Here is a 59,682-nt window from a genome sequence, read left to right on the forward strand (position 1 = left end):
ATCTCTCTGTACTTTGCTTTGTTCATCTTTGCCTCGGTCCTGACTGGTTCCCAGTCCCTGCCGCTGAAAAACATCACCAAAGCATGATGCTGCCCCCACCATGTTTCACTGTAGAGATGCTGCCAGGTCTCCTCCAGTTGTGACACTTGGCATTCAGGCCAAACAGTTTACTCTTGGTTTCATCAGACCAGAGAAACTTGTTTTTCATGGTCTGAGAGTCTTTAGGTGCCTTTTGGCAAACTCCAAGAGGTTTGTCGTGCCTTTTACTGAGGAGTGGCTTCCGTCTGGCCACTCTACCATAAAGGTGTGAATGGTTGAGTGTTGCAGAAATGGTTGTCCTTCTGGAAGGTTCTCCCATCTCCACAGAGGAACTCTGGAGCTCTGTCAGAGTGACCAATGCCCCTCTCCCCTGATTGCTCAGTTTGGCCGGGTGGCCAGCTCTAGGAAGAGTCTTGGTGGTTCCAAACGTATTTCATTTTAGAATGATGGAGGCGACTGTGTTCAAAGGGTCTGAATACTTATGTAAATAAGGTATTTCAGTTGTTTATGTTTAGTACATTTGGAAAAAAAAATCTGTTTTCACTTTGTAATTATGGGGTATTCTGTTTAGATTGATGATTTTTATTTTATTTAGTCCATTTTAAAATAAGGCTGTAATGTAACAAAATTAGGAAAAAGTCATGGAATCTGAATACTTTCCCGAATGAACTGTAACTTATAAATACCTAATGAGCTTAATTCAAAATATAAGTTCCTTTTACTCAAAACATTTAAAACAATGTAAATGTAAACAAACACTGTATAGCCTCACATTAGTAAAACTATTATTTTGATATCAAGGATGGCCAGTCCTTGCATCCATAGCTCTGTCTATGAGTGGTTACATTTATCCAGGCCTATCCCTCAGCTTTTACCAAAACAGAGGCGTGTAAAATTGCAGGAAATGAGTTTGAAAACTGCGAAATGTTCTCTCCGATGCCAAGAGGTGGGCCTTCAAAATGTTCTTTCCCAGTGCCGAAGTCCTTGTAAACTCCTTGTATAATATTTCTCTCACTTGAGTTACGAGGGGGTCCCTGAACCCCTTGAATATGGTGCCATTTCAAAACCTATGACAGACAGCCTAAGACTGACAATTAACACCAACAAATCGACTATAGGATAGTCCATTGGTAGTTCACCTTTTCAGAAAGGTATCAGTGAAATTACATTTTCCTTTTTAGTGAATGCAAAGTGCATTGGCCTTATATTAACTCAAAGCACACAGCAGCACAGGCTATTTGTGGTGGTGCTATCAAGCCCAACACTGGAAGTAAAACAGACGCAGCATTAATCTCTGGCCTGTGCCAATGCATCTGCTGCAATGTGCCCTGCGTGCCAACCACAAACAAATCTCTGCTGTGCAGACCCAGGGTGTGTCTAAAATGCCACCCTATTCCCTATATAGGTGATTCTACAGAAGTGATGCAAACTGCAGTCCCACTGTACTGTACTACTGTACTCCAGTTTCATACAATTGAAGCAAGGGCCCGTGGCCTCTTGATCTAGTGGTCTTGAGAACAGTCAAGACTACATACATTTGGTCTTTAAATTTGGTCACAACTCACTGAGTCTTCATCTTAGGCCTCTAGTCCTAGTATAAATCTTGGTCTTGGCTCCTGGAAATGTACCTTAGTCTTTTGTTTTCAAACCATAGGAAACCCAATTGGATCATTGGCTGATCACTCCCAACCCATTGGGATCCCGAGTGGCGCAGTGGTCTAAGGCACTGCATCGTAGTGCTAGACTTATCACTACATACCCAGGGTCAATCCAGGGCTGTATCACAACCGTCCGTTATCAAGAGTCTCATAGGGCGGCGCACAATTGGTCCAGTGTCGTCCAGGTTAGGGGAGGGTTTGGCCGGGGTAGGCTGTCATTGTAAATAATAATTTGTTCTTAACTGACTTGCCTAGTTAAATAAAGATACAATTGGAATCCCCACCCAGTTGACTACTTTAAATGGTGAAAGCCCAGTCCTCAATGGCAATGTCTATACTAATATGAGTTACATAAATTCTCTATGATTGACACTGAAACATCTGGTATTTTACCAAAAGACAGGTAAAGTGATCATTTAAAACATCTAACAACATAATAATTAGATGCAATCAACCAAAAAGTTTCAATTCAATCAACCTTGAACATTTTAGAGATCAATAGAGATGATATTTCTCTAAATTAAATGTAAAGGTTTTGACAAGATTTTTAAAAATGTGTCTGTAATAGAAGGTTAATCAAAATGATCACTACTGTGTTTCCCTTCAATACAAACAAAGTGGGATGGGATATCTCTGCAGAATGCTGTGGTAGCCATGCTGGTTAAGTGTGCCTTGAATTCTAAATAAATCACTGACAGTGTCACCAGCAAAGCACCCCCACACCATCACAAGTCCTCTATGCTTTACGGTGGGAACCATACATGCGGAGATCATCCGTTCACCTACTCTGCGTCTCACAAAGACACGGCGGTTGGAACTAAAAATCTAACATTTGAACTCATCAGACCAAAGGACAGATTTCCACCCGTCTAATGTCCATTGCTTGTGTATCTTGGCCCAAGCAAGTCTCTTCTTCTTATTGGTTTTTGCAACAATTTTAACAGGAAGACCCGATTCACGCAGTCTCCTCTGAACAGTTGATGTTTAGATGTGTCTGTTACTTGAACTCTGGGAAGCATTTATTTGGGCTGCATATCTTCCTTTCCTGTGGCGGTCCTTATGAAACCAGTTTCATCATAGTGCTTGATGGTTTTTGCAAATGCACTCGAAGCGTCTTTCAAAGTTCTTGACATTTTCCAGATTGACTGATCTTCATGATCTGGTTTTAGTATTTTTCATTTAAATGTACGCACTCTGTTGTCAAATATTGATTGGGTTAGGATTTGGGTTAAATCTACTGATGCTGATGTAATTGTGTTTTCTGAAACATGGCTCAGCAAGTCTGATCTTGATAAGGATATTTGTATAAATGGTTACAATGTGAATCGCAAGGAACATGTTCTGATGCTGATTGGCTTCTTTTTAGGCAGCTACGAAAACAAGTGTTCTTCTCTTCTCAGGAAGGCCAAGTCTGAATATGTTATCTTTTACCACTGATAACCTATTAAGTCTTATGTCTGATAAAATGAATGTTAATTCATTACTGTTATTGTGCATTGAAGGACTCTGTTGCTGTATATGACAAAACTGAAATGCTGAATTGTTTCAATGGGCACTTTGCATCATCTGGTAGGCTATTTGATTCAGTACCCTCTGTCTCAGAACAACCCTGTGTGGATAAACCAGTGAGAGCTGGTCAAACATTGAGCTTTTTGCCATTCTCAGTGCAGGAGGCACATAAAGCCCTGAAATTCCTCGCTTGATCCCCGCTTTTTTCAAAACTGGCAGCTGATTTCATAGCTGAACCACTTACATATCTGTTCAATCAAACCCTGGAATGTAAAGGAATTCCAAGGATATGGAAATCAGCATTTGTCCTACCACTTTTAAAAGGGGGAGATCCAACTCTTTTAAATAATTATAGGCCAATCTGAAAGCTGTCACCCCTGGCGAAAATACTTGAAACACTTGATAATGAACAGCTAATAGTTTTTATATACTAACTCTATTTTATCAATGTACTAATCGGGCTTCAGGAAGAAGCATAGCACAACTACAGCAGCCATTAAGGTTTTAAATTATATCACTGAAGCCCTTGACAAAAAACAGCAGTGTCTCACTTTTTATTGAGCTCTCTAAAGCTTTTGATACAGTTGATCGTACTATACCGTGGCAGAGATTGTCGAGCGTAGGTCTTTCGGAGCATGTCGTTGCATGGTTTGCTAACCATATGTCTATTAAAACTCAGTGCACTCAATTTGATGGGCTCAAGTCTGTTAAATTGTCTGTCTGTAATGGTATGCCCCAGGGCTCCTGACTTGGTCGCTTATTCACTATTTATACAAATAATTTAGACAAAAATGTGCTAAATGATACTGTTATTTACTGTTGTGCCTCGTCTCTCACAAAAGCTTTCCAGAACTTGCAAACTGCTTTTTATACCGTTCAACATACCTTGTGTCAATTGAAGCTTATCCTCAATGCTGACAAAACTAAACTAATGGTGTTTTCTAAAGCAAGAAATACACCTCTGAAACTTTCACCTATTACTACCTGTCAGGGCAATGAGATTAAGGCTGTAACCTCTGTTATGCAGGTGAATGAGGACCCAAAAGTGACTTGGCGAAAACAGAGTCTTTATTCCAGTAAAGGATATAGGCAATACTCCTGGACAGTCAGAGCAGAAAACAAAACATAAAAAACTAAATTCCACTCGTAGTGACGAGGACAGACTGGAGACTCGACCATTAACTGTAGGTTGCCTCGGGAAGGCACCGACCGTAGCAGACTCAGACACCTGCTCACACGCAGCATCTGAGGGAAACAAGACACGACAGGGCGAGACAAAGACACAGCACGGCGAACATAATACAAGGATCCGACAGGACAGAAACGGAAAACAAGGGGAGAAATAGGGACTCAAATCAGAGGGCAAGATAGGGAACAGGTGTGAAAAGACTAGATGATTGAGTAGGAGAATGAGGAACAGCTGGGAGCAGGAACGGAACGATAGAGAGAGGAGAGAGAGGGAGGGGGAGAGAGAGGGATAGAAAAAGGGAACGAACCTAATAAGACCAGCAGGGGGAAACGAACAGAAGGGAAAGCATAATGACAAGACAATATAAGACAAAACATGACAGTACCCCCCCACTCACCGAGCGCCTCCTGGCGCACTCGAGGAGGAACACTGGCGGCAACGGAGGAAATCACAGATCACAAACGGTCCAGCACGTCCCGAGAAAGAACCCAACTCCTCTCCTCAGGACCGTAACGGAAAACGATAAAAAGGGAAACTAGGGTACTACTCTATAAAAAAAATGAGACACGGGTAGAGAACTGAAAGCTTTAGAGCAAACAGGACCAAACAGGCCAGGAGAGTAACAACTAGGGACAGACTGAGACACAGCAAGGGCAGGAACAAGAACAGGAGAGCGGTGGCAGGGAACAGACTGAGACCCAGCAAGACCAGGAGCAGAAGCAGAAAAAAAATTACCAGGCTTATTCTGCGCGCAGTCCGAACAAGCAGCCACGAAACGGCGCGTGTCACGCTCCAGAGTAGGCCACCAAAACCGCTGGCGAATGGAAGCAAGCGTTGGCCAGCTAACTTGGCAGAGTGCGCCCACTGAGGAACAGCCAGACGAGTAGAAACAGGAACGAAAAGAAGGTTACTAGGACAAGCGTGCGGCGACGGAGTGTGAGTGAGTGCTTGCTTAACCTGTCTCTCAATTCCCCAGACAGTCAACCCGACAACACGCCCAACAGGAAGGATCCCCTCGGGATCGGTAGAAGCCACAGAAGAACTAAAGAGACGGGATAAAGCATGAGACTTGGTGTTCTTAGTACCCGGGCAATAAGAAATAACGAACTCGAAACAAGCGAAAAACAACGCCCAACGAGCATGACGCGCATTCAGTCGTTTGGCAGAACGGATGTACTCAAGGTTCCTTTGGTCAGTCCAAACGACAAAAGGAACAGTCGCCCCCTCCAACCACTGTCGCCATTTGCCTAGGGCTAAACGGATGGCGAGCAGTTCACGGTTAGCCACATCATAGTTACGTTCCGACGGTGACAGGCGATGAGAAAAATACGCGCAACCCCATCGTCAGTATCGGAGCGCTGGGACAGAATGGCTCCCACGCCCACCCCCGACGCGTCAACCTCGACAATAAACTGTTTAGTGACGTCAGGTGCAACAAGGATAGGAGCGGATGCAAAACGCTTCTTGAGGAGATCAGAACAACAATCATACGACCGGTGAGGAGGAAGGGAGTTGGTTCTGGACCGACTGAAGACCGTGCGCAGACCATGATATTCCTCCGGCACTCCTGTCAAATCACCAGGTTCCTCCTGTGAAGAGGGAGCAGAACAAACAGGAGGAATAGCAGACATTAAACACTTCACATGACAAGAAACGTTCCAGGAAAGGATAGAATTACTAGACCAATCAAAAGAAGGATTATGACACACTAGCCAGGGATGACCCAAAACAACAGGTGTAAAAGGTGAACAAAAAATTAAAAAAGAAATGGTCTCACTATGGTTACCAGATACAGTGAGGGTTAAAGGTAGGGTTTCACATAATATACTGGGGAGAGGACTACCATCCAAGGCGAACATGACCGTGGGCTCCCCTAACTGTCTGAGAGGAATGTCATGTTCCCGAGCCCAGGCTTCGTCCATAAAACAGCACTCCGCCCCAGAGTCTATTAATGCACTGCAGGAAGCTGCCGATCCGGTCCAGCGTAGATGGACCGGTAAGGTAGTACAGGTACTTGACGGAGAGGATCGTCTAGTAGCGCTTATCAGTCGCCCTCCGCTTACTGATGAGCTCTGGCCTTTAACTGGACATGAAATGACAAAATGACCAGCGGAACCGCAATAGAGACAGAGGCGGTTGGTGATTCTCCGTTCCCTCTCCTTAGTCGAAATTGCTGCATGGGCTCAACACCTGAGTCAGTGGGGAAAGATGGTAGTGTCGGAGAGAGGGAGACACAGTTAACGCGAGCTCTCTTCTATGAGCTCGGTGACGAAGATCTACCCGTCGTTCAATGCGAATAGCGAGTTCAATCAAAGAATCCACGCTGGATGGAACCTCCCGAGAGAGAATCTCATCCTTAACCTTAGCGTGGAGTCCCTCCAGAAAACGAGCGAGCAACGCCTGCTCGTTCCAGTTACTGGAGGCAGCAAGAGTGCGAAACTCTATAGAGTAATCCGTTATGGATCGATTACCTTGACATAGGGAAGACAGGGACCAGGAAGCTTCTTTCCCAAAACTGAACGATCAAAAACCCTTATCATCTCCTCTTTAAAGTTCAGATAATCGTTAGTGCACTCAGCGCTTGCCTCCCAGATAGCTGTGCCCCACTGCCGAGCCCGACCAGTAAGGAGTGATATGACGTAGGCAATCCGAGCTCTCTCTCTTGAGTATGTGTTGGGTTGGAGAGAGAACACTATATCACACTGGGTGAGAAAGGAGCGGCACTCAGTGGGCTGCCCAGAGTAACATGGTGGGTTATTAACCCTAGGTTCCGGAGACTCGGAAGACCAGGAAGTAGCTGGTGGCACGAGACGAAGACTCTGATACTGTCCTGAGAGGTCGGAGACCTGAGCGGCCAGGGTCTCAACGGCATGCCGAGCAGCAGACAATTCCTGCTCGTGTCTGCCGAGCATCGTCGAGAGTAGAGTAGAGAGAATCCATAGTCGCTGGGTCCATTCTTGGTCGGATCCTTCTGTTATGCAGGTGAATGAGGACCCAAAAGCGACTTGGCGAAAACAGAGTCTTTATTCCAGTAAAGGATATAGGCAATACTCCTGGACAGTCAGAGCAGAAAACAAAACATAAAAAACTAAATTCCACTCGTAGTGACGAGGACAGACTGGAGACTCGACCATTAACTGTAGGTTGCCTCGGGAAGGCACCGACCGTAGCAGACTCAGACACCTGCTCACACGCAGCATCTGAGGGAAACAAGACACGACAGGGCGAGACAAAGACACAGCACGGCGAACATAATACAAGGATCCGACAGGACAGAAACGGAAAACAAGGGGAGAAATAGGGACTCAAATCAGAGGGCAAGATAGGGAACAGGTGTGAAAAGACTAGATGATTGAGTAGGAGAATGAGGAACAGCTGGGAGCAGGAACGGAACGATAGAGAGAGGAGAGAGAGGGAGGGGGGAGAGAGAGGGATAGAAAAAGGGAACGAACCTAATAAGACCAGCAGGGGGGAAACGAACAGAAGGGAAAGCATAATGACAAGACAATATAAGACAAAACATGACAACCTCATAAGTATCTTTGAATTTTAATGGATGACAGCCTCTATTTTAAATTGCATATTCAACAACTTACAAAAAAAATGAAGCTGAAGTTGGGATTTTATTTTAGGAATAAGGCCCGTCTTTCTTTTGAAGCCAGAAGAAGGCTGGTATCAGCTACATTTATGCCTATACTAGACTTTGGTGATGTTTTATATATAATTGCTTCCACTCAGTGTTTGAGGTCAATTGACACCCTTTACCATGGAGCATTGAGATTTATTTTAAACTGCAAAACCCTTTCGCACCACTGCACTTTATATACCAGGGTTGGCTGGCTTTCTTTAATCAGTCATAGGCTCAGTCACTGGTATACTTTTATTTACAAAGCCATTTTCGGTTTACTACCTAATATTTGGGCATTTTTATACTTCAGAAATGTGGTGGATACTCTCTTCGTTTACAGGACTTCATCCTGCTAACTGTTCCAAATGTCAGAACAAACATTTGGTAAAGGGGCTTTAATGTACTCTGCGCCATCGGGTTGGAGCACCTTACAAAATACTTTCAAACTGGAATAACTTGTCCCGATTGGTATTTTTAAGTAATTGATGAATGTTTTTGATTTGGCTGTTTTATGATTTTGTTACACTCCTGAGATTTCTATGGTTTTTACTAGATTACCTGTAGTTTTTCATGTTGTCTGTCTATAATTGTGTAATGACTTGGTGCTGCCTATCTTGGCCAGGATGCTCTTGTGAAAGAGATATCAAATCTGAATAAGCCCTTCCTGGTTAAATAAAGGTTAAATAAAAATAAAATGTCTTAAAAGTAATGATGGACTGTCATTTCTCTTTGCTTATTTGAGCTGTTCTTGCCATATGGACATGGTATTTTACCAAATAGGGCTATATTCTGCATACCACGCCTACCATGTCACAACAACTGATTGGCTCAAATGCATTAAGGAAAGAAATTCCCAAATAGTACTTTTAACAAGGCATACCTGCTAATTGAAATGCATTCAAGGTGACTATCTCATGAAGCTGCTTGAGAGAATGCCAAGAGTGTGCAAAAGCTGTCATCAAGGCAAAGGGTGGCTACTTTGAAGAATCTCAAATATAAAATATATTTTGATTTGTTTAACACTTTTTGGTTACTACATGATTCCATATGTGTTATTTCATAGTTTTTATGTCTTCACTATCATTCTACAATGTAGAAAATACCCTTGAATGAGTAGGTGTCCACACTTTTGACTGGTACTGTATATGAACCACAGGAGATTGGTGGCACCTTAATTGGGGATAACGGGCTTGTGGTAATGACTAGAATGGTATCAAATACATCAAACAAATTGTTTCCAGGTGTTTGATGCCATTCCAAACTTTTGATTGGTACTCACATTATATATAAGCACACCCAGGAAATCCACCACATAAACTATGTGACCATTACAACATCGTTATAAGACAGGCCGCGTCTGAAATGGCACCCTATTCTCTATATAGCAGTAAACTACTTTTGATCAGAGCCCATAGGGTTATAGTGCCATCCATATGAGACGAAGCCACACTTTACATGGGAGATGCCTGTAAAAAAAAAACGTTTATAGGCAGAATATAGATGACAGAGCAAAGAAATCAAATTCAAAACAGCTTTATTGACAATGACAGTAGTGTTTATCCAATGCCAGAGCTAAAATGAAGCTCAAACAGTGCAATAAACCAGATTAGATATGAAAAAGATCCGAGCTTTACATGGATTGATATAATTTGGACTGGATTTGTTGTATCCCTTTATAACATTGGTTTTGTTTCAAAAAAGCTAAGTATATAAAAAAAATGGAACAGACTGAAAACCCCTGATGAGACCCTCAAAGATCTGTAAACAGTTTCCTTTTTTAACTTAATTAAAATACAACACACACACACATCACTTTGTTCCTGAATAGGCAGTTCATACATACATACAAACATAGTGCCGTCAAAGTATTCAGACCCCTTGACTTTTTCCGCAATTTGTTACGTTACAGCCTTATTCTAAAATTTATTAAATAATTTACCCCCCTCCTCAATCTACACACAATACCCCATAATGACAAAGCAAAAACAGGTTTTTAGCAATTTTTGCTCATTTATAGAAAATTCAAAACTGAAGTATCACATTTACATAAGTATTTAGACCCATAACTCAGTACTTATTGAAGCACCTATGGCAGCGAGTACAGCCTCGAGTCTTCTTGGGTATGACGCTACAAGCTTGGCACACCTGTATTTTGAGAGTTTCTTCCCATTTTCACCTGCCTGACCAAGGCCCTTCTCCCCTGATTGCTCAGTTTGGCTGAGAAGCCAGCTTTAGGAAGACTTGGTGGTTCCAAGCATCTTTCATTTAAGAATGATGGAGGCCACTGTGTTCTTGGGGACCTTCAATGCTACAGAAATGTTTTGGTACCCTTCCCCAGATCTGTGCCTCGACACAATCCTGTCTGAGCTCTACAGACAATTCCTTCAACCCCATGGCTTGGTTTTTGCTCTGACATGCACTGCCAACTGTGGGACCTTATATAGACTGGTGTGTGCCTTTCTAAACCATGTCCAATCAATTGAATTTACCACAGGTGGACTCCAATCAAGTCGTAGAAACATCTCAAGGATGATCAATGGAAACAGGATGCACCTGAGCTCAATTTCGAGTCTCATGGCAAAGGGTTTCAATACTAAAATATCAAATTTATCAAAAATACAGTGTCGACATTGTTAATGTTGTAAATGACTATTGTAGCTGGAAACAACTGATTTTTAATGGAATATCTTCATAGGCGTACAGAGGCCCATTATCAGCAACCATCACTCCTGTGTTCCAATGGCACGTTGTGTTAGCTAATCCAAGTTTATCATTTTAAAAAGGCTAATATTGATCAGTCGAAAACCGTTTTGCAATTTTGTTAGCACAGCTGAAAACTGTTGACTTGATTAAAGCAATAAAACTGGTCTTCTTTAGACTAGTTGAGTATCTGGAGCATTAGCAATTATGGGTTTGATGACAGACTCAAAATGTCCAGAAACAAATAACTTTCTTCTGAAACTCATCAGTCTATTCTTGTTCTGAGAAATGAAGGTTATTCCATAGAATAAATTGCCAAGAAACTGAAGATCTCATACAACGCTGTGTACTACTCCCTTCACAGAACAGTGCAAACTGGCTCTAACCAGGATAAAAAGAGGAGTGGAAGGCCCCGTAGCACAACTGAACAAGAGGACAAGTACATTGGAGCGTCTAGTTTGAGAAACAGACGCCTCACAAATCCTCAACTGACAGCTTCATTAAATAGTACCCGCAAAACACCAGTCTCAACGTTAACAGAGAGGAGGCAACTCCGGGATGCTGACCTTTAGGCAGAGTTCCTCTGTCCAGTGTTTGTGTTCTTCTGTCCATCTTTATCTTTTATTTTTATTGGCCGGTCTGAGATATGGCTTATTCTTTGCAACTCTGCCTAGAAGGCCAGCATCCGGGAGTCGCCGCTTCACAGTTGATGTTGAGACTGGTGTTTTGCGGGTACTATTTAATGAAGCTGTCAGTTGAGGATTTGTTGTGGCGTCTGTTTCTCAAACGACAAATGCTGATGCTCCAGATACTCAACTAGTCTGAAGAAGGCCAGTTTTATTGCTTCTTTAAATCAGGTCAACAGTTTTCAGCTGTGCTAACATAATTGCAAAAGGGTTTTCTGATTATCAATTAGCCTTTTAAAATGATAAACTTGGATTAGGTAACACAACATGCCATTGGAACACAGGAGTGAGGGTTGCTGATAATGGGCCTCTGTACGCCTATGTAGATATTCCTTTTTTTATCAGCAATTTCAAGCTACAATAGTCAGTCATTTACAACATTAACAATGTCTACACTGTATTTCTGATCAATTTGATGTTATTTTAATGGGCAATTTTTTTAAATGTTATTTCAAAAACAAGGACATTTAAGTGACCCCAAACTTTTGAACAGTAGTGTAAATAAGGTATTTTTCTGTTTTTCATTTTAAATAAATGAGCAATCATTTCTAAAAACAGGTTTTCACTTTGTAATTATGGGGTATTGTGTGTAAATTGCTGAGAGATTATTAAAAAAAAATCTAATAAGAATTTAGAACAAGGCTGTATAACAAAGTTGTGGAAATGGTCAAGGGGTCTGAATACTTCCCGAAGGCACTGTACAAACCGGTACAAATGGAAGCAAAGAGTTCATACAAAAAAAGAAACAGGCTACACATCCTTCACAGACAATGCACTCAAAGCAAGATAAGATCGGCTACTCCCATTCCTCTGCTCTGACTCGAATGATCATCTCAAAACAAGAAAATGTCAAGTCGGTATAGTAAATAAACATGATGTGAATTGTCTTCTGACCATTGAGCCATTTGAATACAGCCTGAGGTATGCTTTAGCACATGAGACACAGCTCAAAATAAAAGATTTATAAAATACCTGCAACAAATTTGAGGAAATGTCAAAATAATGCAGAGACCGCAGCTCCATTTGAAAGCTCCATTTGAAAGCTCCATTTAGAAAAAGGTAAAAACAACTGTTAAATTAGTGTCTAAAAACCACTGCAGCATCTTGTTCTTTGAAAGACTAACAATTTTTTTTTTTTAAACAGGATAACAATTGCTCCAATAATGCCTTTCCAAAGTGCCAAACCTCTGGTCGGGTTCCAGGCCAACTGCATGCATTGCATCAACCAATGGATGTGTGCCACGTCATCAACTGCATGCATTGCATCAACCAATGGATGTGTGCCACGTCATCAACTGCATGCATTGCATCAACCAATGGATGTGTGCCACGTCATCAACTGCATGCATTGCATCAACCAATGGATGTGTGCCACGTCATCAACTGCATGCATTGCATCAACCAATGGATGTGTGCCACGTCATCAACTGCGCAGTCAGGCATCAGATTGCTATATCATATCATGTGGTTAGCTGATATGTTAAACACCTATCCAGGCATTGAGATCTGGAATGCGTATGCAATGGAGCCAGCTAGGAACGTGACCATTATAACCTGTGATCATGTCAGTTAATGACCATTGATTGGTTTGACCACCAAATAGTGCAACAGGTCTAACCTGTCCTTCAACAAACACAGAGACCAAAACAAGACCAAAAAATACATTAAATTCAAAAATAATTCAAAAATTAATATTCCCTTCTTTTCTGCTTCCGCCCAATGTCTACCTCGTCCAGTCTAAGCCCAGATAGTTTGAGGTCTTGGAGGGATTGGGCCAGGGGCCTATGGACCTGGACGGGCAGGGGTCGCTGGACTCGGATGGGGATGGGCTTTAGGTCAGGGTCAGACAAGATGGGGTCTAAAGCTGGCAGGGGGAGGTAGCCTCCGTCTCTGGGCAGACACAGGCAGCAGCCGGCACCAGCCAGGTCCAGCTCGCTGTACTCGAAGCCAGCTCTCTTGAGGATCTTGAAGTCCACCATGTCCATGGACTCATTCATCTCCACCAGCAGGTTCCAGAACATACAGCTCAGCACGATGCCCATCAGCTGGAGAGACACACAGCAGAGAGACCCGTTACATTTACTCTGACACTGGGACTAGTACACACAGCTCAGCAGGCTGGAGAGAGAGGCAGGGAACACAGCAGAGATGTAAGTAGCCTTGCAGGAGCCCATCTCCTGGTTCTGCAGCGTGAGTCAGCTTGATGTACAAGTTCACCTCCTGGACAGGACGCCATTGCAGGGCCTTACCGCTAACCTGTCTCCATAATGCAGTGCCAAGCAGAGACGCATTGGGTCCCATTTTTACAGTCTTTGATATCACTCGGCTGGGGATCGAACTCTGACACCCTTATTCCCTATATAGTTTTGACCAGAGCCCATAGAGACTGGTACCCACAGCCAGGGGAAAATATTCCAGCTGGATATGCAAGGACCACCGCATAGGAACCAGTTTAGACCATGTAACTATGTATTAAAATATAATGCACTGTCATGTTCCTGTTTAATGTGCTTGCATGTACCTGACACCATAAACGTTGCAGAGGCATACACATATCCAACTTTTCAATTAAGTAATATCTTACTTTGGTCCCAAGGTGGTTAATGCCTGGGCAAGCCAACTTGAGTGTGCAGCTGTCCACTCCCCCAGTGCTTTGAAATTAACTAGTTCCCAACTGAGCTTGCCTGATAAGAACCCTCAGATTCCTTTTCAGTCCGTCTGCTACTGGACTGGACTGTCTGGATTGCACCTCATCCCCAAAGAATAGGCACATTTTATAATAGGGCAGCTGCTGCAGAATCAGTATGTGGTGTAATTACACATCTCCAAGGGGGCTCGCATAGAAGTCTGGCTGCAAAATTGACACAGCACAGGAGAGCGAGGATAAAAGTAAAAAAAAGAGGCTGATAGGGTGGGGGAGACAGAAGAAGTGAGAGGCAGACAGACGAACGCTCTAAACTAGAACTAAAAACTAAGTGAATGGATAATAGTAAACAACAAACTCTGATTTATTCAAATGGAGTTTATAATAAAATAAAAATCATCCAGCCCCTTGTTGGTTATGAAAGCGTTAATGTTACAGAGACACTATCATGCAGTGTAAACTGGCTAAGCTACAGTACATGTAGGCTAGGCCATGTTGCCAACAGAGAAGGGAGAGGGTTGCCTAGCTAAGCACAAATTTACAGCTCTTTGGGGGGAGTGTTTTATACAGACACCATTCACATCACATTGTTCGTGTTCCAAATGGCACCCTATTCCCTATTTATTTTTTTTAACATGTATTTTACCTTTATTTAACTTGGCAAGTCAGTTAAGAACAAATTATTATTTACAATGATGGCCTAGGAACAGTGCCAAGCAGAGAGACGCATTGGGTCCCATTTTTACAGTCTTTGATGTCACTCGGCTGGGGATCGAACTCTGACACCCTTATTCCCTATATAGTTTTGACCAGGGCCCATAGAGACTGGTACCCACAGCCAGGGGAAAATATTCCAGCTGGATATTCAAGGACCATCGCATAGGAACCAGTTTAGACCATGTAACTATGTATTAAAATATAATGCACTGTCATGTTCCTGTTTAATGTGCTTGCATGTACCTGACACCATAAACGTTGCAGAGGCATACACATATCCAACTTTTCTATTAAGTAATATCTGCCTTGTTCAGGGGCAGAACGACAGATTTTTACCTTGTCAGCTCGGGGATTCGATCTTGCAACCTCTCGGTTACTAGTCCAACGCTCTAACCACTAGGCTACCTATAGTATGCCATTTGGAACACAGCAATGGTTTAGTTCTGTGTCTGAGGCAGACACGATATAATGAAGTGGTGGGCAGACCGACAAAAACTGGTTAGGAGGCAATCAAAATGCAAATGTGCTAGGAGAAACCTCCCGGGCATGGAAAGACTGAGTGAATAAATACACACGCACGCTCTCACCTGGTGCAAGCGCGTGTGTGAGTCTGTGACTGACCTGTGGCAGACCTAAGGCACAGCAGAGCCCAATAGTTGCTCCCACGTTGTCGCCCATCCACAGGTTGACAGCATGGATACAGCCTCGCACATGAATCACCTCATCTAGGACCTCACGCTGACAGAGAAAGCAAAGAAACAGGCAGAATGAAGGAGAAGAGAGGGAAGAGAGAGACTAAATGAAATGCATTTGACTGAGTAATTCAGTTTGTATGCATGACGTTAAGGCAAAAACAAGACAGTCATTTCACAATGATGAGTCACTACAATGCTAACATGAACAATAGAAAAACAGCAGAAAAATATATTCTACTACGACAATCTAATAGTGTGCCTTTAAAAAAATAACTGTTCAACTACTCCCACAAAACAACTGTGATTTTTCAATATACTGTACCAAAGACTATATGGCTCAAGGACAGAAAACAGAAACAGCTGAATCAATATCACAACACCACCAGCCACGACCAGCAGGCACAATACAGTGATACCCAATTACCATATTTGCCGCATACTGCAGCTAGAGAGAACAACCATTTTGGGGCCATAAAAATAAAATTCTCCTGTTGCTGCTCTTTTCCCTGTTGCCATCTTCGGATGCGTCCCAAATGGCACCCGATATAGTGCACCACCTATGCGGGCCCTGGTCAAAAGTAGTGCACTTTATATGGAATATGGTACCATTTGAAACACAGCTTCGGTCTCTGTGCAGAATGACAAGCTCCACAGGCTAATGAAGGCCAACAAACAAGCAGCACACTGAGGGGAAATGGAGGGGGGGGGTTAAAGATTTCACAGCCTATTAGGACTGGGATATAACCACTTTTCTTCCCCTTACCTGCTGGCTGAGAGTCTTGTAACCACAAAGAGTGTTGACAACCTCTCCCACCTGGGAAAACGAGACAGGGAGAGAGTATGATTATGAAGATGAGGCATGTGCAAATAACTAACAATAATTTGTTTTGTTTTTTGAAGTCAGGTAAGTATGCTTGTTGTTAAAAAGTACATTTATGCACGTCGGACACCGACAGACATATTGTGGAGCACATGGCAGAGAGCTGGACATTCCTTAATCAGTTTATAACTGTGGTGCTTTGGAGTTACCCTCTGTGGGGGTACAGACCAGAGGAAGAGGCAAAGAAGAGAGAGAAGAAAGACAAACAGACGAGAGATGGAAGACAAACAGATGAAAGAGAGAGAGAGAGAGAGAGAGAGAGAGAGAGAGAAAAAGATGAAGTGATAAAGGAACAATAGAGCGATAGCGAGAGGGTGAGTTAGACAGGGAGAGAGAAAATGAATCATGAGTTCAGTAAATGGATTTAATTATCTCCCACTCCCTCAACTGACGCCAAGGTCTCGGGGTCTCTTCCTGTGCCTGAGTGACTCCACACATTTCACTGTAACCAATTCAACCAGCGTTAATTGCCTAGTAATGCAGCATGAGGCCGGGAATGAGAGGCAGGTGGAGAGGGGCTGTACTGAGAGCAGAACATGGATCCCTCCAGTCACTCACTCAACTCATGACTAGAGGGCTGTATGGCTTTGTCTCTCAATTTCACTCTCACAACATCTGACCTGTGCACGTAAAACACAAAGATGAACAGTAGCGCTGGTTAGCTTACTCATCTAAGCACAAGGCAAGGTCTCCCTGATGGGTTTCTGATTCCATGTGGTAGAATGACATTAACCCCCCCATTTCATCTGTGTGTGAAGATCAGCTTGACAAATAACATTGTCTTAGTATGTGATTAAATGGGAATAGAGTAGAGTATTGTTTTGGGGTTTAGAGACTTCTTCAGTTTCCAAGAACTGATCTTTGTTTAAAATAAATGAGGATCCCTTATTGCTACAGGCCACTGATGCATCTCACTACCTCTGCAAGGCTCAGTGTGCTCAGTGGGTCTGTGTGTGGGTCTGGAGGAGCGCTAAATGAGATCCACAGAGACATGTTAGCGGCTGATAGGGAGGGCAGGTATAATATTGGCTAAGGTTTATGTGGGCTACCGAGTGGCGCAGCGGTCTAAGGCACTGCATCTCAGTGCTTGAAGCGTCACTACAGACACACTGGTTTGAATCCAGGCTATATCACAACCGGACGTGATTGGGAGTCCCATAGGGCGGCGCACAATTGGCCCAGCGTCGTCCGGGTTTGGCCAGTGTAGGCCGTCATTGTAAATAACCATTTGTTCTTGACTGACTTGCCTGGTTAAATAAAATAAAAATAATAATCAAATGTATTGACCAGGCTCCTCTCAGTGTGTTATCAGTTCCTACCGGACACACACATACGTCACGGTCTAGATAACAGGTGACAGGCAGAGGAGCTGGAGAATGGTGCCAGCGGATGTTTTTTTTAAATCTACTGTGTGTGTGTGTGTGTGTGTGTGTGTGTGTGTGTGTGTGTGTGTGTGTGTGTGTGTGTGTGTGTGTGTGTGTGTGTGTGTGTGTGTGTGTGTGTGTGTGTGTGTGTGTGTGTGTGTGTGTGTGTGTGTGTGTGTGTGTGTACGACGACAGCATTCACCTTGTGGCGGACACAACATGTATAAGGAACGCCACAGGCCAGCGGCCCGGTGCCATTGCAGAAATGGTATTGATTGACACCCCAGTCCTTGTACTCGTCCCCACCACAACAAGAGAACTGGAGAGGAAAAGAAACAGAGAAAAAGAGAGATACAGAGAGAGAACGAGGGGAGAGAGAGGGAGAGAAACAGCACCAAACACAGGAAGCAGGTATCTTAATGAAGTAAGGGGGGGGGACAACCCCAGTGAGTGACTGCTTCCCTGCTCAGGTCAGAACCTCCCTGTCACCTTGGACTGGAGCCCTGAGGACATTCTCTACTCTGCCTCTGTACCAAATGGCACCCTATTCCCTCTATGGTGCACTACTTTAGACCAGAGCATAACAGGGTATTTTATAGATTATAGACAGTTAAAGTCTTAAGTTAACTCACATACCACACGTGCGCACACACACATACAGTTGAAGTCGGAAGTTTACATACACCTAGGTCAAATACATTTAAACTCAATTTTTCACAATTCCTTGACATTTAATCCTAGTAAATATTCCCTGTCAGTTAGGATCACCACTTTATTTTATGAATATGAAATGTCAGAATACTAGAAGAGAATGATTTCAGCTTTTATTTCTTTCATCACATTCCCAGTGGGTCAGAAGTTTACATACACTCAATTGGTATTTGATAGCATTGCCTTTAAATTGTTTCACTTGGGTCAAACATTTTGGGTAGCCTTCCACAAGCTTCCCACAATAAGTTGAGTGAATTTTGGCCCATTCCTCCTGGCAGAGCTGGTGTAGCCGAGTCAGGTTTGTCGGCCTCCTTGCTCGCACACGCTTTTTCAGTTCTGCCCACACATTTTCTATAGGATTGAGATCAGGGCTTTGTGATGGCCACTCCAATATCTTGATTTTGTTGTCCTTAAGCCATTTTGCCACAACTTTGGAAGTAAATCTAATTTTTATTTGTCACATACACATGGTTAGCAGATGTTAATGCGAGTGTAGCGAAATGCTTGTCTAGTGTAGCAAAATGCTTGGCGAGCGTAGTGTAGCGAAATGCTTGGGGTCATTGTCCATTTGGAAGACCCATTTGTGACCAAGCTTTAACTTCCTGACTGATGTCTTGAGATGTTGCTTCAATATATCCATATACTTTTCCCACCTCATGATGCAATCTATTTTGTGAAGTGCACCAGTCCCTCCGGCAGCAAAGCACCCCACAACATGATGCTGCCACCCCCATGCTTCACGGTTGGGATGGTGTTCTTCGGCTTGCAAGCCTCCCCTTTCTTATCAGACCAGAGGACATTTCCAAAAAGTACGCATGTGCAGTTGCAAACCGTAGTCTGGCTTTTTTATGGCGGTTTTGGAGCAGTGGCTTCTTCCTTGCTGAGTGGCATTTCAGGTTATGTCGATATAGGACTTTTTTACTGTAGATATAGATACTTTTGTACCTGTTTCCTACAGCATCTTCACAAGGTCCTTTGCCATTATTCTGGGATTGAGTTGCACTTTTCGCACCAAAGTACATTCATCTCTAGGAGACAGAATACATCTCCTTCCTGAGCGGTATGACGGTTGCGTGGTCACATGGTGTTTATACTTGCGTACTATTGTTTGTACAGAAGAACGTGGTACCTTCAGGCATTTGGAAATTGCTCCCAAGGATGAACCAGACTTGTTCAGACTTTTTCTGAGGTCTCGGCCGATTTCTTTTGATTTTCCTATGATGTCAAGCAAAGAGGCACTGAGTTTGAAGGTATGCCTTGAAATACATCCACAGGAACACCTCCAATTGACTCAAATGATGTCAATTAGCCTAACAGAAGCTTCTAAAGCCATGACATAATTTTCTGGAATTTTCCAAGCTGTTTAAAGGCACAGGCAACTTTGTGTATGTAAACTTCTGACCCACTGGAATTGTTATAGAGTGAATTATAAGTGAAATAATTGTTGGAAAAATGACTTGTGTCATGCAGAAAGTAGATGTCCGACTTACCAAAACCATATAGTTTGTTAACAAGAAATTTGTGGAGTGGTTTAAAAACTTGTTTTAAATGACTCCAACCTAAGTGTATGTAAACATCCGACTTCAACTGCAGACAATAGCCATTTGGAAAGCACCCAATCTTTATCCTTTCAACCTAGAGCAGGGCTGGCTTCATTCATTGACGTTAACCTCACAACCCATTTCCCCCAGCAAATCGATATCGAGATTGCCAGATAGGGAGCGAGGGCCCCAGGTAAACCGGGACTTTTGACACTCAATTAAAAAGACTACACTTTAAACTGGTGCAGCCTGTAGGAAATCAGACGGATAACCTAGCATGTTGATATCAGCGTAGAGAGAAAAGTAGAGAAACGACAGCAGGTCAACACTTTTGGTATCTTTTGGTATTATAGTGGCAGCAGCAGCTTGTTATTGTTTTGGTTCTCTTTGTGGGGCTCAAAAGCTTTGTACTCCACTGCTGATCGAGATAGAGGCACTCTAGTAGGTGTGCAAATGACAACAGCTGTTTCCCAAATGACACCCTATTCCCTATATAGGGCACTACTTTTGACCGGGAATCATATGGCTCTGTCGAAAGTAGCAGACTTTGCAGAGAATAGTGTGCGCCATTTGTTACACAGGTGGAAATTAAAGCTTTGAGAGGTGTGAACAATGGTTGGCCAATGAAAGGATTGAATGCCGACTGCAGTGAGGCTTATTATGTCTAGTTGCCTAGTTAAATAAAGGTTAAATAAATAAATATATATGTGTGTTAATTATATATATTAATTAATTAACCAGGATGAATGGCAGAGATAAAATTCCAAAATTAGCCAACCTCTCAAAAGGCTAGTGTGTGTGTAGTGGGGGAGGATTTAATAATGACAGGGTTCAGTCTGTTGTTTTTTCAAATCAATCATACTCTATCCATCTCAGTGTATCCTACATTCAACACACACACACACAGACCTACATCACTATATCCTGTCTGTTGCTTCCGTAAAATGTAAAGTGAGTCCTCCCTTACCTTCTGTTGCACAAAGTCCAAGATGTTTTTGAAGTCCAGATCATCGTAATAGTGTTTAATTCCCTCTCGTATGCTGCTTTGGAACAAGGCTGATGTCTACAGGGAGAACGAGAGAGGAGGAAGAGTGAAGATAGAGGGGTGGGGATGATGAGCGATGGAAGTCATCATCCATCACATTGAATGCTGCTGTGATGTGATATTTTCGTGTCTGGAGGCTATGCCAGAGGGGACACTGCTGTATCATGTGAACATGATACAGATGACATGTGCGTGCATGCATGTGTGTAGGTGCCAGAAATTAGAGAACTGGCCTTCTTCTCAAAGATGAGCGCAACGATGAGAGCCACAACTTGCAGGAACAGTAGGACACACAGAACACACAAGAACTGGTGGAGAGGAGAGAAGAAGAGATGTTAATTTCCCTTTAGGTTATTGTCTATTCCATTTTCTTTGGCAATGTAAACATGTTTCCCATGTCAATAAAGCCCTTTGAAGGAGGGGGGGGGGTTACCTACTCTTCTCCATGACCTCCCTCTCTCATCTACCCCTCCATCCCAATCCCTTTAATCTCACCATGTGCTTCCGCCTACATACCTTTCCCCTCCCTCCTTTCCTCCCGCTCCCATCTGCCTCTCCATTCCTCCTCCCGCTCCCCTCTCTAACCATGTGTAGCAGGATCTCTTTTCTCCTCCCTCCCTCCCTTTCTCTCTCTCCATCCCTCCCCGCTCTCACCATGTGTAGCAGGGTCTTGTTGTCCCTGAGGGAGCCCACCATGCCCACCAGGGAGACGGTGAACATCACCAGGCCCAGCAGGATGAGCACCACAGCGGGGGCCAGGAACACCCCCTCCAGGGTACGGTTATTCTGGCGCTCCACCTCCGCATACACCCCCACGCACAGCACACACAGGCCCAGGAGCTGTAGGAGGGGAGAGGGGGTAGGGGAGGCAGGGAGAGAGTGGAGGGGCAGGGCAAGGAAAAGAGAGGGAGAGAGGGTGGGTGGGGGTAGAAGCGGCGAGACCAGTGAGATGGGAGTCGTAAGAGAAGAGGGGTAAGGCAGGGAGAAAGGAGGAAGACAGAGAGAGATAGGGAGGAGAGAGGGCAGTAGGGGAGAGAAAGGAGATGGGAGAGAGGGAGAGCGGGTTGGGGTGAGAAGGTCAGAATGCTGCAGAGTGCCATCTTTATGAATTAGCATCACTGCAAATAACAGGATTTTATGACAGCAGCGTGCATAGAGAGCATAGTCTAACCAAGCGGGGAACATTAAATGCTTTTGCCATTAGCGCTGAGCGATTAACCAAAATGTCTTCATTTTCATTTTTTAAACAAATGTTTGACCAACGTCAGTTCAATTATTTGAATTCCATTGAGTTGTTTTTTTCCCCCTGTGAGCTGGATGCGCAGTTTCTGTAGAGATAAATCCTATCACGCCCGAACTGTGCGATGTAGTAGCGAGTTTCCGACAGGCTAATATTCTAAATAGTTTATAATCCATTGTGCGTCTGCCTACTTGTCCATTCTGTGTGGAGCAGACACGACACAAAAAGAATAGAGAACGCACGATCGAGAGGGATGGACAGCTGTTTCTTCGCGAGGTATCCCTACCTGAAAATACATGATCAAAGTGATGGATAGTTGGTATTCAGCAGTCATAAAAGTATGCCTTATTTACTTTGAAGTACTACAAAAATGATGATTTTGTCAGACAGCATAGCATAGAGATGAGGACTTGGAATTAAATAATAATGTCCTCAAATAAAACACATTTTATTAAAGCAATGTGAATAAATGGATGGTTAATAAGTGATAAGCAGTAATGGGTAGTCACTGCCTTCATGGGACTTTTATTCATTGTTTTATTCTGTTGTTACATAATTAAACCCACATAATGCATAGCATAACCAACCACAAAAAGCACTAATTGCTCGGCACCAACTTATGTTCAAAGCTACCGTGGATTGGATTATAAACCCATAGCCGATTTCAAATAACAAGGACATCTTTAAAAGCGCATCAATGAGCCCCAAATGGTACCCTATTCCCAATAGTGCACTACTTTTGACCAGAGCCTAAAGGCCCTAGTGTTCCTACTCACACCCTGCTGCCCAAAATAAAGTTAGCAAATAGGGAACAGAAGATGACGGAGACAGGAGAGGACAGAAAATGGTGGGCCTAGCTCCTGTCTTGCTGCGACATCACCCTCGTTAGTATAAAACAACCCACTTGACTAGCTCCTAGAGTGCCATTTGGGAGCTTTCAAAACCTGGGCAGGGTGGGCTGCTAGTTCACTTAGGTAACATCCCAAATGGCACCCTATTCCCTTTATAGTGAATTATAAGGAACTATAAAAGGCAACGTAGGGAATAGGGTGCCATTCGGAACACAAGCTCAATGATAGTTCATTCTTTCTGCAACGCTCGCAAAAAACAACCAACAATTGCCACCACCTAGGCCTACCTATTGATTCTCAATTACAGAGAAAGGCACTCTGCACTAAGAGAGCAAGCCTCTTCGCTCTTCACCTACTTCAGTCCATTCACTACGGACAGCCACCACCACCCCGCCCAACATCGGAAAATGGATTAAAGGCTCTTTTTTCAAAGCTATAGGCCTAATTCAAGTCTCTTACAGCAGAACCTTAGTTCCTTTCTTATTTATTCTGTCTCCTACTGTCGTGTAGCCGAAGTGGACAGAAAAGTAGGCTACGCACCGAGACCGAGAGACAAATATCCTAAAATGACCAAACCTCAGACGGATAAGAAGCTATGCTAATAGGGCACACACTCTTAAAGGATTAGTTGCCTGACTCTCTCGTTCCCCCCCCCAGAAAAACTACACACACACACTTATGCACGCACGTCATATGGATTCCCGCAAAACTGTGTGTTGAAATTACATTAAAACAGATTGAAGAGACAAGGGGAAGAAACAGCATTAATTAACTACGAGAGCCCCTGCATGGCTGGCTGTGGGCCAGGGAAGCTCTGGGAGGAACACAAGCCAAGGCACTAAATCTCAACACGGAAGAGTGGGAGCTGAAAGGAAGGTGAGAGGAAGAAAGGAGAAGTAAGAAAGACTGGAAAGAAGGAGATACAATTAAAAATCAAAGCAAATTAAGTCACTGATGGTGCTTTTTACATTGAGACTTACCCCCACACCAGTGGGCTGCCAGTGTTGTATGTTAAAGTAGGTCTAGTGGCATTGTGTTTCCGTCAGGAGTGTGACACTAAAGACACTAAAGACTCCACATCATTCAAGAATTTTGGTTTGTGAGAAGGTGTTCAAGTTAGCCATTGTTATGTAAATGCAAGCTGAAAAGTAACATGGGCTGTGCCTTGCCGTGGCTCCTTATCACCTGAATTTGAAGGTAATGTTCGAATGAAGCCTACTATGTTTAAAAAATAACTTTAAGTAAAAAAAAAAAATGTATGTTTCTATTTATATTGGAGGGGTTATAGATTTTATATTCATCTTTGATATGCTAACGTTACTAGCTAGCACAGTTAGTTGGCTAGCTGTGTTACAGTCTTGCAATTTGCAGAGCAAGGATGTCACTTGTCAGCCACAATGAAAGGTAAGGCAAGAATGTAATATAATTTGAAAAGTTTATGTACATATTATGTCAATTGCAATCTCGTCGGGCTGCCACTCCTTAAATGTTGGTCAATGAGAATAGTCTCCACATTCGAGTAGGTCCGCCGGAGCCATGGCCAGACATGGGTGCCGGCCTGCATAGATGGAAACAGAAAAGTCTGAGCCTTTTGGGTAAAACACCGGGGTAAATCCTCAGTGGAAATGCGGTATTACAGTGTGAGAGTGAGAGAAAAGTGTGCAAATTGAACATGAAAACGAATGCAATTTCCTTTGAGGTTAGAAGGAGAGTCAGAGAGAGTCAGAGAGTGTCAGAGTGAGAGAGAGAAATAGAGAGAGAGAAGATTCATTATACCCACTGATTGATTCCAGGAAGACGAGTATTCACAAAACATTGTGGTGGAAAGAGAGAGTGATGGAAGGGGCATGGTTACATTTAACTGATAAAGTAAATGGATGAGTAAAATACTCACTATCAAAATTGGCTGACTCATCCATTAGCCTAGGATAGGGTTTGCAATTCAAATATGACAACAAACAAACAAAAAGTGTCAGAGAGCACTAGCCTATACATTCTGGTCTCAACACTTTCCAGGCAGCGCACCAACACCTAGGTTAATAACTACATAAGAACACACACAACAAAATGGAATTATTTAATGGCGCTCAAATAGGATGTCTACGGTGAGTCAGATATTGGCGATTTTCCCATTAAAGACGTCACCATATGCCTAAACACTGAGTCACTACTCACTACCCAAGAAAACCACTTGAAAGTCATGGCCAAAGTCACTCATCCATATCTCATACAATCTTCCCCCAGTTCCCTTCATCATCTATTTCAGCTGCATGCAGAGGGAAACGACTGCTGCCCCCCCCCCCCCCCTCATTGAAGCCACGGGAGTTGAAGGTCGACCACAGTACCGCAGGCATCGTTAGCAGAAAACATGACCATTTCCATTATAGTGAATGGAAAAATGGCAATCTTCATGGTCAATTTGAGTAAATAAATACAAAATTCAAAGACAATCGTGGTACCAGTAACTTCTTCTAATTACACCAGACGTATGTCCTTGAACCAATTGTTTTAAAAAGAAATGGCACAAAGAAGTAGTTATGAGGATAACTGAGTTGCTAATTCAGCCTGCAGTTCCCCGGTGGCCTTCAACTTGAGTTCAAATCTAATGTTATTAGTCACATGCGACGAATAGAACAGGTGTAGGTTGACCTTACAGTGAAATGCTTACTTACGAGCACCTAACCAACAATGCAGTTCCAAAGAAATATGAATAAGAAGAAGAGATAAAAGTAGCAAGCAATTAAAGAGCAGCAGTAAGATTACAATAGCGAGACAATATACATGGGGGGTACCGATACATAATCAATGTACGGGGTACCGGTTAGTTGAGGTAGTATGTACATGTAGGTAGAGTTATTAAAGTGACTATGCATAGATGACAACAGAGAGAAGCAGTGGGGGGGGGGGGGGGGGGGGGCAAATAGTCTGTGTAGCCATTTGACTAGATGTTCAGGAGTCTCATGGCTTGGGGGCAGAAGCTGTTTAGAAGCCTCTTGGACCTAGACTTGGAGCTCCGGTATTGCTTGTCGTGCGGTAGCAGAGAGAACAGTCTATGACTAGGGTGGCTGGAGTCTGAAATTTTTTAGGGCCTTCCACTGACACCACCTGGTATAGAGTTCCTGGAGGGCAGGAAGCTTGGCCCCAGTGATGTCTTGGCCCGTTCGCATCACCCTCTGTAGTGCCTTGCAGTCGGAGGCCGAGTCGTTGCCATACCAAGCAGTGATGCAACCAGTCAGGATGCTCTTGACGGTGCAGCTGTAGAACCTGGATCTGAGGACCCATGCCAAATCTTTTCAGTCTCCTGAGGGAGAATAGGTTTTGTCATGCCCTCTTCACGACTGTCTTGGTGTGCATGGACCATGATAGTTTGTTGTTGATGTGGACACCAAGGAACTTGAAGCTCTCAACCTGCTCCACTGCAGCCCCGTCGATGAGAATGGGGGTGTGCTCGGCCCTCTTTTTCCTGTAGTCTACAATCATCTCCTTTGTCTTGATCACGTTGAGGGGGAGGTTGTTGTCCTAGCACCTTACGGCCAGGTCTCTGACCTCCTTCCTATAGGCTGTCTCGTCGCTGTTCAGGCGACGTCGCTGATCACTGTTGTGTCATCGGCAGGTTACCATTTAGGCAGGTTACCTTGGTGTTCTTGGGCACCGGCGCTATGGTGATCTGCTTAAATCATGTTGGCATTACAGACTCTGACAGGGAGAGGTTGAAAATGTCAGTGAAGACACTTGCCTCTCAGTGAGAGGGGGTAGCACTGAGCTAGCCTTCAATGTCACTTCCTGGAGTATCTTAAACTGGGCATGTTATGTCTCTATCTTAACCAACTTCATTTGGCTTCAATGCGCCATTGAGTCTTCACATAGGAATGAACAGTGTCACGTGATCGATGGCTTTGTCCATTCAGATATACAGTTACTGGCTGCATCACTCCTCTCTGCCTGGTGGTGAGATGACCGTAGAGACTGTTATAGTTAATATTGCATCACCTGCAGAGACCGAGTGGAGTGTACAGTTGATCCCTCTCAGGACCACTGCTCTCACTCAAGGCCTCGGTCTCAAGAGACTCAAAATACATCTCAACACACCAGTTGCTTCCAAAATGGCACCTTATTCCTGATATAGTGCAGTACTTTTGACCAGGGCCCATACTGAACACAGCCATATGGACCCTTGTCAAAAGTAGCTGTAAATTAAATGTAAGAAGTAGAGTAAGGCTTTTTTGGCTGAATAGATAGATGCGGTTCAATGCATGATTAATATAATTCACTAATATACAATACGTCTTGGTAGTCCAACAAATATTGCTATCAGGTTGCAAATGACAGCCAACCTGGAACATTGTTTACTTCCTCAAGCTATTCGGGATGCACTATTTCAACTGGCATGCTCTGATCCAGTAGAAACATCATAAAATAGGCCTAACTAACTCTTATCAGTGCTTGACTTTGATTGAAATAGGTTCCAGTACTCATTGTGAGTGCAGGTACTGTTTATATTAAGGTGCAGGAGTTCCACAATACTTTTGATCTAATATTCCATAAGAGGAACAGGAGCTCAAGCAGTAGAAAATGTGAGGTGCTGGTAGTCAGCTTCGGTGGGTTCCTGCCCAAGTGAAGTACTGCTTATTATCCCTTGTGCAAATAGCCTACATCTGTGTCTGTCCCGAGCTCACTGGCGTGGGAAACTGAGGGCCCAGAATACTTTATACAATGTCTCAAGCTTGGTAGCGCATGCTTTTGGCCAGGCCCAATTTAATACAATGTTTCAAGTTCATTGCAGACAGGCCTGGTGTAGCCAATGTGATTTATAGGGCTGTAGCGTAGCGGGTCGAGAGATTCAAGTTCCTTGGTGTCCACATCACCAACTAACTATCATAGTCTAAACACACCAAGACAGTCGTGACGCCAAACCTTTTTCCCCTCAGGAGACTGAAAAGAGGCGCTACAGAGGGTAGTGCGTACGGCCCGGCACGTCACTGGGGCCATGCTTCCTGCCATCCAGAACCTACAGTTGAAGTCGGAAATTTACATACACCTTAGCCAAGTATATTTAAATTTATTTAAATTTAGTTTTTCACAATTCATGGCGTTTAATCCTAGTAAAATTTCCCTGTCTTAGGATCACCACTTTATTTTAAGAATGTGAAATGTCAAAATAATAGTCGAGAGAATGATTCATTTCAGCTTTTATTTCTTTCATCACATTCCCAGTGGGTCAGAAGTTTACATACACTCAATTAGTATTTGGTAGCGTTGCCTTTAAATTGTTTAACTTGGGTCAAATGTTTCAAGTAGCCTTCCACAAGCTTCCCACAGTAAGTTGGGTGAATTTTGTCTCTTTCCTCCTGACAGAGCTGGTGTAACTGAGTCAGGTTTGAAGGCCTCCTTGCTCGCACATGCTTTTTCAGTTCTGCCCACACATTTTCTATAGGATTGAGGCCAGGGCTTTGTGATGGCCACTCCAATACCTTGACTTTGTTGTCCTTAAGCCATTTTGCCACAACTTTGGAAGTATGCTTGGGGTCATTGTCCATTTGGAAGATCCATTTGCGACCAAGCTTTAACTTGACTGATGACTGATGTCTTGAGATGTTGCTTCAATATATCCACATAATTTCCCTTCCTCAATATGCCATGTATTTTGTGAAGTGCACCAGTCCCTCCTGCAGCAAAGCAACCCCACAACATGATCCAGCCACCCCCGTGCTTCACAGCCAGCTGGTTTCTTCACACATCGCGCTGACAGAAACAAGCATCTTTCTGGTAAGAAGAAGGGCGGAGGTGTATGCCTTATGATTAACGAGACGTGGTGTGATCATAATAACATACAGGAACTCAAGTCCTTCTGTTCACCTGAATTGGAATTCCTCACAATCAAATGTCGACCGCATTATCTACCAAGAGAATTATCTTTGATTATAATCACAGCCGCATACACCCCCCCCCCCCAAGCAGACACATTGATGGCCCTGAGCGAATTTCATTTGACTCTATGTAAACTGGAAACCACATATCCTGAGGCTGCATTCATTGTAGCTGGGGATTTTAAGGCTAATCTGAAAACAAGACTCACTAAATTCTATCAGCATATCGATTGTGCAACCAGGGCTGGTAAAACCCTGGATCATTGTTATTCTAACTTCCGCGTTGCATATAAGGCCCTTCCCCGCCCTACATTCGGAAAAGCTGACCACAACTCCATTATGTTACTTCAAGCCTATAGACAGAAACTAAAACAGGAAGCTCCTGCGCTCAGGTCTGTTCAATGCTGGTCCGACCAATCGGATTCCACACTTCAAGATTGCTTTGATCATGTGGACTGGGATATGTTCCGCATTGCGTCAAACAACAACATTGACGAATACGCTGATTCAATGAGCGAGTTAATTAGCAAATGCATTGGCGATGTCGTACCCACAGCAACTATGAAAACATTCCCAAACCAGAAACTGTGGATTGATGGCAGCATTCGTGTGAAATTGAAAGCGCGAACTACTGCTTTTAATCATGGCAAGGTGACCGGAAACATGACCGAATACAGTGTAGCTATTCCCTTCGCAAGGCAATCAAACAAGCTAAGCGTCAGTCTAGAGACAAAGTAGAGTCGCAATTCAACAGCTCAGACACAAGAGGTATGTGGCAGGGTCTACAGTCAATCATGGATTACAAAAAGAAAATCAGCCCCGTCATGGACCAGGATGTCTTGCTCCCAGACAGACTAAACAACTTCTTTGCTCGCTTTGAGGACAATACAGTGCCACTGACACAGTCCACTACCAAAACCTGCGGACTCTCCTTCACTGCAGCCGACGTGAGTAAAACATTTAAACGTGTTAACTCTCGCAAGGCTGCAGGCCCAGACAGCATCCCCAGCCATGTCCTCTGAGCATGCGCAGACCAGCTGGCTGGTGTGTTTACGGACATATTCAATCAATCCTTATCCCAGTCTGCTTCAAGAGGGCCACCATTGTTCCTGTTCCCAAGAAAGCTACGGTATCTTCCGTCATCATGAAGTGCTTTGAGAGAGACACATTGAGAGAACCATATCAACTTCACCCTACCTGACACCCTAGACCCACTACAATTTGCTTACCGCTCCAATAGGTCCACAGACGACGCAATCACAACCACACACTACCCTAACCCATCTGGACAAGGGGAATACCTATGTGAGAATGCTGTTCATTGACAACAGCAAAGCATTTAACACTGGGTCTCAACTAGAGGTCAACCGATTATGGTTTTTCAACGCCGATACCGATTATTGGAGGACCATAAAAGCCGATACCGATTATTGGAGGGCCATAAAAGCCGATACCGATTCAAATCGGCCACTTTTTTTTTATTTGTAATAATGACAATTACAACAATACTGAATTAACACTTAATATAAAACATCAATAAAATCAATTTAGCCTCAAATAAATAATGAAACATGTTCAATTTGGTTTAAATAATGCAAAAACAAACTGTTGGAGAAGAAAGTAATGTGCCATATAAAAATGTGTGCCATGTAAAAAAGCTAAGGTTTAAGTTGCTTGCTCAGAACATGAGAACATATGAAAGTTGGTGGTTCCTTTTAACATGAGACTTCAATATTCCAAGGTAAGAGTTTTTAGGTTGTAGTTAATATAGTATTTATAAGACTATTTCTCTCTATACCATTTTTATTTCATTAACCTCTGCAAGGGTTAACTACTATAACTACTCCAAATCTAAAAGCGAGTGACGTTTGAAACAGTAATATTTCAACCGGACAATAACGTTGTCAATATACAAAGTAAACAAGAAAGGCACTCTCTCGGGATTGCGCATGAAAAAGCTCTGTGACACGTCAGGGTCCACTCATTCAGACTGGTCTCCATTTATCAGAATACCATCCTGCGACAATTTCTAAAGACTGTTGACATCTAGTGGAAGGCATAGGAACTGCAATTTGAGTCCTAAGTCAATGGATACTGTAATGGCATTGAATAGAAAAAAAAAATAGAAAAAAATGACTTCCTGAATGGATTTTTCTCAGGTTTTCGCCTGCCAAATCAGTTCTGTTCTACTCACAGACACTATTTTAACAGTTTTGGAAACATTAGAGTGTGTTCTATCCATATCTACCAGTTATATGCATATCATATCTCCTGGGCCCGAGTAGCAGGCTGTTTAATTTGGGCATGCTTTTCATCCAAAATTCCGAATGCTGCCCCTACCCTAGAGAAGTTAAATCATCCCCCAGTGTTGCATCGATTATATGCAACGCGGGACACGCTAGATAAACTAGTAATATCACCAACCATGTGTAGTTAACTATTATGATTGTTTTTTATAAGATAAGTTTAATGCTAGCTAGCAACTTACCTCTGCTTCTACTGCATTCGCGTAACAGGCAGGTGGAGTGCAATGAGAGGAAGGTGGTTAGAGCGTTGGACTAGTTAGTTAACTGTAGGGTTGCAAGATTGAATCCCAGAGCTGACAAGGTGAAAATCTGCACCTGAACAAGGCAGTTAACCAACCGTTCCTAGGCCGTCATTGAAAATAAGAATGTTTTCTTAACTGACTTGCCTAAATAAAGGTGTAAAAAAAAAACAATCCCAAAATACCGATTTCCGATTTATGAAAACTTGAAATAGGCCCTAATTAAAATCGGCCATTCCGATGAGTCGGTCGACCTCTAGTCTCGACCCCGCCCTGTGCAACTGGGTCCCAGACTTCCTGACGGGCAGCCCCCAGGTGGTGAGGGTAGGTAACAACATCTCCACCCCGCTGACACTGGGGCCCCACAAGGGTGCGTTCTGAGCCCTCTCCTGTACTCTCTGTTCACCCACGACCATGCACGTCTCCAACTCAATCATCAAGTTTGCAGACGACACTACAGTGGTAAGCTTGATTACCAACAACGGCGAAACGGGCTACAGGGAGGAGGTGAGGGCCCTCGGAGTGTGGTGTCAGGAAAATAACCTCACACTCAACGTCAACAAAACAAAGAAGATGATCGTGGACTTCAGGAAACAACAGAGGGAGCGCTCCCCTATCCACATCGACGGGAGAGTAGTGAAGAGGGTAGTACGTTTTAAGTTCCTTGGCGTACACATCACGGACAAACTGAATTGGCCCACCCACACAGACAGCGTGGTGAAGAAGGAGCAGCAGCGCCTCTTCAACCTCAGGAGGCTGAAGAAATTCGTATCGTCACCAAAAGCACTCACAAACTTCTACAGATGCACAATCGAGAGCATCCTGTCGGGCTGTACCAATAATAATAATAATAATAATAATAATATGCCATTTAGCAGACGCTTTTATCCAAAGCGACTTACAGTCATGTGTGCATACATTCTATGTATGGGTGGTCCCGGGAATCGAACCCACTAACCTGGCGTTACAAGCGCCATGCTCTACCAACTGAGCTACAGAACCACTAACCACCGCCTGGTACGGCAACTGCTCCGCCCACAACCGTAAGGCTCTACAGAGGGTGGTGCGGTCTGCACAACGCATCACCGGGGGCAAACTACCTGCACTCCATGACAACTACAGCACCCGATGTCACAGGAAGTCCAAAAAAATCATCAACGACAGCAACCATCCCAGCCACTGCCTGTTCACACCGCTACTATCCAAAAGGCAAGGTCAGTACAGGTGCATCAAAGCCGGGACCGAGAGACTGAAAAACAGCTTCTATCTCAAGGCCATCAGATTGCTAAACAGCAATCACTAACTCAGAGAGTCTGCTGCCTACATTGAGTACCAATCACTGGCCACTTTAATAAATGGATCATTAGTCACTTTAAACAATGCCATTTTAAATAATGACACTTTAATGTTTACATATCTTACATTATTAATATCATATGTATGTAGTGTATTTTATACCATCTACTTCACTTTGCCTACACCGCTTGGCCATCGCCCATCCATATATTTATATGTACATATTCTCATTCATCCCTTTCGGTTTGTGTGTATTAGGTAGTTGTTGGGGAATTGTTAGAATACTTGTTAGATATTAATGCACTGTCAGAACTAAAAGCACAAGCATTCCGATACACTCGCATTAACATTTGCTAACCATGCGTATGTGACCAATAAAATTTGATTTGATGTAAGAGGACTCCCATGGTATTTACATATTTATAGAAATCCATGCGGGTGTATTCTGTGGCTCATGGCAAATCTTTCTAATGATCTAATGTTTTGATGTTGCTACTGCCTGTAAACACACAGTCCACATTAAAGTAATTGATGGCAGGCCCATGTGGCAATTGGCTTATTTGCATATAAGCCTATTGTAGCTCCGATTGTCTATGGTTCACCGGCCGGTGTAGATATTTTAATTAGGTTTTATTCGCTGCAGTGTCTATTCATTTTCCAATAGCACAGACACTTTCCCACTCTATAGTGCTATAGCATTATCACAAATGCCTGAGTCATTCCCAAACATTCTATGAATGTATGAAAACGACCATATCTATATTCTTGCTTGTCAGAAAGAAAAAAGCTGCCACAATCCAGCCAACATGACACATAAGTGTATGTGTGTCATGTATGCTAGCATGTTATTGATTTTAAGTGAATTAGACCTGTGCAACCCACTCCTGCCCTGAAAAGCTGTAATAACACTGTAGTAAATGTCCCACATGTCTCAGAACACCAAGAAGAGGCATTAACACAAGGCTGCATTAAATGGTCATTTGACTATAACGCTGATTAGACACATAAGGCTTAATCAAATGTAGAGTAATAGGTAGGCTTAGGCCTATAGCTAGTTACTCTTTCCAAATATTGCAATATGAATGCCCTAGAATAGTCTGAAACAATCAAATGTGTTAATGGGCTACAGTTAGCATCCCATTTCCTGTCGGCAAAGAAAATCTCCCACTTCACTTTTAACTGTATCACAGTAGTCTCACGGCACGCCCTGCACTACAAAGCAGCAAAAGCAGTGTAGCCTAGTGTAGTAAATTAACAACAATAGTGTGCACAGCAGTATTTTCATTATTTGTTATTCTTGCAAGCAATTTGACACCAGAGTTAGCTAGCTAGCCAACTTAGAAGATCCTGGCAGCTACTAGATAGCTGTTACACTGGCTAGCTAGACAGCTGGCTAGTAAACATATAACGTTAGCTGTGTAGTAAACAAAGGTGATGGTGGTTCTCTGACAGTCACACAAGCCAACATGTTTGTGGTCCAGTCCCCAACCGTGTCCCTGAAACCAACAAGTCAATATTAAAACACTTACCGAGAAGAGCATTGAGTAGATATTTAAGGTGAATTTGATGAAATAATAGAAACGGTTGCTTTTCCTCAATGCTTTGTACGAAGGCATGTTGCTTGGTAGCTGAAGAAGCAAGCTAGTTTCAAGCTAAGAACCCAATTTAGCTAACGTTAGCTATCTATGCTAGTAGACGCATACCAACACTGAAAAAATAGCTATTTCAGCTAGCCACAGTTAGTTAACTATATTATCCGATAGAATTTTCAAAACATCTCGATTTTTACACAAGTACGTCAACGCCTTCGTTTAGCTTATTTACCCAGGTTAAATGTACCCTCACAAACAATAGCAACTTCCGGGCCACGTTCCATGCACGCTCTGTTTTGGCGACGTCATTTAAAGGGCCTTAGTTGTGAAATACGTTCAGCTATTTCATATGTAATTATCCAGTAAAACTCGATTGCAGTATCATCATGTGCGATAGCTGAGACAGTAGACAAATGAGCTGGCTCTCATTATCCATACTATTGCTTGCTTTTCTTTACATCTTAAAGGAAATGGGTCACATCTCAGCCCACTGAAGAGTCTGTGTCACTACCCTACAAGTGTCACTGTTACTGGCATTAATCCCTGCTATTGCTCCTTGATGCATCAGTTGTTGGTTGGCTGTTGTTGGTATATTTTTGGCACACGTGATGTGGAAGCTGGATACTAGGCTATTACTAGGTCACCAATCTTTGTTGTAACTTAAAGTGTAGACGCAATGATGTCTAATTGCTGCCTGCAATTTGGGGCATTCCAGCATGTGGGCATTCCTGCATCTGCAGGAACCCCTCTTTATACTTATATTGGTCCATTTTTAAGTTAGGACAGGCGGGAGGCAGCGACTCATCAGTACAGTAGGCGGCATTAATGCACTAGCTAGTACAGGGTGTTGCTAACTATTTAGCTAGCTAGTACACAGTGTCGCTCTAACCTCCCATATGCTGTGCTAGCGGGAGACAGGGACGACCCGTACACAGTCTCTGGTACACAGCAGGCAGGAAGCGGTGGTGAAATATTGTGCTAGCTAACTAGCAAGCTCGCACATGGTGTCGCTAACTAGCAGGAATGCCCACATGCAGAAACGCCTCAAATTGTAGGCTTCAGTTGCACACTATTGGAAGCCGCAGGTAGAATGAACACATCTAACGAGCCTGTTGGAATCTCGTATGCCCTAATACCAGAGCACAACCATTCAGCACCATGGACAGCGCCCCGGACCTGATTCAGCACCACAGCTGCTAGAAAAGCACAACGCCCAGGCATCTCAATCCACTTTTCCCTGGACTTTAGATTTGTGATAAGGTGCAACGTACCTACCTGTATGTAGTGGTGTAGTGGGGGCTATACGCAGGTGAAAAAAAGCGCCACCAACTGGTGGTGGACTCTGATAGAGGTGCCAGTTTAGATTATAGGTGCAACTGTCCCAGCGTCCCGGTAAGACGATGGAAATGACCAGTAAGACACAGGTGTACAGAACACACGTTAATGGACACACTCAAGACAGGCACACACACAGTGAACAGGAAGGATAATAGACTAGTGGAAGAAAGGTCCGACTGATAAGTTGGTGTGAAGCCAGGGGTTTACATAGGCTGTGCTCAACCTGGGCTCCAAAATGCAACTGAAGAGTTCAGAGATTGTGTTGGGGGGGGGGGTTCTCCTGCCCCAGGCTAGGCCAATGATTGTCTGACCATGACACAGGTCAGGAAAGCATTGCCCCTAGCAACAGAGGGCTGGAGGTGTGAAACTGGGGGATGGTAGGCTCTGCTGGGTTGGAGAGTTTCTCTCTGTGCCTCTGTGTCCCAGGGTCATAGAGATGGTTTGAGAGAGATTGTTAACAGCAGGTACAGTGCCTTGCGAAAGTATTCGGCCCCCTTGAACTTTGCGGCCTTTTGCCACATTTCAGGCTTCAAACATAAAGATATAAAACTGTATTTTTTTGTAAAGAATCAACAACAAGTGGGACACAATCATGAAGTGGAACGACATTTATTGGATATTTCAAACTTTTTTAACAAATCAAAAACTGAAAAATTGGGCGTGCACCTTTTGCTGCGATTACAGCTGTAAGTTGCTTGGGGTATGTCTCTATCAGTTTTGCACATCGAGAGACTGACATTTTTTTTCCCATTCCTCCTTGCAAAACAGCTCAAGCTCAGTGAGGTTGGATGGAGAGCATTTGTGAACAGCAGTTTTCAGTTCTTTCCACAGATTCTCGATTGGATTCAGGTCTGGACTTTGACTAGGCCATTCTAACACCTGGATATGTTTATTTTTGAACCATTCCATTGTAGATTTTGCTTTATGTTTTGGATCATTTTCTTGTTGGAAGACAAATCTCCGTCCCAGTCTCAGGTCTTTTGCAGACTCCATCAGGTTTTCTTCCAGAATGGTCCTGTATTTGGCTCCATCCATCTTCCCATCAATTTTAACCATCTTCATAACATTTTGCATTGTTGCCAAAAAGTTCAATTTTGGTTTCATCTGACCAGAGCACCTTCTTCCACATGTTTGGTGTGTCTCCCAGGTGGCTTGTGGCAAACTTTAAATGACACTTTTTATGGATATCTTTAAGAAATGGCTTTCTTCTTGTCACTCTTCCATAAAGGCCAGATTTGTGCAATATACGACTGATTGTTGTCCTATAGACAGAGTCTCCCACCTCAGCTGTAGATCTCTGCAGTTCATCCAGAGTGATCATGGGCCTCTTGGCTGCATCTCTGATCAGTCTTCTCCTTGTATGAGCTGAAAGTTTAGAGGGAAGGCCAGGTCTTGGTAGATTTGCAGTGGTCTGATACTCCTTCCATTTCAATATTATCGCTTGCACAGTGCTCCTTGGGATGTTTAAACCTTGGGAAATCTTTTTGTATCCAAATCCGCCTTTAAACTTCTTCACAACAGTATCGCGGACCTGCCTGGTGTGTTCCTTGTTCTTCATGATGCTCTCTGCGCTTTTAACGGACCTCTGAGACTATCACAGTGCAGGTGCATTTATACGGAGACTTGATTACACACAGGTGGATTGTATTTATCATCATTAGTCATTTAGGTCAACATTCAGGATCATTCAGAGATCTTAAAAAAGTTTGAAATATCCAATAAATGTTGTTCCACTTCATGATTGTGTCCCACTTGTTGTTGATTCTTCGGGGGCCGAATACTTTCGCAAGGCACTGTATATGCTGTATACCCACACAGCCTAGTTTCAGCAGAATATCAGGCAGCAAGAGGGCCCTGCTCTCAACTGGCTGTCTCATGGAGCAACTCATCGGTAGCCAGTAGGGTAGATAAGAAAGACATTTCAACTTATGATATCTACCAGTAATTGCTAACTAAGGCAACAATGGGTATGCAAACCAGACATTGAAAACGTTTGGTCCAAAGTCTTGGTTGAATCTTTGTAATGTGCAATTCAGTCATTATGTGCTGTTTGAACTAAAATGTTAAAGACTTTTCCACAAAACCTTCCCAATTTAATGTTGACTGCAAAGTAGGTCTACCTGGCAGAATGATATCATCATGATTTGTATCAATCGGAAAGGCAATTGTTTTTCCATCACATGTATACTGTACTCTACCAACACACAGGGGCAGACTGGCCATCTGGCATTTCGGGCAAATGCCAGATGGGCTGGTCAATTGTTTTGCAATTGAAGGCGTGGTCAGTACAGGTGCATCAAAGCCTATTTTTATTTTTTATTTACAATCTGTAGAAGCTATGAGAATAGGAAGGTTCAATTATTTTGTGAAGCATCACAGCACAGTTGAAAAATATTTGGCAAATAGAAATCTGAAATGGATGATGTTGAGAGATGGATGGGAGGGGTTGAATGGAGCTGAAGGGTGGGACTAATAACAAGATAAACAATGTAAAGCATACGGGATCTGTAAAATGTATATAGGTTCGGAACTTTTGTGAAATATCATAGTTACAAATAGAAATCAAACTGGATGGACATCAGAAATAGAGGAAGGACTAAGAACAAACAAGAGAAAACTATTGTAAAGTAGACTGTGTCTGTAAAATGTGTATAAGATATATAAATTGAAGGTAAAAGCAGAAGTGTTTATTAGTTTGCTCCAATTGGGGGATCGGCGGTAGGGTTTGCGGGGAATAATAATAAAGGTATATTATTTTTAAAAAGTATGTATGTCTATATAGGTATGTGTATGTATATATGTGTATATGTATGTATGGATGCATGTATGGATATATATATTTACCAAAAAAATATGGGGCATTGGAAATGATGCAGACAATTACATTGGAAGCAACATTCTGTCTGCAATATTAAGCTGATCCACCCCCAAAAAAACATTGAGTGGCTGCTGCCAAAATATTGACTCAAATCTCTAGCCATTTTAATAATAAAAAATTTGATGAAATAAATGTATCGCTAGTCACATTAAACAATGGCACTTCATATAATGTTTACATACCCTACATTACTCATCTCATATGTATATACTGTACTCTATACCATCTGCTGCATCTTGCCTATGCTGTTCAGCCATCGCTCATCCATATATTTATATGTACATATTCTTATTCATTCCTTTTGTCAGAATGTGTGCGTACTGGTAGCGAAGTCAGGTGCAGTAGAGCAGAGATTTGTGAACAGGCGCACACTTTATTTAGGCAAAAGTGCAAAACACACAAAAGAGTCACAAGAATTATGATTAACATTAAACATCTTCATGAAAAATGACACGGAAAAAACAAGTCAGTCTGGCGCGTCAACAATACACACGTAACACAAACAATCTTACACATAGACATGATGTTATGCAGGTGAGTGAGGACCCAAAAGCGATATAACGGAAACAGAGTCTTTTAATGTCCAAACAGGGAAAACATAAATCCTCAATCATTACAGGGGAAGTCCAAACAGGGAAAACACAAATCCTCTAGTTTAACAGGAGAGTCCCCCTTCTAGTTGTTGAGGAGAGTTGCAGGGCTAGCGGCAACAGACTGCAGGTCCCTTCGGGTAGGCGCGGGCCGTAGAGGATAGAGACACCTGCTCACACGTAGTATCTGATGACGAGGCAGAATACAACTGGACGGAACAAAAGCAAAGCAAACAGCAAACAAGAATCCGACAAGGACAGAAGCAGAAACAGAGAGAGAAATAGAGACTTAATCAGAGGGCAAAATAGGGGACAGGTGTGAAAGAGTAAATGAGGTCGTTAGGAGAATGAGGAACAGCTGGGAGCAGGAACGGAACGATAGAGAGAGAGAGGAATAGAGAGAGAGAAAGAAACCTAATAAGAGCAGCAGGGGGAAACGAAGAGAAGAGAAAGCACAGGGACAAGACATGACAATACAATACATGACAGTACCCCCCCACTCACCGAGCGCCTCCTGGCGCACTCGAGGAGGAAACCTGGCGGCAACGGTGGAAATCATCGATCAGCGAACGGTCCAGCACGTCCCGAGATGGAACCCAACTCCTCTCCTCAGGACCGTAACGGGAAACGATGAAGAGGGAATCTAGTGCAATTACTATTATAAAAATGAGACACGGGTAGAGAACTGTAAGAGTTTGAGCAATCAGGACCAAACAGGCCAGGAGAGTAACAACTAGGGACAGACTGAGACACAGCAAGGCTAAGACCAGGAACAGGAGAGAGGCGGTGGCTGTGGACAGACTGAGACACAGCAAGTGCAGGAGCAGGACCAGGAGAGATGCGGTGGCTGGGGACAGACTGAGACACAGCAAGGGCAGGAAAGATGCGGTGGCAGGGGACAGACTGAGACACAGCAAGGGCAGGAGAGATGCGGTGGCTGGGGACAGACTGAGACACAGCAAGGCCAGGAGCAGGACCAGGAGAGATGCGGTGTCTGGGGACAGACTTAGACACAGCAAGGCCAGGAGCAGAAGCAGGAAGGGGGTACCCGTACTTAGTCTGCGCGCAGTCCGAACAAGCAGCCACGAAACGACGCGTATCACGCTCCTGAGTGGGCCACCAAAAACGCTGGCGAAAAGAAGCAAGCGTACCCCGAACGCCGAGGTGGCCGGCTGACTTGGCAGAGTGAGCCCACTGAAGAACGGCCAGACGAGTAGGAACGGGAACGAAAAGAAGGTTCCTAGGACAAGCGCGCGGAGAAGGAGTGTGAGTGAGTGCTTGCTTAACCTGCCTCTCAATTCCCCAGACAGTCAACCCGACAACACGCCCCTCAGGGAATCTCCCCTCGGGGTCGGTGGAGGCTACTGAAGAACTGAAGAGACGGGATAAAGCATCAGGCTTGGTGTTCCTTGAGCCCGGATGATAAGAAATAACGAACTCGAAATGAGCGAAATACAGCACCCAACGAGCCTGACGCGCATTAAGTCGTTTGGCAGAACGGATGTACTCAAGGTTCTTATGGTCAGTCCAAACGACAAAAGGAACGGTAACCCCCTCCAACCACTGTCGCCATTCGCCTAGGGCTAAGCGGATGGCGAGCAGTTCGCGGTTAGCCACATCATAGTTACGTTCCGACGGCGACAGGCGATGAGAAAAATACGCGCAAGGATGGACCTTATCGTCAGAATGGAAGCGCTGGGACAGAATGGCTCCCACGCCCACCTCTGACGCGTCTACCTCGACATTTACATTACATTACATTTAAGTCATTTAGCAGACGCTCTTATCCAGAGCGACTTACAAATTGGTGCATTCACCTTATGACATCCAGTGGAACAACCACTTTACAATAGTGCATCTAAATATTTTAAGGGGGTGAGAAGGATTACTTTATCCTATCCTAGGTATTCCTTAAAGAGGTGGGGTTTCAGGTGTCTCCGGAAGGTGGTGATTGACTCCGCTGTCCTGGCGTCGTGAGGGAGTTTGTTCCACCATTGGGGAGCCAGAGCAGCGAACAGTTTTGACTGAGCTGAGCGGGAACTGTACTTCCTCAGTGGTAGGGAGGCGAGCAGGCCAGAGGTGGATGAACGCAGTGCCCTTATTTGGGTGTAGGGCCTGATCAGAGACTGGAGGTACTGAGGTGCCGTTCCCCTCACAGCTCCGTAGGCAAGCACCATGGTCTTGTAGCGGATGCGAGCTTCAACTGGAAGCCAGTGGAGAGAGCGGAGGAGCGGGGTGACGTGAGAGAACTTGGGAAGGTTGAACACTAGACGGGCTGCGGCGTTCTGGATGAGTTGTAGGGGTTTAATGGCACAGGCAGGGAGCCCAGCCAACAGCGAGTTGCAGTAATCCAGACGGGAGATGACAAGTGCCTGGATTAGGACCTGCGCCGCTTCCTGTGTGAGGCAGGGTCGTACTCTGCGGATGTTGTAGAGCATGAACCTACAGGAACGGGCCACCGCCTTGATGTTAGTTGAGAACGACAGTTTGTTGTCCAGGATCACGCCAAGGTTCTTAGCGCTCTGGGAGGAGGACAAAATGAACTGTTTAGTGACGTCAGGTGTAACAAGGATAGGAGCGGATGTAAAACGCTTCTTGAGGAGATCAAAAGCTCCCTGGGCGGAAACGGACCACTTAAAGCACGTCTTGACAGAAGTAAGGGCTGTGAGAGGAGCTGCCACTCAACCGAAATTACGAATGAAACGCCGATAGAAATTCGCGAAACCGAGAAAGCGCTGCAGTTCGACACGTGACTTAGGGACGGGCCAATCGCTGACAGCATGGACCCTAGCGGGATCCATCTGAATGCCTTCAGCGGAAATAACAGAACCGAGAAAAGTGACGGAGGAGACATGAAAAGCGCACTTCTCAGCCTTCACATAAAGACAATTCTCTAAAAGGCGCTGGAAGACACGTCGAACGTGCTGAACATGAATCTGGAGTGACGGTGAAAAAATCAGGATCTCGTCAAGGTAAACAAAAACAAAGATGTTCAGCATGTTACTCAGTACATCATTCACTAATGCCTGAAAGACAACTGGAGCATTAGCGAGACCGAACGGCAGAACCCGGTATTCAAAATGCCCTAACGGAGTGTTAAACGCCGTTTTCCACTCGTCCCCCTCCCTGATGCGCACGAGATGGTAAGCGTTACGAAGGTCCAACTTAGTAAAGAACCTGGCTCCCTGCAGAATCTCGAAAACTGAAGACATAAGGGGAAGCGGATAACGATTCTTAACCGTTATGTCATTCAGCCCTCGATAATCCACGCAGGGGCGCAGGGTCCCGTCCTCTTCCTTAACAAAAAAGAACCCCGCTTCGGCGGGAGAGGAGGAAGGGACTACGGTACCGGTGTCGAGAGCTACAGACAAATAATCTTCGAGAGCCTTACGTTCGGTAGCCGACAGAGAGTCTAGTCTACCCCGTGGGGGAGTAGTACCCGGAAGGAGATCAATACAACAATCATACGACCGGTGAGGAGGAAGGGAGGTGGCCCTGGACCGACTGAAGACCGTGCGCAGATCATGATATTCCTCCGGCACCCCTGTCAAATCACCAGGCTCCTCCTGTGAAGAGGGGGCAGAAGAAACAGGAGGAATAGCAGACACCAAACACTTAACATGACAAGAGACGTTCCAGGAGAGGATAGAATTACTAGACCAATTAATAGAAGGATTATGACACACTAGCCAGGGATGGCCCAAAACAACAGGTGTAAAAGGTGAACAAAAAATCAAAAAAGAAATGGTTTCACTATGATTACCAGAGACAGTGAGGGTTAAAGGTAGCGTTTCAAGCTGAATCCTGGGGAGAGGACTACCATCCAAGGCGAACATAGCCGTGGGCTCCCCTAACTGCCTGAGAGGAATGTCATGTTCCCGAGCCCAGGCTTCGTCCATAAAACAGCCCTCCGCCCCAGAGTCTATTAATGCACTGCAGGAAGCTGCCGAACCGGTCCAGCGTAGATGGACCGACAAGGTAGTACAGGAACTTGACGGAGAGACCAGAGTAGTAGCGCTCGCCAGTAGCCCTCCGCTTACTGATGAGCTCTGGCCTTTTACTGGACATGAAATGACAAAATGACCAGCGGAACCGCAATAGAGACAGAGGCGGTTGGTGATTCTCCGTTCCCTCTCCTTAGTCGAGATGCGAATACCCCCAGCTGCATGGGCTCAACACCTGAGCCAGTGGGGGAGATGGTAGAGATGCGGAGAGGGGGACACTGTTAACGCGAGCTCTCTTCCATGAGCTCGGTGACGAAGATCTACCCGTCGTTCTATGCGAATGGCGAGTTCAATCAAAGAATCCACGCTGGAAGGAACCTCCCGGGAGAGAATCTCATCCTTAACCTCAGCGTGGAGACCCTCCAGAAAATGAGCGAGCAACGCCGGCTCGTTCCAGTCACTGGAGGCAGCAAGAGTGCGAAACTCTATAGAGTAATCCGTTATGGATCGATTACCTTGACATAGGGAAGACAGGGCCCAGGAAGCTTCTTTCCCAAAAACAGAACGATCAAAAACCCGTATCATCTCCTCCTTAAAGTTCTGATACTGGTTAGTACACTCAGCCCTTGCCTCCCAGATAGCCGTGCCCCACTCACGAGCCCGTCCAGTAAGGAGAGATATGACGTAGGCGATACGAGCAGTACCCCTGGAGTACGTGTTGGGCTGGAGAGAGAACACAATATCACACTGGGTAAGGAACGAGCGACATTCACTGGGCTCCCCAGAGTAACACGGTGGGTTATTAATTCTGGGCTCCGGAGACCCGGAAGCCCAGGAGGTAACCGGTGGATCGAGGCGGAGATTGTGAATATCCTCCGAGAGGCCGGAGACTTGGGCGGCCAGGGTCTCAATGGCATGTCGAGCAGCAGACAATTCCTGTTCGTGTCTGCCTAGCATCGCTCCCTGGAACTCGACGGCTGAGTAGAGAGAATCCGAAATCGCTGGGTCCATTCTTGGTCGGATTCTTCTGTTATGCAGGTGAGTGAGGACCCAAAAGCGATATAACGGAAACAGAGTCTTTTAATGTCCAAACAGGGAAAACATAAATCCTCAATCATTACAGGGGAAGTCCAAACAGGGAAAACACAAATCCTCTAGTTTAACAGGAAAGTCCCCCTTCTAGTTGTTGAGGAGAGTTGCAGGGCTAGCGGCAACAGACTGCAGGTCCCTTCGGGTAGGCGCGGGCCGTAGAGGATAGAGACACCTGCTCACACGTAGTATCTGATGACGAGGCAGAATACAACTGGACGGAACAAAAGCAAAGCAAACAGCAAACAAGAATCCGACAAGGACAGAAGCAGAAACAGAGAGAGAAATAGAGACTTAATCAGAGGGCAAAATAGGGGACAGGTGTGAAAGAGTAAACGAGGTCGTTAGGAGAATGAGGAACAGCTGGGAGCAGGAACGGAACGATAGAGAGAGAGAGGAATAGAGAGAGAGAAAGAAACCTAATAAGACCAGCAGGGGGAAACGAAGAGAAGATAAAGCACAGGGACAAGACATGTCAATACAATACATGACACATGATGGGGAACAGAAGAATAAATACATGTAGATTGATTGGGGAATGAAAACCAGGTGTGCAGGCAACAAAACAAAACAAATGGATACATGAAAAATGGAGCGGCGATGGCTAGAAAGCCGGTGACATCGACCGCCGAACGCCGTCCGGTCGGAACAAGAAGCACAAGCGTTTCGCTACACTCGCATTAACATCTGCTAACCATGTGTATGTGACCAATACAATTTGATTTGAATTTGATTTGAACAGTGGTAGGTGCCTGCTCAGTTGAATTAAAGGGTAACAACACAAAAAAAAATCAAATCTATCTTAGATTTTTCCCAGACCTCAAAAGTGGAATACTGGCATTGTCGTGGAGTTATAACATACTTAAAAAAATATATAAAAATATATAAAAGTGTGACTTTGAGAGGGAAAACCTGAACATTTGGGGAAAAATCTGAAACCTCAGACTCAGTTGACAGCCTCATTTATCTATTTCAATAGTAGGCCTCCTATTAGTCTACTTGCACAGTGCAGCTTGGATTGGCCTGATTGAATGAACAATATGCGTTTGATCATTTTAGTTTATTCAGTGTATGTTACTGTTTGTCATAGACTTTTTCACACAGGGCACCTTTCCTTCGCCGGGCGGGCCATTCAGTAAAGTTTTGGCAAAATTTGAGTATACCCACTTCTCCAGGCACCACTACACCACTGCTTGTTGTGTGTCTTTGTTGTCTGTAATCTATGAAAATTGTATGCTTAATTGCCGTCCAATATGACTTGACATTGTAAAACACAACAGGTGTCATTAAAGAACATTTAATTTTCCTCGAAGAGAATTGTAATGCTGGCATCGGAGACCACAGCTCACACAATATATGAAAATATATGATGCTGCAACATTTGCTGCAACATTTACTGAGTGGGCAGAAGACTGACATGGCCTGCATCCGGCATCCGACATGGCACCCTATTCCCTAGTGCACTACTTTTGACCAAGGCGTATATGGTCTTTTTGGAATGCAGGTCAGCACCCTCTCCTCCATCACCTCACCATATTTAAAAAAATGTAGAGCCAATGTCCGCACCCTCGTGGAAATCTAATTAGCATTATATACAAATCCCCATCAAAATCCGTATGTTTAAGCTAGAGATATGTGTGTTTTTTTTGCATGGGTTGCGTCTCAATCCACCGTAACCGGCCATGTCGGCCTTCCACATCTGGGGTGGAAGGTGACAGAGCTACAGTGTTTGTCAGACCAGGAGACATCCTGAAAATCAGACTTCTCACGAAAATGTCTTCAGAGTTCAAATGGTTTGGGCTGTATGACCACCACAATGTCATGTTTTGTCATTGATTATCATGTCTTGTCCCTGTGCTTCCCCTTCTATTCGTTTCCCTCTGCTGGTCTTATTAGGTTCTTTCCCTCTTTCTATCCCTCTCTCTCCCCCTCCCTCTCTCACTCTCTCGCTCTCTCTTCTCTCTATCGTTCCGTTCCTGCTCCCAGCTGTTCCTATTCCCCTAATCAATCATTTAGTCTTCCCACACCTGTTCCCGATCCTTTTCCCTGATTAGAGTCCCTATTTCTCTCCTTGTTTTCCGTTCCTGCCCTGTCGGATCCTTGTCTATAATTCACCGTGCTGTGTCTATGTATTGCCCTGTCGTGTCGTGTTTCCCTCAGATGCTGCGTGGTGAGCAGGTGTCTGAGTCTGCTAGGTTCAAGTGCCTTCCCGAGGAAACCTGCAGTTCTTGATCAAGTCTCCAGTCTGTTCTCGTCATTACGAGTAGTATTATGCCTTTTGTTTTGTAAAGTATCTTTACTGGATTAAAAACTCTGTTTTCGCCAAGTCGCTTTTGGGTCCTCATTCACCTGCATAACAGAAGGATCCGACCAAGGAATGGACCCAGCGACTACAGATGCTCGTAACACTGCCGTCGAGATCCAAGGAGCCATGCTCGGCAGACACGAGCAGGAATTGTCTGCTGCTCGCCATGCCGTGGAGAACCTGGCCGCTCAGGTTTCCGACCTCTCTGGACAGTTCCAGAGTCTTCGTCTCGTGCCACCTGTTACTTCCTGGCCAGCCGAGCCTCCGGAACCTAGGGTTAATAACCCACCTTGCTACTCCGGGCAGCCCACGGAGTGCCGCTCCTTTCTCACCCAGTGTGATATTGTGTTCTCTCTCCAACCCAACACATACTCTAGCGAGAGAGCTCGGGTTGCTTACGTCATTTCACTCCTTACTGGCCGGGCTCGAGAGTGGGGCACAGCTATCTGGGAGGCAAGGGCTGATTGTTCTAACAATTACCAGAACTTTAAAGAGGAGATGATTCGGGTTTTTGACCGTTCAGTTTTTGGTAGGGAGGCTTCTAGGGCCCTGGCTTCCCTATGCCAAGGTGATCGATCCATAACGGATTACTCTATAGAGTTTCGCACTCTTGCTGCCTCTAGTGACTGGAACGAGCCGGCGCTGCTCGCTCGTTTTCTGGAGGGACTCACGCAGTGGTCAAAGATGAGATTCTCTCTCGGGAGGTTCCTTCCAGTGTGGACTCTTTGATTGCTCTCGCCATCCGCATAGAACGACGGGTAGATCTTCGTCACCAAGCTCGTGGAAGAGAGCTCGCGTCAACGGTGTTTCCCTGCTCCGCATCGCAACCATCTCCCTCCTCTGGCTCAGAGACTGAGCCCATGCAGCTGGGAGGTATTCGCATCTCGACCAAGGAGAGGGAACGGAGGATCACCAACCGCCTGTGCCTCTATTGCGGATTTGATGGACATTTTGTCAATTCATGTCCAGTAAAGGCCAGAGCTCATCAGTAAGCGGAGGGCTACTGGTGAGCGCTACTACTCAGGTCTCTTCATCTAGATCCTGTACTACTATGTCGGTCCATCTACGCTGGACCGGTTCGGGTGCTACATGCAGTGCCTTGATTGACTCTGGGGCTGAGGGTTGTTTCATGGACGAAGCATGGGCTCGGAAACATGACATTCCTTTCAGACAGTTAGACAAGCCTACGCCTATGTTTGCCTTAGATGGTAGTCATCTTCCCAGTATCAGATTTGAGACACTACCTTTAACTCTCACAGTATCTGGTAACCACAGTGAGACTATTTCTTTTTTGATTTTTCGTTCACCTTTTACACCTGTTGTTTTGGGTCATCCCTGGCTAGTATGTCATAATCCTTCTATTAATTGGTCTAGTAATTCTATCCTATCCTGGAACGTTTCTTGTCATGTGAAGTGTTTAATGTCTGCCATCCCTCCCATTTCTTCTGTCCCCACTTCTCAGGAGGAACCTGGCGATTTGACAGGAGTGCCGGAGGAATATCATGATCTGCGCACGGTCTTCAGTCGGTCCCGAGCCAACTCCCTTCCTCCTCACCGGTCGTATGATTGTAGTATTGATCTCCTTCCGGGGACCACTCCTCCTCGGGGTAGACTATACTCTCTGTCGGCTCCCGAACGTAAGGCTCTCGAGGATTATTTATCTGTGTCTCTTGACGCCGGTACCATAGTGCCTTCTTCCTCTCCGGCCGGGCGGGGTTCTTTTTGTTAAGAAGAAGGACGGTACTCTGCGCCCCTGCGTGGATTATCGAGGGCTGAATGACATAACGGTTAAGAATCGTTATCCGCTTCCCCTTATGTCATCAGCCTTCGAGATTCTGCAGGGAGCCAGGTGCTTTACTAAGTTGGACCTTCGTAACGCTTACCATCTCATGCGCATCAGGGAGGGGGACGAGTGGAAAACGGCGTTTAACACTCCGTTAGGGCATTTTGAGTACCGGGTTCTGCCGTTTGGTCTCGCCAATGCGCCAGCTGTTTTTCAGGCATTAGTTAATGATGTTCTGAGAGACATGCTGAACATCTTTGTTTTTGTCTATCTTGACGATATCCTGATTTTTTCACCGTCACTCGAGATTCATGTTCAGCACGTTCGACGTGTTCTACAGCGCCTTTTAGAGAATTGTCTCTACGTAAAGGCTGAGAAGTGCTCTTTTCATGTCTCCTCCGTTACTTTTCTCGGTTCCGTTATTTCCGCTGAAGGCATTCAGATGGATTCCGCTAAGGTCCAAGCTGTCAGTGATTGGCCCGTTCCAAGGTCACGTGTCGAGTTGCAGCGCTTTTTAGGTTTCGCTAATTTCTATCGGCGTTTCATTCGTAATTTCGTTCAAGTTGCTGCCCCTCTCACAGCTCTTACTTCTGTCAAGACGTGTTTTAAGTGGTCCGGTTCCGCCCAGGGAGCTTTTGATCTTCTAAAAGAACGTTTTACGTCCGCTCCTATCCTCGTTACTCCTGACGTCACTAGACAATTCATTGTCGAGGTTGACGCTTCAGAGGTAGGCGTGGGAGCCATTCTATCCCAGCGCTTCCAGTCTGACGATAAGGTTCATCCTTGCGCTTATTTTTCTCATCGCCTGTCGCCATCTGAGCGCAACTATGATGTGGGTAACCGTGAACTGCTCGCCATCCGCTTAGCCCTAGGCGAATGGCGACAGTGGTTGGAGGGGCGACCGTTCCTTTTGTCGTTTGGACAGACCATAAGAACCTTGAGTACATCCGTTCTGCCAAACGACTTAATGCCCGTCAAGCTCGTTGGGCGTTGTTTTTCGCTCGTTTCGAGTTTGTGATTTCTTACCGTCCGGGTAGCAAAAACACCAAGCCTGATGCCTTATCCCGTCTGTTTAGTTCTTCTGTGGCTTCTACTGATCCCGAGGGGATTCTTCCTTATGGGCGTGTTGTCGGGTTGACAGTCTGGGGAATTGAAAGACAGGTTAAGCAAGCACTCACGCACACTGCGTCGCCGCGCGCTTGTCCTAGTAACCTCCTTTTCGTTCCTGTTTCCACTCGTCTGGCTGTTCTTCAGTGGGCTCACTCTGCCAAGTTAGCTGGTCATCCCGGTGTTCGAGGCACTCTTGCGTCTATTCGCCAGCGCTTTTGGTGGCCGACTCAGGAGCGTGACACGCGCCGTTTCGTGGCTGCTTGTTCGGACTGCGCGCAGACTAAGTCGGGTAACTCTCCTCCTGCCGGTCGTCTCAGACCGCTCCCCATTCCTTCTCGACCATGGTCTCACATCGCCCTAGACTTCATTACCGGTCTGCCTTTGTCTGCGGGGAAGACTGTGATTCTTACGGTTGTCGATAGGTTCTCTAAGGCGGCACATTTCATTCCCCTCGCTAAACTTCCTTCCGCTAAGGAGACGGCACAAATCATCATCGAGAATGTGTTCAGAATTCATGGCCTCCCGTTAGACGCCGTTTCAGACAGAGGCCCGCAATTCACGTCACAGTTTTGGAGGGAGTTCTGTCGTTTGATTGGTGCGTCCATCAGTCTCTCTTCCGGGTTTCATCCCCAGTCTAACGGTCAAGCAGAGAGGGCCAATCAGACGATTGGTCGCATACTACGCAGCCTTTCTTTCAGAAACCCTGCGTCTTGGGCAGAACAGCTCCCCTGGGCAGAATACGCTCACAACTCGCTTCCTTCGTCTGCTACCGGGTTATCTCCGTTTCAGAGTAGTCTGGGTTACCAGCCTCCTCTGTTCTCATCCCAGCTTGCCGAGTCCAGCGTTCCCTCCGCTCAAGCGTTTGTCCAACGTTGTGAGCGCACCTGGAGGAGGGTGAGGTCTGCACTTTGCCGTTACAGGGCACAGACTGTGAGAGCCGCCAATAAACGCAGGATTAAGAGTCCAAGGTATTGTTGCGGCCAGAGAGTGTGGCTTTCCACTCGCAACCTTCCTCTTACGACAGCTTCTCGTAAGTTGACTCCGCGGTTCATTGGTCCGTTCCGTGTCTCCCAGGTCGTCAATCCTGTCGCTGTGCGACTGCTTCTTCCGCGACATCTTCGTCGCGTCCATCCTGTCTTCCATGTCTCCTGTGTCAAGCCCTTTCTTCGCACCCCCGTTCGTCTTCCCTCCCCCTCCCGTCCTTGTCGAGAGCGCACCTATTTACAAGGTACGTAAGATCATGGACATGCGTTCTCGGGGACGGGGTCACCAATACTTAGTGGATTGGGAGAGTTACGGTCCTGAGGAGAGGAGTTGGGTTCCGTCTCGGGACGTGCTGGACCGTTCGCTTATTGATGATTTCCTCCGTTGCCGCCAGGGTTCCTCCTCGAGTGCGCCAGGAGGCGCTCGGTGAGTGGGGGGGTACTGTCATGTTTTGTCATTGATTATCATGTCTTGTCCCTGTGCTTCCCCTTCTATTCGTTTCCCTCTGCTGGTCTTATTAGGTTCTTTCCCTCTTTCTATCTCTCTCTCTCCCCCTCCCTCTCTCACTCTCTCGCTCTCTCTTCTCTCTATCGTTCCGTTCCTGCTCCCAGCTGTTCCTATTCCCCTAATCAATCATTTAGTCTTCCCACACCTGTTCCCGATCCTTTTCCCTGATTAGAGTCCCTATTTCTCTCCTTGTTTTCCGTTCCTGCCCTGTCGGATCCTTGTCTATAATTCACCGTGCTGTGTCTATGTATTGCCCTGTCGTGTCGTGTTTCCCTCAGATGCTGCGTGGTGAGCAGGTGTCTGAGTCTGCTAGGTTCAAGTGCCTTCCCGAGGCAACCTGCAGTTCTTGATCAAGTCTCCAGTCTGTTCTCGTCATTACGAGTAGTATTATGCCTTTTGTTTTGTAAAGTATCTTTACTGGATTAAAAACTCTGTTTTCGCCAAGTCGCTTTTGGGTCCTCATTCACCTGCATAACACACAATCCATGTTTGTTGTTTTACTCTACTACGCCCACAAGTCTCACAAGACTTATCTGAAGGTAATCCAGTACTGGGATGAGAAATGTATGGAAGTGAATAGGGCATTTCCATGTCAAACGTATACAGGTCATTCCCCGGTAAAAACAAATGAACAAATAATAAACCATCCTTAGCTTTCTTATATCTCTCAGATATAGGACAGACACTGCGTTTCTATGGGCTAATAGCGAATTCAATGTTCTTTTGTTTTTTTTAAGTATATATAAGTAATTTGACTCTAGAGGGATTTATCTCCTCTGAGATACAAGTGCTGACCACCAAACCCAGTTCCCATTTATTTATTTGAATATTCACTGATATTCATAATTCATTTCCCCCTGTATTGAGAGGTAGTGGCTTGAGAAAGGAGTCAAGTTATCAACTGAGATAAATGGGCTCGTTGTAGAAATAGGATATCCTGTCTTGTGGCATCCTATTCCCTAATGCTATATAGTGCACTACTTTTGACCAGAGCCCTGAGTAAAGGGAATAGAGTGCAATTTGGGATGCACACTTGCGCTTTCCCTCAGGGTAGATATTATTCTTACCATGATTTGGGTGGTAGTTGGTGCATGGAATGGAGGAATTTGGAGCTGATTGCAGGCTATGGAGGTTTGCCTCTGATTGTGCTGTATAGGCCTGACCATGATGAAACAAGAGAGCTGAATATCTATGAGGAATCTAACCTGTCGGTGTCTCACTTAGCTTTTTACTTTTCCAAATGCTCATACTGATTCCTTTCAGGATTCAAATTGAGTTTGAAGAATAGGCAAGTCAATTATGGAGCTGACAAGTCTTCGCAGGTTGAATATAGTTGAAGGTTGAATAGGTTCACATGCTGAATAGTTGTTTTATTTTAATCTATAATTACTTTTTGACTACACACTTGTTGGCTGAGCTTCCTGCCTTGTTTCTTAACTGCTCTTAACAATGTTATTCTTCTACTTCTTTCACCTGCTACATTATACATTCTATACCAGATACATTCTATACCAGTTTTGATGTATTTTCAATTATTCTAAAATGTAGTAGGTGTGTCCAAACCTTTGACTGGTGCTGTACATGTAGGTAGGGGTAAAGTGACTATGCATGGATAATAAGCAGCGAGATGCAGCAGCATAAAAAATAGGGGGGGGGGGGGCTCAATTCAAATAGTCCGGGTTGCCATTTGATTAGCTGTTCAGCAGTCTTAAAATCCACCTTTCCAGAAACACCAACATCTCTCACCGTTGCCGCTTGCTATAGACCACCTTCTGCCCCCAGCTGTGCCCTGGACACCATATGTGAATTGATTACCCCCCCCATCTATCTTCAGAGCTTGTGCTGTTAGGTGACCTAAGCTGGGACATGCTTAACACCCCGGCCATCCTACAATCTAAACTAGATACCCTCAATCTCACAAAATTATCAATGAACCTACCAGGCACAACCCCAAATCCGTAAACACAGGCACCCTCATAGGTATCATCCTAACCTACCTGCCCTCCAATTACACCTCTGCTGTCTTCAACCAGGATCTAAGCGATCACTGCCTCATTGCTTGTATCCGTAATGGGTCTGCGGTCAAACGACCACCCCTCAACACTGTCAAACACTCCCTAAAACCCCTCTGCTAGCAGGCCTTCCTAATTGACCAAACTGGTATCCTGGAAGGATATTGACCTCATTCAATCAGTAGAAGATGCCTGGTTATTCTTTAAAAGGGCTTTCCTCACATTCTTAAATAACCATGATCCATTCAAAAAATGTAGAACCAGGAACAGATATAACCCGTGGTTCACTCCAGACCTGACTTCCCTTGACCAGCACAAAAACATCCTGTGGCATACGGCATTAGCATTAAATAGCCCCCCGCAATTTGCAACTTTTCAGGGAAGTTAGGAACCAATATACACAGGCAGTTAGGAAATTAAAGGCTAGCTTTTTCAAACAGAAATTTCCATCCTGCAGCACAAACTCCAAAAGGTTCTGGGACACTGTAAAGTCCATGGAGAATAAGAGCACTTCCTCCCAGCTGCCCACTGCACTGAGGCTAGGAAACACTGTCACCTCCGATAAATCCACAATAATTGAGAATCTCAATAAGCATTTTTCTACGTCTGGCCATGCTTTCCACCTGGCCACCTCTACCCTGGTCAACACACCTGCACCCCCCACAGAAACTTGCCCAAGTCTCCCCCATTTCTCCTTCACCCAAATCCAGATAGCTGATGTTCTGAAAGAGCTGCAAAATCTGGACCCCTACAAATCAGCATGGCTAGACAATCTGAATCTTATCAGCCAAAATTGTTGCAATCCCTATTACTAGCCTGTTCAATCTCTCGTTCGTATCGTCTGAGATCCCCAAAGATCGGAAAGCTGCCGCGGTCATCCCCCTCTTCAAAGGGGGAGACACTCTAGACCCAAACTGCTACAGACCTATATCTATCCTACCCTGCCTTTCTAAGGTCTTCGATAGCCAAGTTAACAAACAGATCATTGACCATTTAGAATCCCACCGTACCTTCTCCGCTATGCAATCTGGTTTCCGAGCTGGTCATGGGTGCACCTCAGCCACGCTCAAGGTCGTAAATGGTATCATAACCACCATCAATAAAAGACAATACTGTGCAGCTGTATTCATCAACCTGGCCAAAGCTTTCGACTCTGTCAATCACCACAGTTTTATTGGCAGACTCAACAGCCTTGGTTTCTCAAATGACTGCCTCGCCTTGTTCACCAACTACTTCTCAGACAGAGATCAGTGTGTCAAATCGGAGGGCCTGTTGTCCAGACCTCTGGCAGTCTCTATGGGGGTGCCACAGGGTTCAATTCTCGGGATGACTCTTTTCTCTGTATACATCAATGATGTCGCTCTTGCTGCTGGTGATTCTCTGATCCACCTCTACGCAGACGACACCATTCTGTGTACTTCTGGCCCTTCTTTGGACACTGTGTTAACTAACCTCCAGATGAGCTTCAATGCCATACAACTCACCTTCCGTGGCCTCCAACTGCTCTTAAATGCAAATAAAACTAAATGCATGCTCTTCAACCGATCGCTGCCTTCACCTACCCGCCCGTACAGTATCACTACTTTGGACTGTTCTGACTTAGAATATGTGGACAACTACAAATACCTAGGTGTCTGGTTAGACTGTAAACTCTCCCTCCAGACTCACATTAAGCATCTCCAATCTAAAATTAAATCTAGAATCGGCTTCCTATTTCACCTCAAAGCATCCTTCACTCATGCTGCTTCAATATGCCCTCGTAAAACTGACTATCCTGCCGATCCTTGACTTCAGCGATGTCATTTACAAAATAGCCTCCGACACTCTACTCAGCAAATTAGATGCAGTCTATCACAGTGCCATCCGTTTTGTCACCAAAGCCCCATATACAGCCCACCACTGCGACCTGTATGCTCTCATTGGCTGGCCCTTGCTTAATATTCGTTGCTAAACCCACTGGCTCCAGGTCATCTATAAGTATTTGCTAAGTAAAGCCCCGCCTTATCTCAGCTCACTGGTCACCATAGCAGCAACTACCCATAACACGTGCTCCAGCAGGTATATTTTACTGGTCACCCCCAAAGCCAATTCCTACTTTGGCCGCCTTTCTTTCCAGTTCTCTGCTGCCAGTTCTCTGCTGGAACGAATTGCAAAAATCACTAAAGCTGGAGACCCATATCTCCCTCACTAACTTTAAGCACCAGCTGTCAGAGCAGCTCACAGATCACTGCACCTGTACATAGCCCATTTGTAAATAGCCCATCCAACTTCCTCATCCCCATAATGTTATTTTTTATTTGTTGCTCCTTTGCCCCCCAGTATCTCTATTTGCACATTCATCTTTTGCACATCTATCACCCAAGTGTTTAATTGCTCAATTGTAATTATTTCGCCACTATGGCCTATTTATTGCTTACCTCCCTTATCATACCTCATTTGCACACACTGTATATAGACTTTTTCTCTATTGTATTATTTACTGTATATTTGTTTATTCCATGTGTAACTCTGTGTTGTTGTTTGTGTTGCACTGCTTTGCATTATCTTGGCCAGGTCACAGTTGTAAATGAGAACTTGTTCTCAACTAGCCTACCTGGTTAAATTAAGGAGAAATAGAAAATAAAATATATATATATTTAATAATATGCAAAACATTTATTTGTCCTTTGTGGCTCAGTTGGTAGAATATGGCGCTTGTAACACCAGGGTCATGGGTTTGAGTAATGCTGGGGCCACACAAAAAATAGTATGAATGCATGACTGACTGTAAGTCGCTTTGGATAAAAGCATCAGCTAAATTGCATATACTTTATTATATTATGATGCACTCAGACACAGAAAATGACACAGAACAATATATCTCTGGGCCTGACCTGGTTAATTACCGGTTCTCCCTCATAAAGTGGATGATAGATCAAAAGCTGTTGTTGATGAAACTACTTTAATGTAGTGGTTGTATACCTGGACTATCCTCAGTCAGGGTCAGCCTGATGTTCACAGGTGGTTTGTAATGATTGTGACTCTTTTGTCAGATGTATTTATTATTCCTGCCATCTTTATTCGTGGTGTGCATCTGTTCCAGCTTTTATGCACATTTCCCTTAGGTAATATGACCTCTCCTGTCAGCCACATTGACACTGTGCTTCCTCCCTTACTTCCTGGCTGCGTCACACCCTGATCTGTTTCACCTGTCTTTGTGATTGTCTCCACCCCCCCTCCAGGTGTCGCCCATCTCCCCCATTATCCCCTGTGTATTTATGCCTGTGTTCTCTGCCTGTCTGTTGCCAGTTTGTTAAGCCAACCAGCGGTTTTGTGTCAGCGCCTGCTTTTCCCCAGTCTCTCTTTTCTTGTCCTCCTGGTTTTTCACCCTTGCCTGCCCTGACCCTGTACCCACCTGCCTGACCACGCTGGCTGCCTGCCGTCCTGTATCTTTGCCCCTGTCGCTGTAATAAACATTGTTACTTCAACATGGTCTGGGTCTTGTCTTGATACCTGATAGGCTGCTCTCTCTGACAGTAAATAAATAGTATCTCTTTCTCTCTCTCTCTCTCTCTCTCTCTCTCTCTCTCTCTCTCTCTCTCTCTCTCTCTCTCTCTCTCTCTCTCTCTCTCTCTCTTCCTCTCTCTCTCACTCTCTTCCTCCCCCCGCCCCCTCTCTTCCAGGTTGCATTGTCTTTGACGCAATAGAGACCAGAGCCTCCTTTACCTTCAATTTCAAATGAAAAGATCCATCAAGACTTTTCACACCTTTTAATCGCTAGCAAGGCAATCTGTAATACGATAACACGATAACACAAATACGCTACAAAGTGATTTGTCCATGGTATCAAACCAGCAACACAGACATGAAAAAAGCCATTTATCCATGGTTTAAGAGCCAATAAATACCTCTAGTAAATCCCTACTACCAGCGGTATAGGCAACTCCACTGAGAATTACAAAAATGTAGAAGCAAGTTGTTCACAATTGACATGTTGAACTGTGAATTACTGTCAATATTAGCTCTGCAAAGGGCAGCACTCATACTTAATTTTCAGTCAGAAAATACTCCCTGGCACAGAACATCCCAACACATTTAATCTCAATACACAGAGCACGGAAAATGTCTAATAACATGGCATGCTACTGTGACAAGCTGATCTTTTTTGTTTCGGCATCCAGGAAAATGCAGGTGCCTCTGAGAATAACATATTGCCGTATGAGTCATGACACTAAACTATTGAACATAAAAGATAATGGAAGTGTATCAGATGCTGACGGTTGACTTTGTCAGCTCTTGGCACAGATCATTAAGTGGCCACCAACATTGGCAAACAACAACGTTCCTTTCTTCCTTTGCTGAGAGGTACGGCTCTGGCCAAGGCAGCACTGAGCTATTGGGAGAACTATCCTGGTATGGCAGACAGTGGTGAAATATTGCATGACCAACTCTTGGCCTTCAGTCCAAAAGCCTGGGTGTCATCCCGAAAACACTCACTGATGGAGCAAAAATGAGACCAGCAAGATGGCATCCAAGCCTCTACTTCTGCCACCCAACATTAGTTATCCAAACGATATCTGGCTGTCTTGTTACCAAAGGGCACTGTGGCTTCAATTTATCTACTGGAACACAAAGGAGAGATGTAAACAGCGAAAAGAGTCATTTGCAAATCCTACTGCAACCTCTCATTTTTCAGCTTTTACATGTAATCGGTTACATGTAATCTGATTACAAAAAAAACTTCACCTGTAGCCAGTTACGTTACCTGGAACAGTATTGTAATCAGATTAAAGATACTTGAAAAAAATGTTGATTACTTCTTTGATTACTTTTAAATTCAGAAAGGATGTTTGTGAAAAAAAAATACATTGACACCTTTCTGTTTTCTCAATGACATCAACTCAGAGACCACTATGATGACACACCAAATGCGATGGATCCTTTTTGTATTTTTCTAATGCATCTTAAAGTGGAAGTAATCCAAAAGTTACTGAAAGTAATCAGATTAAGTTACTGAGTTTGGGTAATCCAAAAGTTGCACTACTGATTATAACTTTCGGCAGGTAACTAGTAACTGTACCGGATTACATTTAGAAAATGAACCAACCCAACCCTGCCTGTGGCAAGCACATAATATGATCTCTCCTGTCAGCCACATAGACACTGCGAAAGGAATACAAATGTCCAGTTCGGCACCAGACAAGGGCTTCCTCCCTTTTCTCCTATAGCTACTCTCGCTAACACTCAATAATGTGTCCCTGACAGTCTATATTCAGCAGTCTTGCATTCAGTAGTCTCTCTCTTTCTCTCTCTCTCTCCATCCGTCCCCTATTCCTTGGCTACAACATTCATTCGATATTTAGCTATGACCATTATAGCGCAGAGTTCACCACAGAGCAGTAGGTGGCTGTGGCAGAAAGTACCACTAGATGGGGACAGTGAGCAGAAACATGTAGCAGACAGTCAGTTGTGATAAGGATCAAAGAGAGTAATACAACTTCTTGTTAAATTGTCTATCCCATGCTGTCTTTCAATTCTTAGGAAATTCATGTTTTACTTTGACATATCCCTTTATGGCTTATGATACAGAAGCCCATCATGTCATTTTCCAGAGGCCTCTAAAACGACCCAAATGTATCCTTTCACAAATGTGTCCACCTCAGTATACAAATATTTTAAGCTTTTACACCAATTTGGGGGAAACTGCGGAAAACAGAGCAACAATCATTTTAGTCTCTCTCTAAACTGCATTTCCCCTTGCCATTTTTGTCACCCCCACAACATGATGCTGCCGCCCCTGTGCTTCACGGTTGGGATGGGGTTCATCGGCTTGCAAGCCTCCCCCTTTTCCTCCAAACACAACGATGGTCATTATGGCCAAACTGTTCTATTTTTGTTTCATCAGACCAAAGGACATTTCTCCAAAAAGTACCATCTTTGTCCCCATGTGCAGTTGCAAACCGTAGTCTGGCTTTTTATGGCAGTTTTGGAGCAGTGGCTTCTTCCTTGCTGAGCGGCCTTTCAAGTTATGTCGATATAGGACTCGTTTTACTGTGGATATAGATACTTTTGTACCCGTTTCCTCCAGCATCTTCACAAGGTCCTTTGCCATTGTTCTGGGATTGATTTGCACTTTTCACTTTTCGCACCAAATTACGTTCATCTCTAGGAGACAGAACACATCTCTTTCCTGAGCGGTATGACAGCTGCGTGGTCCCATAGTGTTTATACTTGTGTACTATTGTTTGTACAGATGAATGTGGTACCTTCATGCGTTTGGAAATTGCTCCCAAGAATGAACCAGACTTGTGAAGGTCTCCAATTTTTTTCTGAGGTCTTGGCTGATTTCTTTTGATTTTCCCATGATGTCAAGCAAAGAGGCACCGAGTTTGAAGGTAGGCCTTGAAATACATCCACAGGTAAACCTCCAATTGACTCAAATTATGTCAATTAGCCTATCAGAAGCTTCTAAAGCAATGACATCATTTTCTGGAATTTTCCAAGCTGTTTAAAGGCACAGTCAACTTAGTGTATGTACATTTCTGACCCACTGGAATTGTGATACAGTGAATTCTAAGTGAAATAATCTGTCTGTATACAATTGCTGGAAAATGACTTGTGTCATGCACAAAGTAGCTGACTTGACAAAACTATAGTTTGTTAACAATAAATTTGTGGAGTGGTTGAAAAACAAGTTTTAATGACTCCAACCTAAGTGTATGTAAACTTCCGAATTCAACTGTAGAATGTTTGTGGAATGCTGTCA

The 59,682-nt window shown here is 44.5% G+C and overlaps 1 protein-coding gene across 2 annotated transcripts; it reads right to left on the reverse strand.

Moving 5' to 3' along the window:
- Window positions 1–12,442: 12,442 nt before the first annotated feature.
- Window positions 12,443–34,663, reverse strand: zgc:110329 (uncharacterized protein LOC550500 homolog). Of its 2 annotated transcripts, XM_046345227.1 has the most exons (8): window positions 34,335–34,663; window positions 21,661–21,846; window positions 21,240–21,314; window positions 20,929–21,024; window positions 17,912–18,028; window positions 16,229–16,279; window positions 15,392–15,508; window positions 12,443–13,454 (listed from the first exon to the last, which is right to left on the reverse strand). In XM_046345227.1, the coding sequence occupies exons 1-8, from the start codon at window positions 34,419–34,421 to the stop codon at window positions 13,098–13,100; spliced, it is 1,086 nt and encodes a 361-aa protein (XP_046201183.1). In that variant the 5' UTR covers window positions 34,422–34,663; the 3' UTR covers window positions 12,443–13,097. The 2 variants fall into 2 exon arrangements, with proteins under 2 accessions (XP_046201183.1, XP_046201184.1); XM_046345228.1 differs by lacking the exon at window positions 17,912–18,028.
- Between the last annotated feature and the right edge of the window lie 25,019 nt (window positions 34,664–59,682).

This window comes from Oncorhynchus gorbuscha, linkage group LG04, assembly GCF_021184085.1.
Source record: "Oncorhynchus gorbuscha isolate QuinsamMale2020 ecotype Even-year linkage group LG04, OgorEven_v1.0, whole genome shotgun sequence".
Classification (NCBI taxonomy): Eukaryota; Metazoa; Chordata; class Actinopteri; order Salmoniformes; family Salmonidae; genus Oncorhynchus; species Oncorhynchus gorbuscha.

Coding starts and splice junctions, on each gene's coding strand:
- zgc:110329 (XM_046345227.1), bottom strand. CDS start 34,421: ATGCCTTCGTACAAAGCATTGAGGAAAAGCAACCGTTTCTATTATTTC. Junction 21,847..34,334: donor TCTACTCAATGCTCTTCTCG/GTAAGTGTTTTA, acceptor CCCCTCCTACAG/CTCCTGGGCCTGTGTGTGCT. Junction 21,025..21,239: donor CGCTCATCTTTGAGAAGAAG/GCCAGTTCTCTA, acceptor TTCTCCCTGTAG/ACATCAGCCTTGTTCCAAAG.